The sequence below is a fragment of the Gorilla gorilla genome, chromosome X (assembly GCF_029281585.2).
Source record: "Gorilla gorilla gorilla isolate KB3781 chromosome X, NHGRI_mGorGor1-v2.1_pri, whole genome shotgun sequence".
In the NCBI taxonomy this organism is placed as follows: Eukaryota; Metazoa; Chordata; class Mammalia; order Primates; family Hominidae; genus Gorilla; species Gorilla gorilla.
Window position 1 is genome coordinate 142,055,950 of NC_073247.2, and position 72,089 is coordinate 142,128,038.

The 72,089-nt window shown below is 40.4% G+C and overlaps 2 protein-coding genes and 1 pseudogene across 5 annotated transcripts in view; 2 read left to right on the plus strand and 1 right to left on the minus strand.

The window, feature by feature from the left end:
• The first annotated feature begins 699 nt into the window (after positions 1–699).
• Positions 700–2,890, plus strand: LOC101148928 (SNRPN upstream reading frame protein-like; annotated as a pseudogene).
• Positions 2,891–10,534: 7,644 nt separating this feature from the next.
• On the plus strand, positions 10,535–45,199 carry SLC25A14 (solute carrier family 25 member 14). Of its 4 annotated transcripts, none has more exons than XM_019019806.4 (11): positions 11,720–11,783; positions 11,914–12,160; positions 16,992–17,085; positions 18,353–18,500; positions 21,060–21,154; positions 22,455–22,540; positions 30,472–30,567; positions 36,446–36,570; positions 37,359–37,494; positions 43,390–43,470; positions 44,748–45,199. In XM_019019806.4, the coding sequence occupies exons 2-11, from the start codon at positions 12,086–12,088 to the stop codon at positions 44,787–44,789; spliced, it is 978 nt and encodes a 325-aa protein (XP_018875351.1). In that variant the 5' UTR covers positions 11,720–11,783; positions 11,914–12,085; the 3' UTR covers positions 44,790–45,199. The 4 variants fall into 4 exon arrangements, with proteins under 4 accessions (XP_055232606.1, XP_018875350.1, XP_018875351.1 ...); XM_019019807.4 differs by having other exon boundaries at positions 11,914–12,151; XM_055376631.2 differs by lacking the exons at positions 11,720–11,783; positions 11,914–12,160 and adding an exon at positions 10,535–10,611.
• Positions 45,200–53,568: 8,369 nt separating this feature from the next.
• The window catches only part of GPR119 (G protein-coupled receptor 119), a 20,121-nt gene continuing 1,600 nt past the window's right edge, over positions 53,569–72,089 (minus strand). The window contains exons 2-4 of the mRNA XM_004064849.4: positions 57,567–57,652; positions 56,247–57,412; positions 53,569–54,363 (exon numbers count right to left, since the gene is read on the minus strand). Coding sequence (XP_004064897.1) covers positions 56,251–57,258 — 1,008 coding nt within the window. The 5' untranslated portion in view covers positions 57,259–57,412; positions 57,567–57,652 and the 3' untranslated portion in view covers positions 53,569–54,363; positions 56,247–56,250. The remainder of the gene's footprint in view (positions 54,364–56,246; positions 57,413–57,566; positions 57,653–72,089) is intronic.

Sequence of the window (72,089 nt, forward strand, 5' to 3'; positions counted from 1 at the left end):
AGGCTACATTCCCAAGGGGTGGCTTGGAGACATGCAGGGAGTAAGCCACCAAACATACTGTGTTAACTCCTTCTTCACAACAACCAAACAGAAGAATTCTCTATTGCTAACCACTGCCACTCTGAGGTACAGGTTAGATGTGGGAGTAAGGGATGGTTAGGGATTGGGCACCATTTGGTCTACTATTACACAAAACCAGGAGTCACTTGTTTTAATGGAAGTTACTCTTTTTTTTTCATTTAAAAATATAAAGACTAGACATCTCTGCTTTGTGTGGGCTTGCTTTCCCCCGATCACATCAACCTTCCCAGCTCTTGGAACAGAATCCAAAGTCCTTAGCATGATACACAGAGCCCCACCTGATCTCCCCACCCCCCGGGAACTCCCTGCCTTCATCTCCCACTGCCCTCCCCCTTCATGGCTCTGCTCCAGCCATGCTGGCGAACACACACCAGGCCCCTGCCTGCTTCAGGTCTTTGCCTGGAGTGTTCTTAGAAATCCTCATTACTGTCCCCTCATCTCCTGCATGCCTCTGCTCAAAGATCACTCCATTGGAGGCCTCCTGGCCACTGTAGCTAAAACAGCTGCCCCTGCCATTCTCTGCGCCCTTTCCTCACACCTGACAATATATCGTTAACCTGAATATTTAATTATTTTTTACCTGCTCCTCCTCCAACTCCCAATGAGACTGTCTGCACCATGGGGGCAGGGACTGTTTCTGGTTCGCTGGGAGGTCCTGAAGCCTAGCACCATGCCTGGCACAAAATTGGGGCTCAGTAAGAGCCTAATGAATGAATGAATTAGGTATAGATAGACAGTAGGTGGAGGGGAAGAAGGAGGGTATTTGGAACACAGTAAGATATTTTATTTTCAGCTCTAGGCTGTAGAGGAAATGCCCAACTAAATTCTTAACTTTTCTCTCAGGACTTAAGTTTCAAATGTTATATTTAATACCATAAAATTTATTTTATAAAGATGATTTGGTTTCCTCTTAGAGGCTAACCTTGTCTAATAAGTTTTTTCTTTCTTTCTTTTTCCCTGATGACAAGTCACACATTTATAGAAGAAAATTTAAATGATGCAGAAAGGAATAAAGTAGAAAGTGAAAAGTCTACTGGACTGGAGGTTAGGGATAGCTGTGTCAGCAGGGCTTATCAAAATGTCCCTGTGGATAAAATGGCCACATCAAACGGTCCTGCTCTGCTGTTTATGTTCTTTGCCTATTTTTAAAGGAAAATACCTTCGAGTGTTTGTATACTTAGAATCCAAAGTCCTTAGCATGATACACAGAGACCCATCTGATCTCCCCACCCTGGTACCTCCCTGATCTCATCTCTCACTGCCCTCCCCTCCCCTTTAATTTACTATGAGCTTTACAAGTTTCTTTTTAAAAAAATTTACAAGTTTCTTTTAACTTGTAAAGCTCACTGTATATTAAAGATAATAGCCTTTTGTCCATCAAATATGTTATCTTTTTTTTTTTTTTTTTTTTGAGACAGTGTCTTGCTCTGTCGCCCAGGCTGGAGTGCAGTGGTGTGATCTCAGCTCACTGGAACCTCCGCCTCCCGGGTTCAAGTGATTCTCCTTCCCTTCCTCCCAAGTAGCTGGGATTACAGGTGTGTGCCACCACACACAGCTAATTTTTGTATTTTTAGTAGAGACGGGGTTTTGCCATGTTGGCCAGACTGGTCTCGAACTCCTGACCTCAGTTGATCTGCCTGCCTCAGCCTCCCAGAGTGCTAGGATTACAGGCATGAGCCACTGTTCCCTGCCTTTTTTTTCCCTCCAATTTATTGCTTTTCTTCTAACTTGGTGGTGTTTTCTGCTGTTCAGAAGTGATTTTTCATTGAGTGGTCAGTTTTATTAATCCTTTGCTTTTACTGTCTCTACCTTTTGTAGTGTGCTTAGAAAGGTCTTGCTTACCCCAGGGTTATAATAATACTGTTCACCTACATCTTCTTCTGGTACTTGTCATGGTTTGATTTTATTCTGTCATGTTTAAATTTTAAGGCACGCCCCTTTTTGGTGATAATAGACATGTATTGAGTGCTTACGATGTGTCAGGCTCTGTTCCAGGTGCCTTACGTGAATCAGCTCATTTGAATGCTCAGTAAGTCCAGAGATAGGTCTGGTAGATCCTTGTTTTCACAGGTGAGGAAACTTGAAGACAGGGTGATTGGGTACTTATGCAAGACCACACAGCTAGCGAAACCTGGTCTGTCAAATGCTAAAGGCTACATAGGGTTGTTGTAAGGATTAGAGTTGTTGTACGTAAAGTCTCTGGAATATAGTAGGCAGTCTATAGATGGTAGGTTTTATTAATTATTATTACATAGCTCCCATAAGCATAATTTCTGACGGCTGCATATTATTTGGAAAATTGTGTATTTCAAGGTAAGTACGTTTCTAAAATATTATTCCTTTAAAAGCATGTTTAGAATTCCATGGGAACAAACAAAACTTTTATTTGAGAAACAATTGTCATAAAAAGAAATCCCAGAAAGATTGCATTAACGTGTGTTTCACTGAGCAATGGGATTTTGTGTGTGTGTGTGTGTGTGTGTGTGTGTGTGTGTGTGTGTGTGTGTGTGTGTTGTGTGTGTTTAAATCTTTGTTGGCAGAGCAGAGCGGCTGGCCGCTAGAGGTCTCTGATGCCCGAGGAGCTGTCAGTGGCACGCTGGAGAGAGCAAGGGATCACTAACACCTGAGACGGACTACAGACCAGCACGTGCCAGAGGTGGAAGTCCAAGTTAAACGCAAAAGGACCACCTCCTGAGAACCAAGAATGTCAGTTATACCCGAGGCTTCTCAGCAGCAGCAAGCACCTGTGGTGAATTTCCAGGCTGAACTGAGACAAGCATTCTTAACTGAGACACCAAGAAGTGGTTAAAGCCGTACTGGAACAGCAAGGAATCTGATTCCAAGGAAAAACCAGTCAATGTAATAAAGATATAATCTGTAATTTTTCAATGTGATGTAGATTCATTTAGTCTGTCTTTTTATGTTTGCTGCTTTCATTTTTTAGGAAAAGGCTATTACAAGGTTGATTTTGATTTATTACCTTTTTTTTTCCTTTGAGATTTTTCTTTTTTTCGACTTTAAGATTAGAATGCTGTCATTTCTGAGGGTTTACTATTTACTTTTTATAAAATAAGAGCAGAGAGGAAGGGGGTTTATTGATAAATTCTCTTCTAGCTTTTCTTTATGTCTTTTTGCAATATTACCCCTCAACTTGAATTAATTAGGCCTATTTATGCCACCATTTTGAGTTTAAATCCAAGGAGACAAACAGAAAATTTCTGAGAAATTCTCCTTTGTTGAATCATTTATACCCAACATTTTCAGGGGTTTTTTTTGTTTGTTTTTTGTTTTTTGTTTTTTGTTTTTTTGAGACAGGGTCTCACTCAGTCACCCAGGCTGGAGTACACTGGCTTGATCTCGACTCACCTCCGCCTCCGCCTCCTGGGTTCAAGTGATTCTCCTGCCTCAGCCTCCCAAGTAGCTGGGATTACAGGTGCATGCCACCATGCCTAGCTAATTTTTGTACTTTTAGTAGATATGGGGTTTTGTCATGTTGCCGAGGCTGGTATTGAACTCCTGACCTCAGGTGATCTGCCTGCCTTGGCCTCCCAAAGTGCGGGGATTACAGGCGTGATCCACTGCACCTGGCCAGTATCCAACATTTTTCTAGTAATTGCATGGGCTTGGTTGCAAGCAGATGGTGGAATCTGATCATTGTCCCAAGCTCTTCCCCAAGAGTAAGACAATTTTTCATTGAATAGCTGGGTACATTTGATTTTTTTTTAACCTAGAAATTCTTTAGCTTATCAGTTCAGTTCACACATTCTTGTAAATTTCTAAGTATAATATTTAAATCATACATTATGGTCTGCAAGTAGGACCATTTAATTTTCTGATATTTAATTATATCCTATTTTATTCTAGTCTCAACTGCTAGTTCTACCTAAACAATACCAGTTTAGGATTTCTTTAGAGCAGCGGTTGGTAACATATCTGGCCCGAAATTTTATTGGAACACAACCATGTTCACTTATTACATGTGATCTGTGGTTGCATTGGTGCTACAGTGGCAACTTTGAGTAGTTGTGACTGATCGAATGACAGGTACAGCCTAAAATATTTAATGTCTTGCCATTTAAAAGAAAAAAATGGCTGAACTTTGTTTTAGAGTAGCAGATTTAAAGAAGAAAACACCAAAGTGAGGCCAGTGAGGCTACTGATAACGTTATAGAAGGTGATGAATAAAGGATTATAGACGTTTATATGAAGTATACATTACAAGGTAGAGAATAAGATGAATTTCTTGGGTACTGGATGACTCGAAGAATCATGTTAAAACTTGCTACATAGGTAGATGGGTAGTTTTTAAAGACATTTAAACAATTGGTACCCTTTTTCATTATAAAAATATAAGGCACATGATAGCCAGGAAAAATAGATAAATAAACCATTATGTTATGAATATCAGTTCAATTTTTGTTTGGTACCTAAAAATTTACTAGGATATGCATCAAATTGGATACTTACCCAATTGAGATGCAAAGTGTAAATATTAGTGATATTAGCATGACTTTTAAATGTTTTGTTACATTGTTTTCTAAAAGCATCACTAGAAATATGGATTGCCACTAAAAATTAATAGACCATTAGTTTCTTAGGACCATTCTTTGTATTCTGTTTTTTTTTTTTGTTAAATAAATATTTCCAATAAAGGAAAAAAGTTGTCTATATTTCAGTTTTCATAAAACAGAATGTTTAAACATTTTTTCTGATCAGAAAATAGCCACAATAACTGCTGTATTTTTAAAAGGCTGTGATGAAACAATGCTGCCACTCTGGAAAACAGTTTGGCAGTTCTTTAAAAAGTTGAACATAGAATTACCATATGATCCAGCAATTGCTCTCCTAGGTATATACCCCTAAAAATCGAAAGCAAGGACTCAAACAGATTCTTGTACACCAGTGTTCATAACATGTATAGTAGCCAAAATGTGGAAACAACCCAAATATTATCTACAGAAGAGTAGATAAACAAAACGTGCTCTGTACATACAATGGAATATGACGCAGGCTTAATAAGGAGATTCTGATACAGGGCACAACGTAGATGAACCTTGAAAACATGTTAATCGAAATAGGCCAGACACGAACGGACAAATGTTGTATGATTTCACTTAAATGAGGTACCAAGAATAGGCAAATTCATAGAGAAAGTAGAATAGTAGTGACCAGGGGCTGGGAGAGGGGAGAGGGGAAGTGATTAATAGGCTTCTGTTTGGGAAAATGAAACATTTCTGGAAATAGACAGTGGTGATGGTTGCACAACATTGGGAATGTACTTAATGCCATAGAATTGTATGCTTAAAAATGGTTAAAATGGTAAATTTTATGTAATGTCCTTTTTTTTTTTTTTTTGAGACAGGGTCTCACTCTGTTACCCAGATTGGAGTGCAGTGGCACGATCTCGGATCACTGCAACCTCCGCCTCCCAGGTTCAAGTGATTCTCCTGCCTCAGCCTTCTGAGTAGCTGCAACTACAGACGTGCACCACCATGCCTGGCTAATTTTGTATTTTTAGTAAAGACGGGGTTTCACCATGTTGGTCAGGCTGGTCTTGAACTCCTGACCTTAAGTGATCCACTTGCCTCGGCCTCCCAAAGTGCTGGGATTACAGGTATGAGCCACTGCTCCTGGCTGTAATGTACATTTTTCTATAGTGAAACAACAACGGGCCAGGTGTGGTGGCTCATGCCTGTAATCCCAGCACTTTAGGAGGCCGAGGCAGATGGATCATCTGAGGTCAGGAGTTCGAGACCAGCCTGGCCAACATTGTGAAACCCTGTCTCTACTAAAAATACAAAACTTAGCCTGGCATGGTGGCACACGCTTGTAATCCCAGCTACTCAGGAGGCTGAGGCAGGAGAATCGCTTGAACCTGGAAGGCGGAAGTTACGGTGAGCTGAGATCGCGCCACTGGGCTCCAGCCTGGGTGATGGAGTGATACTCTGTCTCAAAAAAAATGAAAAATTAAAAAAAAAAAAACAACAACGATAACAAAAGGAGCCAAAATTAGCCTCTATCTCATAGACTGCTGGGTTTAAATGAGATAATTTGCATGAAGTGCTTAGCAAAGTGCCAGGATCATAGGGAATACTCAGTAAAGGAAAGATAAATGTTTTTCTAATAATGTAGAACCATTTAACTATAGAATGAGCTTGTTTGGGGGTGGAATAGTGAGCTCCCTGCTACTGGAAGCGTTTAACAGGGGGCAGAACAGACTTCTTAAAGTTTCATATGCAAAGAAATCATCTGGACATAGTGTTAAAATGGAGATTCTTATTTAAATAGAGTCTGACTGAGGCCTGAGAGTCTACATTTTTAGCAAGGTCCAGGTGATATTGATGTTGCCAGTTGAGTGCACTTGAGTAGCAGGAGGCTAGATGATTCCTTAGGGGGATGCTGGAGAAGCTATGTGATAATTCATCAGATGGAGCAATGAGATAGATCTCTGCGGCCTACTGCGGGAGCCACTCACCACATGCGGTTATTGAGCATTTGAAATGTGGCTAGTCCAAATTGATATGTGCTGTGAATGTAAAATACACAAAAATGTAGTATGGAATAGACTAAAATATTTACTTAGTAATTTTTATATTGATTACATGCTGAAGTGATATTTTTGGATGTATTGGGCTAAACACAATATTCAGAATATATATACATATATATATATGTATATATATGTATTATTTTTGAGGGGGAGTCTTGCTCTGTCGCCTGGGCTGGAGTTCAGTGGCATGATCTTGGCTCACTGCAACCTCTGCCTCCCGGGTTCAAGCCATTCTCCTGCCTCAGCCTCCCGAGTAGCTGGGATTACAGGCACCCACCACCACACCTGGCTAACTTTTTTTAAAATTTTTAATAGAGATGGATTTTCACAATGTTGGCCAGGCTAGTCTTGAACAACTAACTCAAGTGATCTGCCCGCCTTGGCCTCCCAAAGTTCTGGGATTACAGGCATGAGCCAAAGAATATTAATATTGGGATCGCTTGAGCCCAGAAGTTTGAGACCAGCCTGGGCAACATAGGGAGACACCGTTTCTACAAAATAAAAAATAAAAGCCTAGTCGAGTATGGTGGTGCATGGCTATGGTCTCAGCCACTCAGGAGGCTGAGGTAGAGACTTACTCGGACCCAGGAGGTTGATGCTGCAGTGAGCCATGATAGTGCCATTGCTCTCCAGCCTGGGTGACAGAGATAGACCCTGTCTCAAAAAAAAACAACAACAACAATGTTTAAAGGGCTATTAATGGAAGGAGATCAAGCAGAATCTAGAGGGTGACACAGGGTTAGAAGATTTTCTTTTTGTGGTAACCTGGGAAGAATATGAAGCTGATAGGAAAGATAAATGGAGAGGGAAGGTGGCTCTCCAGGAGCAGCAAGGAGGAGTGAGTGAGGTCTGCAAGGAGGCATAGGTAAGACTAGGTTTATGCAATATTTACATAAACATATAAAAGATGGAAAAATGTTAATGCTGGTATCTGGGTAGTGGGGATGACGCTTACATTTTACTTACTTTCGTGTGTGTGTGTGTGTTGTTTGTTTTTTTGAGACGGAGTCTCACTCTGTTGCCCAGACTGGAGTGCAGTGGTTCGATCTTGGCTCACTGCAACTGCCGCCTCCCGAGTTCAAGCGGTTTTCCTGCCTCAGCCTCCTGAGTAGCTGGGATCACAGGTGTGTGCCACCATGCCCGGCTATTTTTTGTATTTTTAGTAGAGACGGGGTTTCGCCATGTTGGCCAGGCTGGTCTCGAACTCCTGGCCTCAGGCCTGCCTCGGCTTCCCAAAGTGCTAGGATTAAAGGTGTGAGCCACTGCACCCAACCTCTTTTGTGTTTTTATCTTTGTTTGTGTGTGTTTAAAATTTTTCTTTTGTGTTTTCCTTTCCCCTCCATGAAGATGCATCACTTTAAAATTGAGGCCGGGCGGGGGAGTATTACTTATTATGAAAACAAAAGCAGAAAATCTGCTTCCCGATGTAGGAGGACCATAAGTTAGGGATAGCCAGCCCACTGATTCCAGCACACAAGGACATAAGGCCACCCTCCAGAAGCACATGACATGAACACACCTATCTCAAGAATTATAGGATAAGCATGTGTGTATGCATGGTGAGGACTAGAAGGAGGCTTTTGACTATCAAGAGTAGCAGTGGATGTTTGGATTTCAGGTAATTGCTACCTTCCTTCCACTTTTGTGTATAGTTTAGTGATTTATAATAACTATGTATTTTTTATAATCAGAAAAAATAGTAAAGCTATTGTAATGTTGAAAACTATATATAGTCTTCACCAAAGAAATTAATAGTCCCAATGTACACTGCACTGATAAAATCACATCTTAGGCTCTCATTCTCCTACTGGCCCGGAAGAAGCAGTGGCCATATTGTGAGCTGTCTGTGGAAAGGGTCACGTTGCAGGAAAACGGGGGCAGCCTCAGCAGCTGAGAGTGGCCTCTGGACAACAGCCAGAAAGAAACTGAAGCCCTCAGTGCTACAGGTGCAAGGAAATAAATTCTGCAACAATCTGGGTGAGCGTGGAAGTGGATTTTCACTCAGTCAAGTCTTAAGATAAAAATACAAGTCTGGCCGACACCTTGATTGCAGCCTTGTGAGATCCCAGAGCACAGCACCCAGTGAAGTCATGCCTGGACTCTTGATCTACAGAAACTGTGAGACAGTACATGTGTGTTGTTCTAAGCTGCTGAATTTGTGGCAAATTTTTAATGCAGCATAGAAAATTAACACACACTCCTACTAGCAGTATGTGAGAATTTCAGATACTTTACAACCTTGCCAATCCTCAGTCCTTTTAACTTTGGCCACGCTGGTGGGTGTGTATTGTAATTTTAATTTTCCTGATGAATAATAATGTTGAACACTTTTTAATATGCTTATTGGTTATTGGATATACTCTCTTATGAAGTGCCCCGCAAGCATTTTTCCCATTAAAAATTTGAGTAGCCTATCATTTTATTACTGTTTTAGGAGTTCTTTACATATACTGGATATGAAATTTTGTAGGATACATGGATTAAAAATCTACCATTGTGGGGCTTGCGTTTTCACTCTTCTTAATGGTGACTTCTTTTTTCTGGGGGGTGGGGGGGATGGAGTCTCACTCTTGTCGCCCAGGCTGGAGTGCAGTGGCGCAATCTCGGCTCAATGCAACCTCCGCCTCCCAGGTTCAAGCGATTCTCCTGCCTCAGCTTTCCGAGTAGCTGGGATCACAGGCGTGCGCCACCACACCTGGTTAATTTTTGTATATTTAGTAGAGACGGGGTTTCACCATGTTGGCCAGGCTGATCTCGAACTCATGACCTCAGGTGATCCACCCGTCTCGGCCTCCCAAAGTGCTGGGATTACAGGCGTGAACCACTGTGCCCAGCCAAAAAAAAAATTGAGGCTGGAGCACAGTGGCACGATCACGGCTCACTGCAGCCTTGACCTCCCGGTCTCAAGTGATTCTCCCACTTCAGCCTCCGGAGTAACTGGGACTACAGTCGTGGCTAATTTTTAAATTTTTGGTAGAGGCAGGTGTTTCCTTACATTGCCCAGGCTGGTCTCGACCTCCTGGGCTCAAACGATGTTCCTGCCTCGGCTTCCCAACTATAGTATAGATGAGAGCAACATAGCATAGTGGTTAAGAGCAATCCCAGCTCTGCCATTTTCTAAATTACTCTCCTAACCTTATATGACCTCAGTGTTCTCAACCGTCAAAGGGGGAAAATAATAGTACCTGTCTTATAGGGTAGTTAGGAACACAAAAAGCTCTTGGCACCACCCTTGGTACATGGTAGGTACTGCACAATGTCAGCTAATATTATCGTCATGTGTGCTGCCTGGAGAAATTTTTAAATGGAAAACAAAACAAACAAACAAAAACACAGGCCAGACGCGGTGGCTCACGCCTTTAATCCCAGCACTTTGAGGGGCCAAGGCGGGTGGATCACCTGAGGCCAGGAGTTTGCGATCAGCATGGCCAACATGGCGAAACCCCGTCTCTACTAAAAATACAAAAATTAGCTGGGTGTGGTAGCAGGCACCTGTAATCCCAGCTACTCAGGAGGCTGAGGCAGGAGAATCGCTTGAACCTGGGAGGCGGAGGTTGCAGTGAGCCGAGATCGCACCACTGCACTCCAGCCTGGACCACAGAGTGAGACTCTGTCCAAAAAAAACCAAACAAAACCCAACAAAATAAAACAAGGTGAACTAAAATGAGAAATATCCTTTTGGAAGAACATAGTTCCAAATATTTATTCATTCAACAAATAACCATTTAGGGCCAACTACCTTGCACTGACTTTTCCTTATAACACATAAGCAATAAACCCTATTATTGCGTACTCTCGCGTGATTAGGGAACGTTGTTAAGAGGCTCAAAAATCGGACGTCATAGCTCAAAAATCGGACGTCATAGCACATTGGCTAATGGAATCACCCAGGGGCTTTGCGGTTTCCCCTTCCAGCAGCCAGAGGGGCCAGAGTCGGAAGCTGGGGGTCGGACTCTTGGCATCTTCTGGTGGTTTATGAGGTTTGGATTAACTGGGATTTCCCGTTGGTGTTTTTCTGCCTCATCTGTTTAGCTTTTTGTGGTCCCCTTTTGGTATCCAACTTGCTCTTTCTTCAGTGAAGTTTCTGATTAAAGCAAGAGCTTCGAGTAAGGGGTCTGACCGTAATTTTTCACTGGTTAATGTCTGACGTCCAGTAGGTGCTGTCTGGATCATTCTCCGTCCCTCCCTCCCTTCCTTCCCTCCCCCCGCTTCCTTTCTCTCTCTCCCTCCCTCCCTCCTTCCTTTCTCTTTCTCTCTCTCTCTCTTTCTCTCCTTTCTTGGATGGAGTCTTGCTCTGTCACCCAGGCTAGAGTGCAGTGGCGTGATCTCAGCTCACTGCAACCTCCACCTCCGGGGTTCAAGTGATTCTCCTGCCTCAGCCTCCCGAGTAGCTGGGACCACAGGTGCGTGCCACCACACCCAGCTAATTTTTTTTCATTTTTACTAGAGACAGGATTTCACCATGTTGGCCAGGCTGGTCTCAAAACTCCTGGCATCAAGTGATGCGCCCGGACCCTCAAAGTGTTGAGACTACAGGCGTGAGCCACCGCGCCTGGCCTTGAACTTTCTTTTCTTATTGAGCCCAGGCACCTCACTAAATTCGGCTCACCCCTATGTCTCACTTTCCTACTTTTGTTTTGAAGCCTTTGCCCCACCCCCTCTACGTTGCCGCCTTTTTCGTACTGAGCGCGCAGGGCACTACGCCCACCACTCCCCTTGACCCACTCCTCAAGCCCTGATACCGGGGCTTGAGGCCCCTTCCTTTTCTAGTCCTTCCACGCGCCAGGTGGGTGGGTTTCGCGGTGACGAGGCGACACCTCTTTCTCCTCTGGCGAGCACGTTAACTCGGGAAGCTACCAAATTCTCACGCCTTAGCTGCCCTGCCTCCACCTCCCGCAAGTCCGGTTGCCCCTCTAGGCTTCTGCGCCTGCAGTGGTTCTGACCCTCGTCTTTAGAACTCTGCCGCTTCCGCCTCTTATTTCGCGCCTTTGTTTTTAGTTTTGGAAGGGGCGGAGTTGAAATGGCTGCGCCGCGGTTGCCGAAGCAACGCTTTGGTTACTTCCGTTGGTTTCAATGCTTCCGGGTTGGCGCTGCAGTGGCGTTTCCGACTGTGGGAGCCTCAGCTTCCCAGTCGTCCGGTGAGCCCGAGCAGGTGAGGGGGAGCTCCTGGACTTCCAGGCTGGGGAGCGGGGCTGGGCCGCGCCAGGCCGCGCGGGGCCGGGCTGGCCTGGTTCCCGGCCTGGGAGGGGCTTAACGGTCCTCTGGTCTCTCTCTCCCCTCAGCTGAGTCCCTTCCCTGTCTTTCACTCTTCTGGCATCGGTGATTTTACTTCTTCGATTGAACCCTGCTTCCTCGACCCCCCTGGGAGGCCGCCTCCTTCAGGCGCCTCCCTTCTCTCCACGAGCTCGCTCTGACAGCTGAGGAACTGGCAAGATCCTGCTACCCAGAGGGTGAATGGGTATCTTTCCCGGAATAATCCTAATTTTTCTAAGGGTGAAGTTTGCAACGGCGGCCGTGATTGTAAGCGGAGTAAGCAAACACCTCCATTGTATTAGTGTGAGGGATACTGTTGAAAGATGCTCCCCTTCGGTTTCTACCCCCTGTCACTCCTGAGGTCAAGGCATTGAAGGCATCTATTAAAATGCAGTTCAGTTACTTGATTGGCATGACAGCTGTTATCAACATGAATTAGTTTCTCAGACAGGATAACAGCAGGGACATTTATGGTTTCCTGTCAGTGATTCCTTGTTGTTGTTGTTTTCCCCCCCAGCCTAGAGATGCCTAGCGTTATCATGAACTCTTCCCTCGTCTTCGTTCCCTACATCATCGAGTTCTTTGTGTCTTCATTGGGGAAGTCTATCTCTAACCTCAGTGCCAACAAGCATCTTTGTCTGCTGTACTTTGCACCATCCTAAGCTAGTCTCCCTGCCTCTCCCATTTATAATGTAATCCACTGTGTTTGCTGCAGCCCTAATAGGCTAAAATGTGGTGGATTTCCTCAAGTCACTTCGTTGTTAAACACACACACACACAAAACATGCAGCCCCCTCCTACACCCCCTACCCCCACCCCTTGGTTTCAAGCCTTTCAACATAACATGCTCCTTATCACACTTCTTGTCTGATACTGTTTCAGTCAACAAGGGAATTCTCTGTTCCAGTTAGGTTCCTTTCTTCTTAGCACAAACCATACTGATGCCTGCTTCTACATGCTGTGCTTGTTCCCACATTTGTGTTTCTGTTCATTCTGTCTCTTCCCTGCCCCTCTCCCTTACCTGCACCTAACCAGGTTGTACCTACCGTCTCTCAAGGTTCAATTTAGGTTCTCTCACCTCGGCAATTTTCAAATTAGTCAATCCCATGCTGGTTGTAGTCTTTTCTATGCTCCTCTTGCTCTTAAAGTTTGTACTACACAGTTTAGTACTTAATTTTTCTCTAACGCACTACTTTGATTTCTTCCACCAGATTATAAGCTCTTGAAAGGCAAGTACTGTATTTCGTACTTTTTTCTCTGTCCCATCTCATTGGTTATTCAGAAAAGACAAGTTGAGTGGTAAATATTGTCTTGGTGCTAGAACGAATATCTATGTTTTTCAAATATGATTATACCCAAAGTGCATTGCAGGTTTGGGCATTTAGCATGCCTTCAATAAATATCTGCTTGGCTCTCCATTGTTACCTTCTGAATCTGAGAATCTCTGATTTCTACTCTTTCTTAAAGGAGAAAGCAGGAGAGGCACCCAGAGTTTCCTGACCAGATCTTGGGAGTAGTATAGGGCAATGTAACTTGTATTGTAGGACATTCTTACTTTCACTCATTAGTCTATCAAATTTTCCGAAGTCAGATCTTCAGAATAAATGTTGGCATTTTGAAGACAATTTTCATTGGTTTCTTTATACAGTAAAAATATTTAGGGTACTATATTTTTATTTTACCTTAGATATGACTACTTTTACGCATATCTGGGGTTAGCCCCTACAAGTTAAAATAATTTTTAGAGGGCTTGGGGTATTTTACATAAGTAATTCCTTGGAACAAAAGCAAGGGAACAGGGTTCGCAGGCAGAGAATATCCGGGGATCAAGATAGTGTCATACACAGGGTGTGTAGCATTGGCCAGGTCCAGCAAGTTACCTTCCTTGTTTCCTCTGCAATCTTTTATATACAGGCTGCATACATAGGTAAAGGACGTCACACTGCAAAACCAACTAAGTATTGAATGGATATGTATTCAATTCTATGCAAGCTATAATGGGGGTTATAAAAAGTACTGTGAGATATAGTATCTTCCTTTGGGGATCTTACTTAGTTAAGAGAGGAAATAACATTGGACATCTTGAAGTTGACCCTCATCCTAGTCATTATTTTTATGCCTGAGATTAAGATATAGAAGGGATAAAAGAAGGTTCAAAAAATATTGCACACCTGTAGAATAGGTGTGACACAACACGCATGCATGTAGACAACTTTATGTAAAAGACTTGGAGGTTTCAGCTGACAGTTTAATGATTTGATAGTGTGATGTGGCTCCCAAAAAAGTGAGTGCAATTTTAAGCTCTAGTAATTGAAGTATAATGTGTCAAATGAAGAGAAAGATCATGGATATTTAGCTCGAGAAACATGAGATGTAAGAGAACATCATAGCTGTCTTTAAATATTTGAAAGGCTTGCCTAGGGAAAAAAGAATGCATTTGTTGAATATTACCTCCAAAGACTGGGTACAAATTAGAGGAAGACAGACTTTTGGCTCAATATGAGGAGGGAGTGTCTAAAAACAGATCTAATCAAAGATGATCCAGGATTTCTTCATAAGATTTTTTCCTAACATTGGAGTGAAAGAGATTTTACTATCAGATGGGGGTAGGGAAGTCGTGATTGTGGCAATGGTGGGTTTTGCCTGTGGTCTCCAGATTTTTGGATTTCATGGGCCAGTAAAATGTAAATGAAAATGTGGGAAGGGTACACAAATACAGGCTAGTTAGCCTGTGCTCCAGGCGTAAGAAGAATCTGATCTGTTAATAATAGACAGTCCCTAAATTAAATACATTTAGCTGAAAAAAAAAAAGGACTAAGTGTCCTTATTTTTTTCATTTCGCCCCAGAATTGTGGGAACTTCATTAGGGAACCACTGGGCTAACTGGCCTAAGATTCAGCGACTGGTCTTTCATCTTCCTGCCATGTCCTCCCTGTTCCCTGCCTTTCACTGATTCATCATTGCTCCCTGAGCACATTTTCCTTATTAAAGGGCTGGTAGCAGCTTGTGAAGTTCCGATAGAGGCTTTCTCTGTAATACAAAGAGTTGAAAAAAGTTGTAAGGAGAAAGTTTTGGAGAGACAACTTTAAGTAAAAGTAGCTGTCTGAAACCTTTAAGACTATTTGGGGCAATCGATAAATTTGTGAATGGAGAGTTAATTTTTTCCTCACAAACTCAAAGAGGGGATATGCCATGGTCTTGCTTTTCCATCTCTACTCTCACCATATGTGTCATATTTTACTATCAATTCTAATTGGAAAATGTGGGCATAGCTAGAAATGGTGATAAGGTAGTATTTAGTCTTCAAGACTCCTATTTCCAGCTGCAGTTGATACTTGAAGTGGCTATTCCTACTTTGCTCATTAGAATTCTTTTCAACAACTTTCCCTCAAAAGGGCTATCTATCCCAGACTCTATATGTGCTATGCTTGAAAGGAAGCCTCCATAATGATTTTTGTGGCCTGTAACTAAAACATTTAATCAGCGTGTTTGCTATCTTCTCTGGAAAATTGTATTTTGCTTAGTTACAGAGAATTCCTTATGTGGAAACAAAGCAAAACTTTTAAAGGGATACTGTGACTCATAGCTGCTAACCCCAGATTGGGCAATGGGAGGGAGGGGTGGGCAGCAAGTAATATCTGTTAAGATGTAAATTTGGGTACTTAAATTTTTAAAAATGTAATAATGATAGTTAACTAACAATTATTGAGCTACGTGCCAGGCACTTTTAAAGGTGTTTTTCTTATATTATTTAATTTTCACAACAACCCTATGGTATAGTTTTTATTATTAGTTCCATTTTACAGTTCAGAAAGTGGAGGCATAGAGAGATTAAATAACTTGCCCAAGGTCACAGAACTAGTAAGTGGTGGAGTCAGGAAATGAATCTGGAGTTAGCATTTAAATTTTAACAGTCTGACTTCAGGAGTCTGCATTCCTCACCATAAACCACTTGGAAGTTGCTTTTGAAATTCAGAAGTATACATACTGTGAAGCTCTGAAAAAGGAAAATTTGAAAGGAATCTGAGAGTCCATGCTAAGAACAGATACTACTTTCAGATGGACCAGGATTTAGTAGGCAATGCCTAGAGCAGTTCTTAAGTGTGGAAGTATCAGGGTTATTTGGGATCTTGCAAATTCTCAGGGCCATACCACCAATCAGAAACTCTGGGGGAGAGGCCCAACAATCTATGTTTTAATAGACCTTCTAGATGATTCTAATACATGCTAAAATTTGCAAAACCTAGAGGCCAAAGCTGTGGAAAAAATAAAATCCAAGAGAGAACAAGCTGAAAGTGGCAGAAAAAGAGAGTAAAGCTGAAAAGATTGATGATGACAGGTCTAACGGGGGTGGGATAGGGAAGGAGAAAAGGGAGGCTGGGAGCAGAATACGTTGTTAAAGAACTAGAACATAAAAGAAGAACAGTATTTATATGTGTGTGTTTTAAAAGGCCAAGAGGAAGGAAAAGGAGATCCACTAGATGGATGTACGTTAAATGTCAGAGGGAAGATAGACATCATATTGCTATCATTCCTTTGGGCGCTAGAAGGAAGGTGAAAAAGTTCTTAGCTCAGCCTGGGCCTAGTTGGGGGGACAAAGTTATATATAGCTAGAAACCCTATAGTAGAGAGATAGGAGGGCTAAGAATATGAGAGAGTAGTAGTGTGAGCCTGTGCTTTGCACCTGAATCAAGCTAACTGAATACCATGAACTGCTTTTGTGAGATGCCTCAGCCTATATAATTTGAATTCTGGGTTCCTTCATTTGTAATTATCTAGTTGAATGTCAAAGTTGGGTGTGCTGGATGGACTGAAGCCTCTTCTCTGGGTGGGGACGAATATAACATTAAAGAAACTGGAGAGAATGAAGGGCACAGGTTGATCTCTGAGTGAATCACACGCCTACCCCTACAAAATGTCAGTAAAGAACAAACTCATGATCATCCAGCACATAAAACAGGATCCCCCATTTTGTGTCATTCCACTTGGTGGGGTTTTTCCTCTACATCTATTTTATTTGCCAATTTTGTTTATCTAAATTATATGATCAGATGCTAACAAATGCTCCTCACTCTTGTGCCTTGTTCTGATTTGTGTTTATTTTTAGCACCAGAAAAGTACCACTGTAAGTCATGAGATGTCTGGTCTGAATTGGAAACCCTTTGTATATGGCGGCCTTGCCTCTATCGTGGCTGAGTTTGGTAAGAATGTGAGAAATGACAAATCTGCATTATACGGTATAGATGGTAGCTTATGATGATGGTTATTTTTGGTGAAAGCTAGGTAAAAAATAAGAAGCTCACCTTATTTTGAAAATTGTCTCAAAGCCATGAAGTAATATTTCAGGGAAAGTACTACTGATGGTATGGCAGATGAGTTAAGAAAAGTCAAACTAAGGAAAGCTTTTTTGGTAGTTTAGTGATTTGTTAGTTTGCTAGGCTTAAGTAAAATACATGAATATATAGAGGGAGTTGATATGTCATAAGGGTTTTTGCTATATTTCTGTATTAATAGTCTTTTATGCTAAATTATTTATAAGCTTATTTGTACTGAAAGTCCTTTTTTTCAAACCTCTGTCCCATTTTAGAAGAAAATGTACTAACAAGATCAAACAAGATTCTCTTCTACATGATTTTAATTTTGAAATATTTTTAGATTGTCGTTTTTTCATCTTCCAGATGTTCTCTTTTCTAAACTATTCATGAGTGACTACTGATGTTCTTGGCATATCCTGTGGTGTTGTGATATTCGGGTCATCAGTGACCAGAGCTACCTAATCACCTTGTTAGTTTTACACCCTGAAATATATTTTGTCAATGTGATGACCACTTCTGTTTGTTGATGTAAGAGGTTTGGTTAAAGAAATTTCCGCCCCAAGCACTCTGCTGGTATTAGTCCTGAATTACCTAAGGGACCAGGATGAGTAGAACCAAATAAGACTTTGCCATTATCTTTCATAATATTAGGGGACTATTTGTTTCTTGTAAACAGATAAAAGAAAAACCCCACAAAACTTTGTAACACTATATAAGAGCATCTGGAGCAGCAATCCCATGCTTTCCTATCTTTGTGAAAATTTAGGGAGATTTTATGAGACACAGAGGTGGGGAGACTTGGGGTGGGAAGGGGCAGGAGGGAGACTGATAAATGCCAGATTATATGTTACAGATGAAATAAAAAACAACATTTAATTATTTTGCATTTATAATAGGGCAATCTGAAAGCATTTTATTATATTACAGTTTGAAGTATATTGTGGGTCAATTGGTGCTGCCTACGTATAGTATAATGCATTTCACTTACCACATGCAACTCATGTCCTCTGACAGTGGTATTCTACTAGAGCTCTTTTATGTGTTATAAAAAGGACTTTGTCTTAGGATTCAAATGTTGTCCTTGGCTTATATTTAGCAACAACTTAACTGTGATTCTTTGGACATACTTATAAATAAGTGTATTCCTTTATAGGGACTTTCCCTGTGGACCTTACCAAAACACGACTTCAGGTTCAAGGCCAAAGCATTGATGCCCGTTTCAAAGAGATAAAATATAGAGGGATGTTCCATGCGCTGTTTCGCATCTGTAAAGAGGAAGGTGTATTGGCTCTCTATTCAGGGTGAGACTGGTTCTTTCCTTATATCATTAACAGAAATGCTTTTTAAAGAAGCCATAGTTTTCAGCTGTCTGATAGTTTGTGTCCGTTTCATATTCACCATTTCAACTTGTAATTCAGTATTGATATGCCAGTTTATATTTCTCCTGCTTGTAAGTCTTGAGCTTTGGATTTTGTGTTCATTTGGTAATAAGTGATAATAACATTTTAAAATGGATATGTCATTGCAGCATAGACTTTCTGTGGATTTCCCTAGAGTCACTAATAGCCACTGTTAATAACAGCACCAATTAATTATATATGTTTTTGTGATATCCCTCCTGAGTTGGCAAATTCTGACTTTCTTTAAAATTTTCCTCTTTGAAAAAATATTATTCTTGCAGTTTAAACAGAAAGTGCATAATGAGAGAGAGGGAGACCCATCTTTATCATCACCTTTTGATTAGCCATAATTTTGTGGTTTACTGTCTAGTTTGTAGTTTATCTGTTGCCAGTTTCCTAGGCCACTCCTGCATCTAGGCTACCAGTTTATTACTCAGAGAATAGACATCAATTTTATTGTTAAACTATGTTACATCGTTAAACTATGTTAGACTTAATTTAAAAGGTAATTTTCTTGGGGGGAAAATCAAGTAGTGTATCCTGAAGCATCCTGAAGATGATCCACCATCCTGATTTGTGGATCATCTGTTTCACCTTGTTCTTTCATTAGCATGGATCATCACAAGATATTTTCTGATAGCAAGCAATAAAGTCAGAAATATGCATATTTAGTCATCATTTAAAAATCCTAACCATTTGAGCTGCTGCTGTCTTTCTATTTATACCTCCTACAGTATAGTTCTGCAATTTGGAAGAATCCCAAAGGAGGTATGAATGAGAATGTCTCCAGTTTAAAGGAGAACTTAAATAGGGTGGAATTTTGGCTCTAGTACCTCCTTGTTGATGTGATTAAAGACGTATCTGCAACTGTTAGGAAGTAGAGGTTGATTTTTTTAAAAAAATCTTTATTAGGTGAGCAATGATGTATAATTCTTTTTATACATTGCTGGACTCAATTTACCAATATTTTCTTAAGGAGTTTTGCATCTAAGTTCATGAGAGACATTAGTCTGTGGTTTTCCTTTTTTGTACTGTTTTTGTCTGGTTTTGGTATCAGGGTAATACTAGCCAAAATTAGTTGGGAAGCATTCCCTCTTCTGTTTTCTGGAAGGAACTGTGTAAGCTTAGTGTTAATTTTTAAAATGTTTTGTAGAATTCCCCAGTGAAATTATCTGGGGCTGACTATTTCTTTTTGGGGAACATTTAAATTCAGAATGCAAATTCTTTAAAGTTATCATAGTTTGGGGTGCTATAACAAAATACCATAGACTGGGTGACTTATAAACAATCGGAATTTATTTCTCACAGTTCTGGAGGCAGGAAATCTGAGATCGGTGCCAGTTTGGTCAGGTTCTGCTGAGGTCTCTTTTCTGGGTTGCAGACTGCCAAGACTTCTTATTGTATCCTTACATGGCAGACAGAGTGAGGGAGCTGTCTGGAATCCCTTTTATAAGGGCACTAATCCTGTTCATGAGGGCTTTACCCTCATGACTTAATCACCTCCTATTACCATCATATTGCGGGTTAGGATTTTAAGATCTTGATTTGGGGACGATACAAACATTCAGTCCATTGCAATGGGTATGAGTTTTATTCAGACTATTTGTTTTATCTAGTTGAGTTTTGGTAGCTTCTGGTTTTCAAGGAATTTGTCCGTTTCTTCTAAGGTGTTGAATTTATGAGTATAAAGTTGTTTATACCATACTCTTACTGTCCTTTTAATGGCTACAGGAATTGTAGTGCTAGTCCCTGTTTCATTTCTTATTTGCATCTTCTGTCTTTTTATCTTTGTGAGTCTTGCTAGAGGTTTATCAATTTTGTTGATTTTTTTTTAAAGAGCTAACTTTTTGTTTCATTGATTTTTCTCTATTTTCCTATTTTCAATTTCATTGATTTGTGCTTTTTATTATTTTCTTTTGCTTGCTTTGGGTTATTTTGCTTTTCTTTTTCTAGTTTCTTGAGGTAGGAGCATAGATTATTGATTTGAGACTCTACTCCCCCACCCTTTTTTTTTTAAATGCAAGCATTTCATGCTGTAAATTTCCCTCAGCACTGCTTTGGCTGCATCTCATACATTTTAATAGGCTGAATTTTGTTGTCATTTAGACCTGTGAATTAAAAAAAAATTCCTTTGACAGACACTTGGTCTGACCAATAGATTATTTAGATATATATTGTTTAATTTCTAAATGTTTGAGGATTTTTTCTTATTGATTTCTGGTTTGATTCCATTATTGTCAGATAACATATTGTATATGATTTCAGTTCTTTTAAATTTGTTGAGGTTGGTTTTATGACCCAGAATGTTCAGTTTCTTGCTGAGTGTTTCATGAGTGCTTGAAAAAAATCATATTCTGCTGTTGTTGGGTGGAATGAGATGGGTAGTGCAAATAAGTAGGCTGTCTAGATATGTATAATCTGAAAATGTTGAGAATAACTTTTTTACTTTTTTTTTTTCAGAATTGCTCCTGCGTTGCTAAGACAAGCATCATATGGCACCATTAAAATTGGGATTTACCAAAGCTTGAAGCGCTTATTCGTAGAACGTTTAGAAGGTCAGTATACTCACCCTCTTTTGAGGTGATACTCAAAGGGATTGTTGAAATCATGCTTAGTGAGAAATGTTGGTCATGAGGTGCCTGAGAATGGAGGAGAGTCACTGCAAAGACAAAGTGAGCTTGTTCTAACTTGGAATAAATCTTTGCAGAGGTGATATATGAATTAGAGAGACCTGTTCTTCAAATTTGTCCCTTTTCCTATCAACAAAAAAGGCATGTGATCATCCCAAAAGAAACATGGAACAATCTTGTCCAGAAAATTAATGCTATCTTCATCAATAAGAGGACTTCAACTGTAAGGCATTTTCTAGCTAGCAATTTTGATAAGCTTTTATTAGGCAGAATAATTTTAGGCTGTTTTCTAAATTCTGATGTACCTATGGCTACCTTATGCATATTCAGCATTATCATATGTCTGTTTGCTGCTGTAGCATTTTCCATCATGATACTACACTAAATGGTTATTTTACCACAGGCCTGGGGCTGTTGGATGTTTGGGGACAGCTGGAAAGCCTTTCGGTTAGTAATGTCCTTTGAATCACTTTATTGTCCTAAAGTCAACTTTTTCTGAAGCCTTTTTTTGGGGATTGTGAAGGGTTCTCTTCCACCTCTTTCTGAAATATTTTTCTTTCATAGATTCTTCACTTGGGTTTATTTAGTTTCTATTTGTGGGGTCTTCATGGTGTGAAGGAGCGGTAAAGATTGATTTTCACTATAGAACAATGTGCTCTGTGGTTTCTTTGTTCTTTTTTCTCACTGAGGAGATTTAGTTCTAAATGATTGCTTTTTCATATTTGACTACAGAAATCTTTTGTAAATTAACAGAGGCTAGGAGAGATCTCAGGCCTATCAAAATTAATATTCAAATAAGTTTTTTGTATTAGACATAAGATTTTCTCTTTTAACATTCAGTTCCTGAATCTTTAGAGTTGATGATTACCCAGAAAAAGACTTAAAAAGTATGTTCTTTAGATGTTTGAAAAGGTCGAAGGGGAAATACCACCTTCTGAATTCGTGTGTGGGATACTGATAGTTATGTAGAAGAAAAGGACGTGTTCCAGTGTCCTTTAGAAATAATGATGTTTTTAGAAATGATTTATATTTTACAAGTTTTAATATATTTTAGCACTGAATTGAGATCTAGAAATATTTGAGTTTCTTTATTTTCCTAAGCTTTTTGGTTCATTTCTAAAGTCATCTCTCTAACCAAGTTTCCCTTCCTCCAGTAGGTCAGTAGTATGTTCTCAAACTGGTGCCTAATACAAGCAGACCTTTCTTTTTCTTTTCCTTTTCACAGATGAAACTCTTTTAATTAATATGATCTGTGGGGTAGTGTCAGGAGTGATATCTTCCACTATAGCCAATCCCACCGATGTTCTAAAGGTAAGAGAGATACAGTGTGATTTGAAAGGAGCATAACTTTGAGTCAGATTTGGGTTCAGATTCCCACTCTGTCACTTGCCAGCTGTAGAACCTTGGGCAAATCAGTTAACTGCATTAAGCCTCAATTTCATCATTTGAAAAATGAATATAATACAGTGTTTATAACATAGAGTTGTAAAGGATTAGCGATAATATATATATAAACTGCCTATCATTGTACTTGGTGTAGTAGATGCTCAATAAATGGCAGTCAATTTATTATGATATGTGTTAATCCACTGGTCCTCACACTGGGGTATGCAAGACCCTATAGGTTCTTTCCAAGGGCTATGCAGTTTTATAGGAATCAATTTCCAGATCTCTTACATCCATTTGTACTCCATCCTAAAACTGGTACGAGAATGAATCTGTTCATAATAGCCCTTACTCAATTTTACAAAAGAAATGTATGTCCCCACCTATTCTAAATCTTGGTATGGTATGTTGACCTGTGGTATAACCTGGGATGCCAAACAGAGGGGTAAACTGAAATACAGTTTTTGGAGAAGCCTATTTTAGTAACCAATTTGGGTATCTTAAGTCTGTAATGCCTCTGTCTTTCCCTGTCTTATTAATATTTCTATTCAGGGTGAGATTTGGCTTTAAACATGGTATATTTTGGCCTGTATTGGAATATTCTGAATTCAGAACCAGAACAGTATAGGTTGGTGGTGCTGACTTGTTAAGAGTATAGTTGGATTTCTTTAAGGTTTTTTCAAGTCACAGACTGAAACATTTCTTTTAATATAAATTTTCATCTTATTTCATAAAATGGTAAATATTTTCTACTTATTAACGTATTTAAACTTATGATTAGTTAAAAGCACTAAACATAGGATTAAAATAAGTGAGGGGAACCCAAAGTTTTAACAAATTATTTTAAGGGGATTGCGAGAAAAAAGTAAGAGGACACATGCTTTTTTAAATTTGACCACTAGTGAAACCACAAGTGGCTAGGTTAGCAAAGGAGAGATCTATTTATTACAATTCAGAGAGGGGTTTGAGAACAGAGAGAAAGACATGAAAAACAACACACATGAAATAAACCACTGGTGGTTGATGGATAAAAATATGAGACAGTCTTTCTGGACTAAAATGATAGTAATTTACAGAATTTTTATATCATTTTAGGTTTACAGAACAAGTTTTTTTTTTCACCATTTATTTTAGATTCAGGGAGTACATGTGCAGGTTTATTACATGGGTATATTGTATGATGCTGAGGTTTGGGATATGAATGATCCCATCACCCAGATAGTGAGCACAGTACCCAACAGTTTTTCAACCCTTGTCCCCCTCCTTCTCTCCCGCCTCTATTATTCCCTGGTGTCTATTGTTGCCATCTTTGTCCATGAGTATGCAATATTTAGCTCCCACTTATAAGTGAGAACATGCTATATTTGGTTTTCTGTTCCTGCATTAATTCATTTAGGATAATGGCCTCTAGCTCAATCCATGTTACTGCAAAGGACATGATTTTGTTCTTTTTTATGACTGCATAGTATTCCATGGTGTATATGTACCACATTTTCTTTATCCAATCCAACGTTGGTGGGCACCTAGGTTGATTCCATGTCTTTGCTATTGTGAATAGTGCTGTGATGAACATAGGAGTGTATGTGTCTTTTTGGTAGAATTATTTATTTTCTTTTGGATATATACTCAGTAATGGGATTGCTGGGTTGAATGGTAGCTCTCTGTTTTAAGTTCCTTGAGAAGTCTCCAAACTGCTTTCCAAAGTGGCTGAACTAATTTACATTCCCACCAATGGTGTCTAAGCATTCTCTTTTCTCTGCAGCCTCGCCAGCATCTGTTGTTTTTACTTTTTAATAATAACCATTCTGACTGGTGTGAGATGGTATCTTGTTGTGGTTTTGATTTACATTTCTCTGATGATTAGTGATATTGTGCATCTTTTTATGTTTGTTGGCTGCTTGTATGTCTTCTTTTGAGAAGTGTCCGTTCATGTCTTTTGCCTACTTTTTAATGGAGTTATTTGGTTTTTGCTTGTTGAATTAAATTCTTTATAGATGCTGGATACCAGATTTTCATCAGATGCATAGTTTGTGAATATTTTCTCCCATTCTGTAGGTTGTTTCTTTACTCTGTTGGTAGTTTCTTTTGTTGTGAAGAAGATTTTTAGTTTAATCAGGTCCCGCTTGTCAATTTTTTGTTTTGTTGCAATTGCTTTTGATGACTTAGTCATAAATTATTTCCCAAGGCCAATGCCCAGAATGGCGTTTCCTAGGTTTTCTTTTAGGATTCTTATAATTTGAGGTCTTACATTTAAATCTTTAATCTGTCTTGAGTTAATTTTTCTATATGGTGAAAGGTAGGGGCCCAGTTTTATTCTTCTGCATATAGCTAGTCAGCTGTCCCAGTACCATTTATTGAATAGGGAGTCCTTTCCCCATGCTTATTTTTGTTGACTTAGAACAGGTATTTATGAAGAGAATTTAATTGAAGAGCTCCTTGTACCTCTTACTCTAAGCAGACAACCCCACCTCCTATGGCCTGGCCTTATACCTCTCAATTTCGTGTCCTTTCTACCTTACAGGTGTAAACTTACTTCCATCTATACCCATCCTTATCTTGTCTTACTGTAGTGGTTTTCCAGACCAGACCAGTATTACCTGGGAACTTGTTAGAAATGCAAATTATCAGGCCCCATCCAACACCTACTGAATCAGAAAGGGTAGGATGGGGCCCAGCAGTCTGGTTTGACAAGCCCTTCAAGTGATTTTGATACATGCTCAAGTTTAAAAAAAACCTGGTTACTCTACTTTTATTCACTTCTGTTTCATCAGAGACCTTTATCATTTGTCCTCTTTCTCTTATCTTCAGTGTCTTCCTCTTTACCGGTTATCTTCTCTCAAATGATAAATATGGTCAAATCTCTCTATCCTAAAATATTTTCTTGACCCTCTGACCTCAAAACATCATGCTATCTCGTTTCTTACCTTCTCATCCAGATTTTACAAGAGTAATCTTTACATTCCATTTCCTTCATAACCTGCTGTAATCACTCCTGCTACTTGATTGAAATCACTCTCCACAGGGTCAGCAGTAATGTCCTCATTATCCAATCCAGTGGACATTTTAGTTCTCATCTTACTTAACCTATTTTGACTAATTCCTTCTACTAGAAGTTCTTTTTTGGTTTTGTTACTACACTATTTAGATTCTGCTTCTAGTTTTCCTATTCCTTAGTTTCATTCATGGGCTTCCTTTTTATGCATATACTTTAAATCTTTTTCTTCTCCCACCCAAGGTTCCATCTTTAGCTCTTTTCTCCTCTTCAGTCTCTCCTTGGTGGCCTTTTTCATTCTTTTTTTTTTTTTTTTTTTTTTTTTTTTTTACTATTATTATTATTATTTTTGAGACGGAGTCTCGCTCTGTCTCCCAGGCTGAAGTGCAGTGGCGCGATCTCGGCTCACTGCAAGCTCCGCCTCCCGGGTTCACGCCATTCTCCTGCCTCAGCCTCCTGAGTAGCTGGGACTACAGGCGCCCGCCACCACACCTGGCTAATTTTTTGTACTTTTAGTAGAGACGGGGTTTCACCGTGTTAGCCAGGATGGTGTCGATTTCCTGACCTCGTGATCCACCCGCCTTGGCCTCCCAAAGTGCTGGGATTACAGGTGTGAGCCACCGTGCCCGACCGCCTTTTTCATTCTTAATACTTTAGCTCTCACTATATCAGTTAGGTTATGGGCTAAGCTACTGTCACAAAGAAACTCAAAAATAAAAGGTCTCCATATACAAGTATTTATCTCTCTCATGTAACCATCTAGAGGACTGCAGTTAATGCTGGTAAGGCAGAACTACTTCATGTAGTCATCCAGGATCCAGGTTTCTTCATTTTTGTTGCACTGCCATCTCCTAGGGCAGGGATTGGCAAACTACTGTCTGTGGGTCAAATCTGGCCCACCCCCTGTTGTGAATAAAGTTTTATTGGAACACAGCCACCCCATTTGTTTATTTATTGTCTATAATTGCTTTTGTGCTTCAGTGGCAGAGCTGAGTAGTCACAACAGAGGTCATAAGCCCTGCAAAGCCTAATATATTTACTGTCTGGACCCTTACAGAAAACGTTTGTTGACCCCTGTCCTATGGTATTATTTTAATCTGTATAGTTGAAGTTGGACCACTATCAAACCTACATTCCAGCCCATGGGAAGAGAGTCAAAGGAAAGCAGTTTCCTTTTGATTTGTCAGAAATAAAGTCAGTTAGGAAAAATTTTAAAGTTTATTGTATGCAATAAGAGAAAGTACGGGTCTCGATCCAGGATACTTCAAACCAAATGATAACAAACTTATCTTACACTACAGTTTATAAAGCAGAAGGGCAGAAACATTTTGACCTTTTTTGTGATTGGCTGTTATAAATTATCGTTCTTTTAAAGGCAAGCAGCTGTTTAAGGTGATTGTCTATAGTTATTGGTTTCATTTCACTGAAGCATTCTGACAAAGATGTAAAGCTTATGTTTTGTGTTTATGATTAGAGATAGCAGTTCCGAGGAAACAGGATGACTTAAGTTTCGGTTACCTGATGATGGGTGGCTGGTCTTGGGGTTTATCTCAATTGTTGCCTCCATTTTTATCTTTAACAGTTTAAATCTTTAAATATGTAGTTTTGGAGAAACAATTTCAAACATATGAGTGAGTAGAAAATAACAGTACAGTGAACGTCTTTGTATACATCACGGAGGTAGCTAAGATTTTGCTACACATGCTTTTTCATTCCCTTTTTCTGAATTATTTTAAGGCACATTCCAGACATTGTCATTTTCCCCCATATACTTCGATGTGCATCTCATAAAAGGAATATTTTTCTATATAACCATGGTGCTATGGTTACATTTAACAAAATTAACATTTATTCATTAGTAACATCTAATAATCTATGTTCACATTTCCAGACTGTCTTATATTTTACAGTTGATTTGTTTAACTTGGGTTCCAGAGCCTATGCATTATATTTAATAGTTATGTTTCTTAAGTCCTTTTTATTCTAGAGTACCCCACTCCTGTCCATATACCTTTTATTTATTTATTTATTTATTTGCTTTTTGCCATTAACTTGTCAAATAAATGGGATCAGCTCTCCTTTAGAATTCCCAAGTTTTGGATTTGTCTTTTTGCTTCCTTGTGATATCATTTAGCTTATTTCTCTAAATCTTCTCTCTCTGTAAAAGGGAAGGTTTCTGTAAAGGTCATACCGAGTCATGTGAGGAGGCACACAGTGTTTGGTTGTCCCAATATAGGGATGTTAAGATTGATCAGTGGGTTCAGGCGTGACAGCCCGATTTCTCCTTTGTAGTTTCCTGTCAATCCTTCATCTAATGGTTTCATCCATTAGTGGCCATTACCTGAATCGATTGTTTCATTTAAGGTCGCAAAGTGGTGATTTTCTAATTTCATCATTCCATCCATGTTTCTTAGCTAGAATTCTTCTGCAAGGGCAATCTTTTTTTTTTTTTTTTTTTTTTTTTGAGATGGAGTCTCGCTCTGTCGCCCAGGCTGGAGTGCAATGGTGTGATCTCGGCTCACTGCAACCTCCACTTCCTGGGTTCAAGCAATTCTCCTGCCTCAGCCTCTTGAGTAGCTGGGATTACACAGGTGCACACCACCACGCCTGGCTAATTTTTGTATTTTTAGTAGAGACGGGGTTTCGCCATGTTGGCCAGGCTGGTTTCAAACTACTGACCTCAGGTGATCTGCCCACCTCGGCCTCCCAAAGTGCTGGGATTACAGGCGTGAGCCACCGTGCCTGGCCAAGGACAACTTTTTCTCATTTAGTAGGGCTGTTTGGCTGTTCTGAAATATAGGCAATTTCCTTCTAAGCAAGACACTGGGAAGTTTCAACCATTATTTCTGTTCACGTTCCATTCTGAAGGACTTGGTTCCATGGCTACATCTAGCTTCAAGAAAGGAGAGTAGATTTTGGGAGACAATAATCTACCACACTACCCAGACCTACTGGGTCATCTAAACTAGAAACCTAGATCATCTTTGATTCTTTTATATCTTTGCTTCCTTCTAGTATTGGATTAGGTATCAAGTTTCTACAGATTTTGCCTCATCTGTATTTCTCAACTTTGTCCTTTCCCCACCATTCCTGTTGTAGGGCCTCATCTCAGTAGCCTCCTAACTTGTCCCTTCACTCTAGTGTGTACTCCACTCCCTCAACCCATCTCCAGATGAAGCTGGAGAGATCTATCGAAATCCATATCTGATCTACTATGTACTGCTTCTTTGCCTTTGTGCATGTAACACTTTCTTCCTGAAACGTCTTTCTCATTTTCCTGGTGAATTTGTCTTTCAAGACCAGGCTCATAAACAGGGCCAGGACTAGGGCAAAACAAGTAAGGCAGTCCCCTTTAATGCAGAACATAAGAAGGTGCCACAAAACTCAGTAATCAATATAAACAACATTTGTATGCAGTATTTTTAAACAATCAAAATTAATGCAAAAAATTCATGATGGACCAAATACCAAAATTTCACATAAGTCATCTCATTCACCTTACCCTAATCCTGGCCCTGTTGAGTCCTAGCTTTAGTTAAATTTGATATTTGATTCATCATGGCTTTTTGTGGATTAATTTTGGTTAAAAAATATCATATTGAGACATCATTTATCTTGATTACTGAGTTTTTCTTGCACTCCCTTACATTTCATGCCTAAGAAAAGTACTTCACTTGCCTCACGCTAGCCCCTCTGTTGTCAGGAATCACCTCCTTAAAGAAGTGTTCTACTTACCACAGTGTATTAGTAGTTTTCATTTGTCTTTGTGATAGGTTGTATCTTGATTTAATGGGTTTAGGTTTTTATAATTATAATATTTGAAAACTCTTAGTAGTAACAGTTAACTTTCTGCATAAAAGCATGTTGCCATTACATGATTTACTAAAGACATTTGTTGAAACCTAGAATGGTAGCATGGTGCTTCATAAAAATCAGGCCTACATTTGGGCCGCTAGTATTTAGTGACTGACTACTAGGATTGTATGTGTGCAGAGTCTGTGGGAAATTGTACCAAACCTTTTACATGGCCATTTAATGCTATCTTTCCTTTCTTGCAGCTCTCAAAGGCCACTTGGCAGAATATAATATCATGCTTTTTATAAATAGAACTCAACTTAAGGTCTCATAAACATAAAATTATATTTTAAAACACATTTTTCATTTTTATAATTACGTAAGCAATGCATGTTTAATGTAGAAAAATATGGAAGGCAGAAAAAACACAAAAGAGAAAAATGCTTACTTGTAGCCTCACCACTCAGACATAAACCACTGTAAGTATTTAGTTTTATATGTTCACCTCGTCTCTTTGCTGTGCTTATGGATATTTTTAGGTTTACATGTTTTTTATAAAAATGATATAGTACTTTGCAATATTTTTTTCTGGTTAGCAATTAATTTTTGATATCTTTCAGTGTCAGCAAATACCATTGTACAACAAAATTTTATGGCTCCATAGTATTCTATTAAATGAATGTATAATTTCTGTAACCAATCTGTGTAGTTGTTGTTTTTGGATATTAAGTTGTTTCTAATTTTTCACTAAATGAGTCATTTTTTAGTCCTGCTGAGTACTTGTTCTTTCTTTTCTCCAAATTTTCTTCTAGCTCCAGAAATAATAGACTTAGTGTGAGGAATGTGAGGCCGATGAAAATCATTTTTATAAAATACACTTTGACACAAATTCTTTTTCTATACAGTTTAACTAATTAACTTTATCATAATAGCAGATATTTTTCTGGGATTCCTGAATACTGCTTTTTAAATTTTAGATGAATTTAAAATGAATTTAAATGAACTTAAAATGAATTTAGCATTTTGGTTCTCTCTGACAAAATAAAATGTTCACCTCTTTTCATTTTAGATTCGAATGCAGGCTCAAGGAAGCTTGTTCCAAGGGAGCATGATTGGAAGCTTTATCGATATATACCAACAAGAAGGCACCAGGGGTCTGTGGAGGGTAAGTACTCTTTTCCTGCTATTATCCTACACTCTCAGTTCCTACAGTTTGCAGAGAATTTTTTTTTATATAAAGACATAAAATCGTGAATTATAATCCAAAAACTAAGGTAAGAAACTCCTCATCTCCCTTGAAAGGCCCAAAACTTATCATTGGCCTTTTATTTCTGCATAATGTTTGGGGATTATATAGGTGGGGAAAGTTATTACATTATTTGAGATGGCTGTTTCGATCATATTCACAGTGAATGTAGTTGTTCAGTGTATTTTTTTGCAAGTTCTGTACTAACACGATGATGTATGTCTTTGTAGTGCTTATATTCAAAAGCTGTTACCGGCCGTGTGCTGTGGCTCATGCCTGTAATCCCAGCACTTTGGGAGGCCAACACGGGTGGATCACTTGAGGTCAGGAGTTCGAGACCAGCCTGGCCAACGTGGTGAAACCCCATCTCAACTAGAAATACAAAAATTAGCCAGGCATGGTGGTGCACGGCTGTAGTCCCAGCTACTCAGGAGGCTGAGGCAGGAGAATTGTTTGACCCCTGGAGGCGGAGGTTGCAGTGAGCCAAGATCATGCCACTGCACTCCAGCCTGGGTGACAGGGCGAGACTCTGTCTCAAAAAAAAAAAAAAAAAGGAATAAGAAAAAAAAGCTGTTACCTTAAACAATTTTTTAACCTAAAAAGTATAACATGTACTGTAAAATATTGAGAAAATATAGAAAAGTAAAAAGAAAAAAAATCCAGTAGTCCCACTGCCTAGAGATAATTTCTGTTAAACTTTTTGTCATATTATCTTTCAGTCTTCTATCTATACTTTGCTTTTCGTCATTGTTGCTCTAACTTTTTAATCCCTAATTATTGTAATATTAATAATATTATTAGAATATACAGAGAGAGTGGAATGGGAAATCTATTAATAGACTTTTAAATTAAAATGAGAGCTTTGGTATTTTTCTTTCTTTATAATTTTTCATAACAAAAATTTCAAGCATAAAGAAAAATTGAAAGAATAGAATTATGAAATACATAGCTATGAGCTGGATTTGATGGCTGTTAAAGTTTGATCGTATTTGCTTTATCTGTTTATGTGTATACACACATACACTCTTTTTAGCTAAGCTAAATGAAAGTAGGTTGCAGACATCATGGCACTCAATTAAATTCTTCATTGTGCATCTCCTAAGAATAAGGATAGTCTTCTACATAATAATAATACCATTATCATATCTAAGAAAATGAACAAGTCCCTAATACCTAATATCTAGCCCATATTAGAATTTCCTGTTAATAAGACCAGGCTAATTTATAATTTATTTTCTTCCTTCCTTTTTTTTTTTTTAACAGGGTCTCGCTTTGTTGCCTAGGCTGGTCTTGATCTCCTGGCTTCAAGTGATCCTCTGGCCTTGGCCTTACAGATGTGAGCCACCATGCCTGGCCAGGCTAATTTTCTTATAAAGTGTTTCCTCATTGTGTTTAACCTGTTTCTCTATCTTTATAGAGAAAATATCTTTATATTTACAGTTTATTTCCTATAAACTGTAAATAGGGTCCATTGGCTTGATTAGATTCATGTTAAACATTTTTGGTAAGGGTGCTTCATAGGTGATGCTGTGTATTTCATACTGCATCACAGCAGGAGGCACATAATATTAGTTTGTCCCATGATTAGTGGTGCCAAGTTTGATTATTTGGTAAGATGACGTCCACCAGATCTCGCCATTGTAAAACATAAGTTTTTCCCCCTCCTTTGCAATTAGCAAGTAATCTGTGGGGTGATAATATTCTAGTAATATGCATATATCCTAATATCTAATCACCTTTCATCTAACTAATGGTCTTTGCATCCATTAATGGTCCTTGAGGTTTGCTTTTTGGTAACAGCAGGGTACACTTGCTTGATATGTCTAATTTAAAGCCAGAAAATAGAACTAACTAGAACTTTCTCACAAACTGATGACAAGGAACAAAAACAGAGGAATAAATAGAATTGGAGATTTTTTCACAGGAGCATAGCTACTTTATTTTTTATTGTAGTAAAAAGTAGACATAACATAAAATTTACCATCTTAACCATTTTTGATGGTTCAGTAGTGTTAATTAAGTACATTCACATTGTTGTACAACTGATCTCCAGAACTCTTTAGGTCTTATCAAACTGAAACTCTATACCCATGAAGCAACTCCCCATTTCTCCTTCCCCTAGCCCCTGGCAACCCCCATTCTATTTTCTGTCTCTATCAATTTGACTATTATAGGTACTTCATGTAAGTGGAATCACACAATATTTATCTTTTTGTGACTGGCTGATTTTACTTAGCATAATGTTCTCAAGGTTCATCCATGTGGTAGCATGTGTCAGAATTTCTTCCTTTTTAAGGCTGAATAATATTCCATTGTATGTATATACCACATTTTGTTTATCCATTCAACCATTGATGGACATTTGAATGGCTTCTGCCTTTTGCCTATTGTGAATAATGCTGCTGGGTAAATGGGTGTGCAAATATCTTTTTTAGACCCTGCTTTCAATTCTTTTGGTTATATAGCCAAAAGTGGAATTGCTGGATTATGTGGTAAATCTATGTTTATTTTTTGAGAAACTGAACGTAACTGTTTTTATGATCCAGGCTACTTACATGATCTAGGCACCTAACATAAAGAAGCAAAGTACATTGTTGAATGTATTCTTCTGAGACAGACATGTTTTATTTGCATGTTAAAAATACAGGACTTATTTTTTCATTTCAACAAGAAAATATGTTTGCATTTTTCTTCAAACATGCTCATCTTTGTTTATCTTCCTGATCTGATTGTAACATGAATACTGAAAACATTTCACTTTCTTCCTAACTTCATTGTAAGAAAAAATAGCACGAGCACAATAACAAAGTATAACTAGCACTTACCACAGAGTTGGAGAGAGAGTAGCCTGGTGGGGACTGTGGTCCTGGAGAGCACGGAGAGCACAGTCCCCGTTGAGAGAGGACAGCTACTCCTTAGCTCCAGCCCATTGCTGCCATGCGTTGATGGTGAGCCCAGTGTGGTCAAATTTTCTGGCCTTTCAAGAGAAGCTGGAAATCTGCATTTCTGTGTGAAATATCCTGATTTTTACATATTAACAGCCAATTCAGTCTTTTGGAAACACTGTGGGCCACTCAAAACGTGTCTATAGCCTGATTTTGGCCTGTGGGCTCCAGTTTGGGGCCTTACTGTTCACCAAAGCAGTCTTCTGTGAAGGGTACCCTCTTTATGAGAAGCAGGTCAAAGAGCCAGCAAGGAAGGCACCCTTCGGCTAGCCAGCCATATCAGCACAATCAAGCATCTTGGCATAGCTGTGTCACTTCCACTTCATTTTATTTATTTATTTATTTATTTATTTATTTATTTATTTATTTATTTATTTATTTTTTGAGACGGAGTCTTGCTATGTTGCCAGGCTGGAGTGCAGTGGTGCGATCTCGGCTTACTGCAACCTCCGCCTCCTGGGTTCAAGCGATTCTCCTGCCTCAGCCTCCTGAGTAGCTGGGATTATTATTATTATTTTTTTAAGTGAAAGCAAGTTTATTAAGTAAAGGAATAAAGAATGGCTACTCCATAGGCAGAGCAGCCCCACTTTATAAATTGAGTTTGGGAACTTAGAGATGACTGAAAACTTTTTAATATAGTAGTTATCCCAGAAAGCAGATGTCCTCATGGTATGTTATTTTCAATTTTAACTGACACCTAAACACAGTTATAAAAGTAAAACATTCATTGTGAAAATGTAAAAAGAAATAGGCATAAAAATGAAAATTAACATATCCTAATACCAGAGGAAAAAAATATTTTGATGTATTTCGTTCTAATCCTAAGAATTTGGCCTGGTGTGTATACCTTTTCCCCTGAAGATAGAATAATACTATATATAATTTTATGCCTTGCTTTATTTAACATGCTATCATGCTATCATAAGCGTTTTCTTGTGTCATTAATATTCTTCAAAAATGTGACTTTTAATGCTCTAGCAACCCTGTGTTGTAATGTGAGCTGTGATAGGAGCATCATGCTAGTGAGTGAAACCCTGGTAATGTTACCACAGCAGGACTTGTAAGCGAAGGACCACTTTCCCTTGGCTTTTCCTCTTGCTTCTTCATACCTTCGCTGTCACCTTAGTGTTTGTCCTTTCTGCACATCTGAAAATTCTGTGAATTAAACCTGAAAGATCTCTTCTCCCCACTGATTTTTGCTTCATGATTTCATTTATAACAGCTTTATTGGGAAAATTCACATATTATAATGATAATTCCCAAATTCTTTATTTAGATAATTCACATAAAATTCACCATCTTTAAAGTATACGATTTAATTGTTTCTAGTATATTCACAGATTAGTGCAGCCATTACCACTGTCTAAGTTTAGAACATTTTCATTACCAAAAAGAAACCCTTACCCTTTACCCATCACTTCTCATTTCCCCCAGCCCTCCTAGCTGTGGACAATCACTACTCTACTTTCTGTCTCTATAGATTTGCCTGTTCTAGGTATTTCATGTAAATGGAATCAGGCAATATGTAGACTTTCGTGACTGGCTTCTTCCATTTAGCATACTGATTTTAAGGTTTATCCATGTTGCAGCATGTATCAGTACTTTATTCCTTTTTATGGGTGAATATTAATTCCATTGTGTGGGTATACCACATTGTATTTGTCCCTTCATCAATTAATGAGCATTTGGGTTCTTTGCACATTTTGGCTATTATGAATACTGCTATGAACATTTCTGTACACATTTTTGTATGAACATCTATTTTCAGTTCTCTTGGGTATATACCTAGGTGTAGAATTGCTCGCTCATATGGTAATCTGTGTTTAACTTTTTGAGGAAGTGCCAAATTGTTTTCCACAGTGGCTGCCCCATTTTACATTCCCACTGACAGCATATAAGGGTTCCTGTTTCTTCACATCCTCACCAACACTTGCTCTTTTACTTTTTCTTTCTTAATTTTTTTTAATTTTTTTTTTTGAGGCAGGATCTTGCTGTGTTGCCCAAGCTGAAATGCAGTGGTGCAATCATGGCTCACTGCAGCCTCAGCCTCCCAGGCTCGGGTGATCCTCCCACCTCAGCATCTCAAGTAGCTGGGACTACAGGCACATGCCACCATGCCTGGCTAATGTAAAAATTTTTTTAAGAGATAGAGTCTTATTGTATTGCCCAGGTTTGTCTAGAACTCCTCCTCAAGTGATCCTCCTGCCTCAGCCTCTCAAAGTGCTGGGATTACAGGCATGAGCCCCTGTGCCTGGCCTTCTTTTACTTAAAAGAAAAATCGTTATAGCCATCCTAGTAGGTATGAAGTGGTATGTCCTTGTGGTTTTGATTTGCATTTCTCTAGTGACTAATGATGTTTAGCATCTTTTCGTGTGCTTATTGGCCATTTGTGTATCTTTTTTGAAGGAAATATCTTCAGGTCTTTTGGCCATTTTAAAATTGGATTGTTTGCCTTTTTTGTTGTAAGAGTTCTTTATATATTCTTGACACTAGTCCCTTATCAGATATATGAGTGGCAAATGTTTTTTTCCTTTGTGTATGTTGACTCTTCACTTTCTGAGTGGTGTCTTTTGAGTCATAAAAGTTTTTAATTGTGATGAAGTCCAGTTGATCTTTTTTTTTTCTTTTGTCTTTTGTGCTTTGGGTGTCATATCAATTATTTTATTTTTAGTATAGCAAGTGAATTGGAAATTTGTATATGTTCCATTATTAGTCATTGATTTGAAAGAGTGACCTCTGTACTTCAGACTTGTATTTTTCTGTTACTTTTCAACTCCTGACCTATTTTGTTCACTCTAAGACATCACTCCCTTTGTATTTCCTTGGTGCCTAATGTCACTTGTGTTTCATAGGGTGTGGTTCCAACTGCTCAGCGTGCTGCCATCGTTGTGGGAGTAGAGCTACCAGTCTATGATATTACTAAGAAGCATTTAATATTGTCAGGAATGATGGGCGATACAATTTTAACTCACTTCGTGTAAGTAGGATGGGATGTGCTCATTTTATTTCCAGCATTTTGAGCACAAAAAGCCTCTTTTACTGAAATCCTCAGGTGGAATTTGATAACTGGTACGTATGGCCTAAATACCCTTGTCTCTCCTATTATCAGAACTTCAAGCCTTATGAACACTTTATACTTCACGGAAATGCCAGGTGCTATGGGGGCTTGGGTACTTGGGAACATTGTCTAATACAGCAGCCTATCAGAGGTCTATTTGATTTATATTTATCCATACACAGCTTCTATGTCTAATAAGCACATCTATTATTTGCTTTGGTTAATTTTGTTTGAGAAAGCAAACTTTTCTCAGTGGGAATCAGAAAAAAAGGGGTAAATAAGGTCTGTGAAACTAAAGCACAGTTTTTTGGCTAAAGACTGTTACTGATCTCATTTTACATTTTCTTTGTCTTGCAACCTTTATGATAATTTTGTTACTCAAATGCATTTGGCATGTGATGCTGTGGTTTGAAAAATTTATGTAACTAATAGATGGTGCATGATACTTTCTACTTAGGAATCTTGTTAGGTTTAGAAACTCTCCTTTAAAAAAAAGGCTGAGTTTCAGATTGAAAACTGAAGGGACAGCCTTTGAATGATGTCTCTTTAGAAAAATTTCCTGTCTCTTTAGATTGTAACGAAAGGCCAAGTGCCAGGTTTTATCTGATGGGTCTGAGTTATATTGTACAGTTTACGTTTGGCCTAATTTCTGTTTAAGTGGGCAGGGAGTGAAAGTGGGGTCGATCTACTTAAACTTTTTCTCTTAGTTCCAGCTTTACATGTGGTTTGGCTGGGGCTCTGGCCTCCAACCCGGTTGATGTGGTTCGAACTCGCATGATGAACCAGAGGGCAATCGTGGGACATGTGGATCTCTATAAGGGCACTGTTGATGGTATTTTAAAGGTAAGTACATTGTGGATTTGGGTTACAATTTGGCTTTCTTTGATGTCTTAGACCTTCCTTCAGTTCTTATTATTAGTTGCTACGTACCATTTTGAAGATGAAAGAATCATATTTTTTAGTAGCTTCTCAGTTATTCCCAGGTAGAAAAGCTGTCTCCTTAGCAATCTGCTAGTTTGCAGTGGTACTTAATATAATGATTCCCATTTGAATGCTTTAAAATACAGGATACTTTTATTAATAGTATCATGTAGAATTATTGATAGAAAAGACAGTATATCCCCCATTTGCCTACTTCATACAACACAGAGACCCTGCAATAGAAAACTCAATACTTAAGGAAAAAAGCCTGTATTTTATTTCAGTTCACGGTTATGCTGTTGTTCACTTTGGCTTTGAAAGTTCCTGCTGTTGTGTTTGTGGGAACTGAATATTCTAAAAGTATTACATCATTACTGGTGATATTATTGCTACTGAAAACAAATTGAGGCTAAAATATGATGTTGCCGTATGGTTTCTCTCCTGTTATCAGTTTTGTTTAACAACTATTACATATTAGACACCATTTTAGTAGTTAGAGAGAAATTACAGTTATTACAAAAGTACTATAGGTATACAAACAGATCATCAGTACAGCCTGATAAGTGATAAACTCAAGAGTTCTCAATTTGGAAGCATTGAGGTAGGCTCCCTGTAGATGGTGGCATCTTGAATAACAATAACTCACATCTACTGAGTGCTTTTTTGTGTGTCAGCAACTGTCCTTATGAGACTTATGTGTATTCGTTCATTGAATCCTCACCATTAACTCCACGAGGTAGACACTGAAGCACTGAAAGATTAAGTAAGCCGCCTAAGGTTTCACAGCTACTAAGTGGGAGAACTGGAATTTAAACTCAGATCATTTGACCTCAAACTGACATTTACCTCTCCACTATGGTGCTTTCCTCATATTGGTGGCCAAGGGTTAGATTATAAAAGATACTGAATGCTATATTGAGGTGCTTGGACTTTTTTTTAACTTGTCAGGGAGCCGTTGAAAGTTTTTAATCAGATTAGCTTTACATTTTAAATAGATTACTTTGGCTTTGTGGAGACTGGATCTACCACAGTGGTTCCTCATCTTCGGTACACATTGGAATCACTTGGGAGAACTTTCACAGCTCCCTCCTCTACCTTAGACCAATTAACTCAGAACCTGGGGAGTAAGGTCCAGGTGTCAATATTTTAAACTATATCAGGTGACTGCAATGTTCACCTAAGGTTGAAGACTACTAAGGGGATAAGCCTGGAGCCATGGTTCTTCAAAGTTAAACATGCATCAGAATCACCTGGAGGGCTTGTTAAACTGTAGTTCACTTGGAGCCATCTCCAGATTCTGATTTAGTAAGTATGGAGTGGGACCTGGAAATTTGCATTTTTAATAAATTCCCAGGCAATACTGATGTTGCTAGTCTGGAGACCACACTTGGAGAACCACTGACCTACAGATAGGGAAGCTGATTAGAAGGCTCTTGTAATCTGAGAAAGAGGGGATGAAGGCCTGAACTTGAGCATGATAATAGAGATATAGAAGGTGGGACAGAGTCAAGAAAGAATTAGTTGATAGAGTCAACAGGATTTGATTGACTGGATGTGGAGAGGTGTGGGAGAAAAGAGGTGTCAAAGATAAGTTCTGGGTTTTTGGAGTTGGTGACCAGGTGGTGACATTCATTGACAGAGGCATCACAAGAGGAGCACGTCTTGGGGGAGACATCCTAGTTTTGGATACTCAGTTTGATGTGCATGAGGAAAATCCAGTGGATACATTTGGATATTCTAGCCCTGACTCAAGAGAGGGTTCATGGATATAGATAAAAGCCCATGGAGTCATTAGCACACAGGTGGTATATAACTGTGGAGAGAGTTGACCAAGGAGAGTAGGTAGAGGAGTTCACAACCTTTTTGCCTTCCCAGCATACTGGAGTACTATAAAATTCTTTCCCGTAATAATGATTGACTGAGGCAGCAATTCTCAGACCCTGGAAAGTATAGTTTGGCAAAAGCCCCCGTTGGTATTTCTGCATTTGACAATTACTGGTGTAGAGGGAAGAGCACTGGGCCAAGGAAAGAACACTGCAGAATACCAATTTTTATTTATTTATTTATTTATTTATGCCCAGGCTGGAGTGCAATGGCGCGATCTCTGCTCACTGCAACCTCTGCCTTCCGGGTTCAAGCAATTCTCCTGCCTCAGCCTCCTGAGTAGCTGGGATTACAGGTGCCCGCCACTACGCCTGGCTTATTTTTGTTTTTAGTAGAGACAGGGTTGCACCATGTTGGTCAGGCTGGTCTCGAACTCCTAACCTCGTGATCCACCTGCCTCGGCCTCCCAAAGTGTTGGGATTACAGGCGTGAGCCACCGTGCCCTGACCGGAATACCAATTTTTAAGGTCTTGGCAGATGAGGAACCTAGGAAAGACACCAAAGACGAGGAAACTTAGAGAGTAGTGTCATGGGAGCCAAAGAAGTTAATGAGTTTCAAGAAGGAATGAGTGGTTGCTTAATGTCACATGCAATAGCAATCTAATATGATAAGGACTGCAAAGAGTCTGTTGGATTTAATATTTTTTAGAAGGTTTGGTGAATTGGTGTTTGCAAAAGCCAATTGCTGTGCATTGAGGAATATGTTTGATTATTCATTCAAGTAATAAAAAAGAAAAAATCAAGCTGACTCTTGAAGAGGCCCCCCCACACACACACACAAAAGAAAGAAATGTTTGTCTTATGTGCTAAGCACTGTTCTAGGTTGTTGAGGATGTACTGGTAAACCAAAATGTCCCCGTGTTTATGACACTTAGATTCTAATAGAAGGAGATAAACACAGGAAGTAATGATAAATAGACAAATGTAAAGCACTGTCAAGAAGATTGGCTAAAAGATTTACTGTAAGATTTACTATACAATAATATAGTAATAGCTAATGTTTATTGAATGCTTATTCTATCGCAGGCACTGTACATAGAGTATATCCTTTAACTCTCACAGCGACCTTGTGGAGTAGATATTGTCTTTCCCATTTTATAAAGGAGGAAACTTAGGTTCAGAGTAGCTAAGTAATAACTTACACAAGATTACACAGCTAATAAGAGGCAGGTCTGAGACTTAATCCACAATCTGTCTGATTCCAAAGTTTGTACTTACAACCACTATGCTGTTCTGAATCTGCAGAAACATGTTTTTATGTTGGTAGTAACCTTTAAGTACTTACATTTGCTCACTCATTTACTCACTTGCTACTAAAAAATTTTAATAGCAGTCATTCTTTAAAATGACTTTGTTCTATTTTGCCATTATATGTAATAGCATCAGACTTTATTATTTTGTCTGTGCTTATCTGTAGAAGTTCTTTGTTTTCACACAACTGCCTTATGCCAAAAGGTGCCTCCCAGTTCTCACGTTGTGAAGAAATTGGTCACTGTTTTTGGAAATTTATAAAGATTCAAGCCGGGTGCTGTGGCTTGCATCCTGTAGTCTTAGCTGCTCGGGAGGATCGCTTGAGCCAGAGTTTGAGGCTGCAGTGAGCTATGTAGTCTTGCCACTGCACTCCAGTCTAGGCGACAGAGCAAGACCATGTTTCTTAATTAAAAAAAAAAGATCCAGATGGCTCACAAGAGTGTTAGAGACCCTTACTGTTTTTGTGTTCACCTCTTCAACAAATACTTACGGGAAAATTTCTTGCACCAGACACTGTGTTAGGTGGTGGTGACACAATGGTGAACAAACAAAGCTAGTTTCTAATCTCTTGGAGATTTCATTCTAGTTGAGGGAGACAATAAACACACAACGCACAGTATAATTTTAGATAGAAATAGATGCTATGCAGAAAATAACAGCATATGGCAGTAGTGACTCAGTAGTGGGGAACTACTTCAGCAAGGATGGTCAAGAAAAGCCTCTGAGGAGGTGACATTTGAGCTGAGATCTGAATGATGATGAGTTGGCCATGAGAGCTGGGAGAAAACCATTTCATAAAGAGGGAACAGGTTACTGAAGGCCTGAGTTGGAAATAAGCTGGACATGTTCAAGGGTTAGAAAGAAAGCTAGTGTGGCTGAGTGTGTGGTGAATGAAGGGAGAAACTAGTAGGAAATGAAACTGGAGAGAAAGGCAGCAGCTAAATCATGTGGGATCCTATAGGTCTTTGCAGAGAATTTGTAATTAGAATGAAATCCACCAGGAAGCCATTTGAGAGCTTTAAGCAGGAAATGTTATGCTCTGATTTATAATTTTAAAAGATTGTTCTAGCTTCTAGGTAGAGATTTTAGACCAATTAAAAGTCCATTGTGGTAGTCCAGGTAAGAGATTATGAGATTGGATGGTCTTTCAGAGGTCTCTTGTCATTTAACAGTCTAGGTTCTAGGTTATTCACATCTGGGCTTTATTTGGGGTGATTTTCACAATTTTCCAACATCAGTTTTGGTCTCAGACCTTTACTATTTGCTGAAGATCCATTGGGGGAAACATATTACCACTATATCTTCATAAATATTGTGCTTATTCTTTTACTGTTTGTTCCCAAAAGTAGTTAGTAAGGATACTTATCTCTAGTATACTTAATGTACAGGATGGGATAAAGGATATTTACAACTCTGGCTTCTCATATTATTGTCTTATCCAAATATATCCTTTTTTTAGAATTGTGGTGGGTTTCACTTCACTATTGGAAAGGCAAAATAACATTTTTCAATGTCTAACACAATGCCTAACACACTGTAGTTACTTAACAGATATTTGTCCATTATATACGAACCGTTTCTGCTGGCTAAATTCAGCACATGCCACCAGTTTACAACGTTTATGCATAATTTATCATTTAATTCTCATAACCATATATATAAGACCCCTGTTGTATAAAGTAGGAAACCAAAACTCAAAACACTTCACATTTTTCTTCATGTAATCCTCAAAGCATTCACATGAGGTAGGCCATGGCATTATATAGAATTTATAATGATGAAACAGACTCAGAGAAGAATAATGACTTGCCCAACTTTCTATTTTCTTACCCTGCTTTAGTTCTCTTTGTGGCACTTATTTTTGGATATAATATATATCAATTTGTGTATTTGTCAGCCCCACTAGAATATACACTCCATGAGGGTAGAAACTGCTGTATAGGTTACCTATTGCTGTGTAACAAATTACTCCAAAACTCATTGCCTTAAACCATTTGTTATTTTGCAGTTTCTGTGGGCCAGGGATTGCAAAGCAGTTTAGCTGAGTTGATTCTGGCTTAGGCTGTCTCCTGAGGTTGTAGTTCATATGGCAACTAGGGTTGCTGCCATCTAAAGCCTTGACAGGCTGGGATAGCTGCTTCAGTGATCACTCATGCAGTTGTTGGCTGGAGCCCTCAGTTCCTCACCATGTAGTCCTCTCTTCATGATATAGCAGATGGTTTCCTCTAGAGTGAATGAATCCAAGAGAGAATAAGGCAGATGCTTTATTATATATAAAATATATTTTATAACCTAGCTATGGAAGTGACATATGTTCACTACTACCATATTCTGTTGGTGACACAGACCAAATACTATGGGGTGGAGGCTACACAAGGGTACAAATAACTGGAGGTAGGGTTCATTGGGGGCCATCTTGGAGGCTGGCTACCATAGACACTTTTTCTGTCTTGTTTATTAGTATATTCTCAACATCAAGAATGGTGCTTTGCATATGTATGGTAGGTAAATATTTATTGATTAAGTGGGTGGATGGATTTAGACTACAGATGAATTTAAAATGGACCTTTAGAGAAAAGACTATTCATGGAGCCATAAGTTGCCCTGGGGTGGGAGTGGAAGGTGATGTCAAATGTAGAGAAAGGTGAATTCACTCTGTTTTTGGTTATATCTTTCCTGCAGATGTGGAAACATGAGGGCTTTTTTGCACTCTATAAAGGATTTTGGCCAAACTGGCTTCGGCTTGGACCCTGGAACATCATTGTATCCTTTGAGAGAATGAAAGCAAGTGCTTCAAGCTCCCAGATAATTCTAGGCTATGGAAAGGAAAATTTGATTATTAAAGCCTTTTAGGCTAGTGAGAAACTCAAGCATCCCATTGGTGACCCTTGAGATTCAAATTAAGTAGAGAAACAGCTTTCAGTTGGAGGCTAATACAAACTAAAAGGGATAGAAAAGATATGTCAAACTTTACTCTTTAAAACAAAATGACAACAAACACAGCTAATCTGGAAGGGGCTATGAAGTTTTTAGAAACCCTGATGGACGAAGCCTACAGGAAAGTCCATGCTGAGGTGGTTCAGATTTCCTACCCCTAACTATAGGACCAAAATAGCTGGGAAATAAAAACAGGACAGAAGACATTCATGGGGTGAAGGAATCCACAGCCAAGCAGGCTTCTTTCTTCATGGGTGAATCTGTCTCCTTCAGTTGTGTTTGAGTGCCTCCTAAGTGCAGAGCCATGTATTGGATACTGTGTGTGGTGTTGTGTGTATAATGGTAAGCACCGCAGGGTTGGAAAGTAATTCCCTGCCCTTGTGGGGCCTGTAGACAGAGAGAGGGTATCTCGTTCCCTCTTGGAATCACTCTGATCATCTAATTGTATGTCGTCACTGATGTTCTTGGTTACTGTGTGTGTGTGTGCGTGTGTGCGTGTGTGTGTGTGTTTGTCCTGTTTCCCCCTGAAGACTATAAATATATTAGAGTTTTACTCTATGTTGTTTGATGCCAGTGATCTAAATGGGCACATGGTAGGCACTCAACGCATGCTTGATTTGACAGGTGGTGTTTTATTTTTTTATTTTATTTATTTATTTATTTATTTATTTTTTTGAGATGGAGTCTTGCTCTCTCGCCCAGGCTGGAGTGCAGTGGCGCGATCTCGGCTCACTGCAAGCTCCACCTCCTGAGTTCACGCCATTCTCCTGCCTTAGTCTCCCGAGTAGCTGGGACTACAGGCACCCGCCACCACACCCGGCTAATTTTTTGTATTTTTAGTAGAGACAGGGTTTCACCGTGTCAGCCAGGATGGTCTCGATCTCCTGACCTCGTGATCCACCCACCTCGGCCTCTCAAAGTGCTGGGATTACAGGCGTGAGCCACCGTGCCTGGCCGTCAGGTGGTGTTTTAGAAAAGATTTTAAAGCAAATGCAGCTTAGAATAGCATAGACTACCTCAATTTAAGAGAATGCGATGCTAATTTTAGAACTAGCTTTGGCTTTCAATATCAACCTGGTGATCTTCCTTGACTTACTCCTCAGTTTTTTATTACATACGAGCAGCTAAAGAGGCTTCAAATCTAAGAACTGAATTATATGTGAGCCCAGCCCTGCCAGCCTTTCTACTCCTTTGCCCTTTTCCCGTGTTCTAATGTATTTTGACAATGTTGTAAGTGTTTACCAAGCCGTCGGTCTCCTAAGGGCCTCCTGATGGAAGAACAGTGGGGTGGTTCAAAGTTATTTCTATGTTTGTGTTACCATGTTAACTTTTCCCCGAGAGAAAGTGTTAACATTGAGACTCTGGCCCCAGATTGGTATCTTCTATGAAGATGGATACTGATGGGTGACATTGAAAACGGCCTGCTTTCCAAATGTGGTTAAATGTAATTGGTTAGCCCCAGACTTGGGCTAGAGCAGAAGGCGTAGGCCAGGGTGATTATTGCTATATGTGTTACAGACCTCGGTTCTCATTAAAGTATTTATTGGCAGAATCACTTTGGCTTTGTCTTCATTTACTATTTTCTCCTTTGCCAACTCTTGAAGTTACATTCTCCAGAGAATAATAAAGGAAGATAACTATGAAATTGAGACTGGACTCTTAAAGTGCACTTTTATGAGACGAGAATGAGTGCATTGTGCTTTCCCACTGCCATTCATTGTCATAATGCCACTGCTAAACGTTGGGCAGGTGGTTCTTTCTTAAACATGAATAAACAAGCAAGTGGCTCATTTGGAAGTTTCTACAGGTAAAAAGCTAAAAAAAGGCTTAAAATAGAAGCCTGTTCCCAGGGTTCTAATCATCTTACAGGTACAAAGTTCTGGCTACTTTATTTTGTACTGGAACAGAGCCCGGCTTATTGTAGGCACTCAAATATTTGTGGAATTAATAGTTCTTCATCTTTATCCATTCATTAATTTGTTCAACATTTATTATGTATCTATTATGTCTAGGACTATAAAATGGCTAAGACATAGTGTCTGTTTTCAAGCTCACATTATAGTGGAAGAACAGATTTGTAAGTAAATAATTACAGTAGGACCTAAGTACTGTGTGAGAGATGAACAAAATGCTGTGTGGGAGCACAGAGGAGGAACAGCCTTACCTAGAGGATTTGCCAAAGGCTTCATAGCAGAAATGACACTCGAGGTGAGACAGAGGAAGAGTCTATGTCACCATGAGGATAAGGCATTATACATTTTGACAAATGTGTAATATGTATCTATCATTATAGAATCATATAGAATGGTCTCACTGCCCTAAAAATCCTCTATGTTCCTCTTATTCATTCCTTCCTCTCGCCTAACCTCTGGCAACTACTGAGGCTTTTTACTGTCTCCATGGTTTTGCCTTTTCCAGAATGTCATATAGTTGGAATCATACTTTTCAGATTGGCTTTTTTTTTTTTAACTTACTTATATGCATTTAAGATTCCTCCATGTCTTTTTGTGGCTTGATAGTTCATTTCTTTTTAGCACTGAATAATACTCTATTGTCTGGATGTACCAGTTTATTCATTCACCCACTGAAGGACATCTTGGTTGCTTCGAAGTTTTGACAATGAATCAAACTGCTATAAATATTTGTGTGTAGGTTTTTGTGTAGACATTTTCAACTCATTTAGGTAAATATAATACCAAGGAGCACAATTGCTAGATGGTACGGTAAGAGAATGTTTAGTTTTGTAAGAAACTGCCAAACTGTCTTGTGAAGTGGCTGCACCATTTTGCATTCCCAACAGCAATGAATGAGAGCTATTGTTGCTCCACATCTTCTCCAGCTTTTGGTGCTGTCATCGGTTTGGATTTTGGCCCTTCTGATAGGTATGTAGTGGTATCTCATTGTTTATATTATTATTTTTTAAAACATTTACTATATCCATCAGATACCCTACTCATCCCCAATTTAGCAAAAGGGAACATATTTTTTTTTCACAATAGTACAGGCTGAAAATAGTTTCTTTTTTTGTTGCCCAGGCTGGAGTACAGTGGCGTGATCTCGGCTCATTGCAACCTCCGCCTCCTGGGTTCAAGCAATTCTCCTGCTTCAGCCTCCTGAGTAGCTGGGATTACAGGCACCTGCCACCACGCCTGGCTAATTTTTTTTGTATTTTCAGTGGAGATGGGGTTTCACTATGCTGACCAGGCTGGTCTCGAACTCCTGACCCCAGGTGATCCGTCCGCCTCAGCCTCCAAAGTCCTGGGACTACAGGTGTGAGCCACTGCACCCCGCCTGAAAATAGTTTCTTGAAGGATTTATATATATTGCAAAATGGCTTTAGTTCACCTCAACCTAAATATTATTCCTTCAGAAAAACCTTCCAGTGATTTCCTCTCCCCCAGTGTAAATAACTTTCCTCATTATAATTTCATATACCACATATCAGAATTTATATCTATGTACTATATGTGTGTGATTATTTCACTAATTTCTGTATCTCCCATCATTTGGGGCTCCATGAAAATAGGGATTATGTCAGTTTTGTTTACTACTGGGTTCTCAGTGCTTTATACAGTTATGTGCACTTAGTACACATTTGTTAAATGAGTAAATGAACTGGTCTGTATCCAAAGGATCTGATTAAATGCCTAAAACATAGGAAGGGTCCAACAAATACTGTGGAATTTAAATTGAATTAAATTAAAATTTGATTAACTGGGTGTGGTGGCCTGTAATCCCAGCTACTAGGGAGGCTGAGGCAGGAGAATTGCTTGAACCTGGGAGGCAGAGGTTGCAGTGAGCCACAATGGTGCCACTGCACTCCAGCCTGGACGACAGAGCAAAACCCCGTCTCAAAAATAAAATAAAATAAATTTTGAATTATTAGGAAAATGGCTGTAAGCTAAGGATTACTAAAGGTATGATCAAGTAGCAGGGCAGTGTTTTCCATGGTTTTAGTACCATATATCTGCTGGTGACTTCCAAATATACATCCTCAGCCCATACTTCTCCCCTGAACTCCATATTTCTATGTCCCACTGCTTATTCTACATCACTCTTAAAGTCTAATAGGCACAAGTTGGGCTCAGTGGCAGACATCTGTAGCCCCAGCTACTCAGGAGGCAGAGGCAGGAGGATCACTTGAGCCCAGGAGCTTAAGGCCAGCCTGGACAACATAACAAGACCCTGTCTCTAAGAAATAAAGTCTGAAAGACACTTCACAAAACAAAATTCTGGATTTGCCCCTAAAAACCCTTTTAGTGGCTCAGGCCTTGAAGTAATCCTTAACTCTGCTTACTCTCTTCCACAACCCACATCCTTTCCCCTAGGAAGTCATATTTGAAGGGATAAAATGATAACCAAAATCTGTAGGTTGTAAGATGCAAAAACTTTCCACTTTTTTCCCCTTTTTTTGAGAGGCTGGAGAATCAAACAACCCAGATAATAATAGCTAATTAATAATTAGCTTAATAATTATTAGCTATTAATAATAGGTAATACAGAGTATGGGTTTTATTATGTGCCAGGTACTGTTTAAGTATTTTGTGTTTATACTCTGTCTACATCCTTACAACCAGCCCTATGAGAGTAGGTACAATTCTCCTTTTTCAGATGAGAAACTGAGGCACAGAAAGGTGAAATACTTCTGCCTCTTTAACATGGCAGAGTCAGGATTCTAGCCCAGGCAGTCTGGCTCATGATCCCGTACTTACAATCACTATGCTTGAGGTGTACTGACTTAACCTTGTCCAGAGTCACTTAAAGTTTATGGCAGGTGAGCAGTAAAGAATATTGATTTCATTAATTCCCCTATCTTTATAGCGCCCTGGGAGAAAGAAGGTCAATAGTTTTTGTGGTTGGTCACTCTTTATCACTTAACAGTAACACTGGATTAAGATTATTTTCCTGGAGACCTGTGACTGCAAATACATCATTTCCCCTTTCTCCACTTTCTCCCGCTTCTCCCTCTTCCGTTTGTTGGCCTTTCTTCTCCGTGACCTCCTTCATCACAGCTCCACCCCCTTCTTCCTCCAGTCTGAGGACAGTTCACTAGGGGTAGCACAACAGTGTTCAAAAAGAGGGTCTTGCAGTCAGAGATGGCACACCAGAACAACATGAACTTGTTCCTGTTGTATGTAAGACCATTTGTTGAAGAATGTGGAATTATTGATACAGATGCCAGTAGTTTGAAATTTAGTAATTTGGACATGGGGCTAGGCTTTCCACCCTTTCTCCTGCAACGGAAAGAAGAACTTTGTTATAAACAAATTTATAGGAGGAAGGATTACTATGAGCCTGATTATAAATTAAATCTATTCACCAAAGCATGTCACTTAAGGGGTAATATTTTTATTAGCCTAATCTAGTCAGGATATTGCATGTAGGTTAATAAAATTGCTGGGTATTAAAAAATAAATATCTTCATGTCTTCTCAAAATGGCCATTTCTCTCTCTCTCTTTCTCTCTCTCTCTCTCTCTCTCTCTCTCTCTCTCTCTATATATATATATATATATATATATTTTTTTTTTTTTTTTTTTTTTTGAGATGGAGTCTCCTTCTGTCGCCCAGGCTGGAGTGCAGTGGTGCAATCTTGGTTCACTGCACCCTCCGCCTCCCGGGTTCAAGTGATTCTCCTGTCTCACTCAGCCTCTCAAGTAGCTGGGATTACAGGCATGCGCCACCACACTTGGCTAATTTTTGTATTTTTAGTAGAGACGGGGTTTCACTATGTTGGCCAGGCTGGTCTCAAACTCCTGACCTCAGGTGATCCACCCACCTCACCCTCCAAAAGTGCTGGGATTACAGGCGTGAGCCACCACACCCGGCCAATAATTTTTATTTCTGAGGTTTCACTATTAAAGGATAGTTCTTCTCTCCATTCAGTGTCTCAGCATCAGAATTCAGTTGTATTTTGGGCTGTGCTTTACTTACCATAAACACTTCATGCATCCTTGTCTCTTCCATTTATTTTGTAAATAAGAAAAACCATTTAACACTTTCATTCTATAAGATTACTAAGGGACCTAGCAAGATTAAAGTGGTGGTTGGAATTTTGAATAAGAAATGTTTGGATTATGAGTCTGTTTTTCACATTTGAAATAATCTCAGAGCCATTCAGCTACAATTTCTTAGTTTAGTTTTCTCACCTTTTTTTTTTAACTACTTCTGAGATGATATGATACCCATTTGCTTTTCTATAGGAAATGCTTTCATATTTGTTGAATGGCTCAATGGACACATCTGCAAAAATACTAAGGAGGGGTTGGTGGGTAAAAGCACATTGAACAGTTTTGTTATACAGCATGGCATTTTACTGGGCCTGTGACTGTGTTATCTCAGCAAGCTTATCAGCTTTTTAGTGCCTTAATGTCAACACAATTGAGACAGAACTGGAACTGATATGGATGTATCATGGTAAATGGGAACTGTGATTCAATCGTGGGATTGTTGGGCAACATACACCAAATAAAAACAAACCTAAGCAGATGAAGAGAGCCCCTCAGGCTCTTGGTCCTACGGGGTTTTAGTTTCCCCAGTGCTTGGTAGCAACTGAATCCCGTCTGCCCCATTGTGTACAAGGCCTTTTGAAAGAAACAGGAACTGCTTTGTGCATTGAAACAGACTCTTAGGCTCTTAGCAGCTGCATCAGTCGTTTCTAGGACTCCTCATGAGAGGGCTCTTTGAGCCCAGTGGCTGATTATAGTCCCAACAGCTTGTAAATGCAGGGAACGTATGGCTGAGTAGTAGCATGTTAAGCTCTCATGCACTTTACCCTGCCATGGTTGATCCATTAGGTGAAGCATATCTTGCCCTTTCAGCAAACTGCAAGACTATGTCTTCAAGGCTTCATTCAGCAGATTCAAGAACGGTTTCCTAGCTCTGCGTGAAGATGTTTTCTTATTCTCATGTCTACTCAGCATTTTATGGAGCAACTACGTCCGAAAATTTTAAGAGCCAAAACACTGAAATTGATATCTGGATATCACACTGCACTGTATTGATGGAGTTGTACTCTGTGAGAGGCATTCTTAAACTACTATGTTCTGTTAGTTCAGATTTCTGAATTTGCAGAAGGCAGATGAACCCTGGCAGTAGGCCATATCAAAAAGTTTCCTTTTGTTAAAAAAAAAAAAGCAACTGGTTAACTTCCTCAGTATGATTTATTCTTTCAGGAAGCTGTGTGCTTTTATCTCTTTGGGATGTTCCTATCAGTGTGGTCTGTTCATTTATGGCTCACTTATGACTTCTCTTAGCAGGTGTCTCAGGGAAATATTACACTTCAAGAAATGCTAGCACAAATGTGAATCAAAATTCTTGGCCCGGTGCAGTGGCTCATGCCTGTAATCCCAGCACTTTGGGAGGCCGAGGTGGGCGGATCACGAGGTCAGGAGTTCAAGACCAGTCTGGCCAATATGGTGAAACACCATCTCTACTAAAAAATACAAAAAATTAGCTGGGTGTGGTGGTGTGCGCCTGTAGTCACAGCTACACAGGAGGCTGAGGCAGGAGAATCGCTTGAACCCGAGAGGTGGAGGTTGCAGTGAGCCGAGATCGTGCCACTGCACTCCAGCCTGGGCAACAAAGTGAGACTCCATCTAAAAACAAATACTTATAAATATTTAATGCTCCTTGATCTAGTAATACTGCTTGGTGAATTTATCCTAAGGAATGGGACAGAGACATGCCAATGATTTATACACAGGGATATGTATCATGCTATTATAACAGAAATTAGAAATAACCTAAGTTTTAGCACAGCTATAGGGAAATAGTTAAAGTATTATACCATTTGTTGAAAAAGCATGCAACCATTACAGGTTGTGTTTTTGAAAAAGACTTGACATAGGAAAATATACACAATATAATGTTAAGTGAAAAAAAGATGAAGGGGAATAACAGTGGTCATCTCTGGATAGTATAATTATGGGTACTTTGTGATTTCCTATGTTTGCAAAATTTTTTTAATGAACAAAAGTTGTTTTTATAATCGTAAAAGAAATAGTAAACATCATTTATATATCAATCTATACCTCTAGAAGATATCCCAGCAAAGCTGGGGCAATTTTAGCACATAGCTCTCAATGTTTGTGAGATAGGTAAGTGGATGGACAGACGAATGAATGAATGACGATTGGCATTTGTAGGCACCATCATTGAATTTATAAGATTGCAGAAATAACAAGTGAAGATTTTTTAATTAAAAGGAGAAAATTCCAGACCTGTCAGAAGTTTGAAGGATGACGTGGAAAATACTGAAGGAGCCACAGAATTGAGTGGCTGACAGTAGCCGAGGAGTTGTGGTCTGTCATTGGGTCCATTGCTATTCTTGTTTTTGCTGATTCTATGTGTGTCCTTAAGTATCTTGTGCCTGCTGTTTTCACTGGTCTCTATTCAGTTTGGCCAGTGACTGAGCATGGTGGGAATGAAATCAAGGTCATGAGTTCAATTCCCATTTGAACCAGTTAACACTTCTCCTTCTAGGGAGAAGATATCCCAAGGCTATCTCTGGCTGACACTGGACATATGGACAAGCAGGATTGTGTTGGTCAGGGTAACCTGCCTCTAACACTCGTGAAACCACTTAAAACACCTCTGTACAGAGGCCTATAGTGTCCTTATGTTCTTTGAGAATAGTCCTCTGAAATTGAGGTGTTGATATGTATAACCTTTCCTACCTAAGGAATTAATATAAAACTTAGTCATGTTACAATTTTAATTACAAATTCAGCCTGGTGCAGTGGCTTCCTCCTGTAATCACAGCACATTGAAAGGCTGAGGTGGGAGGATCACTCAAGACTATCATGAACAACATAGGGAGACCCTGTCTCTACAAAATATAAATAAATTAGCTGGGCATGGTGGCATGTGCCTGTGGTCCCAGTTACTCAGGAAGCTGAGGTGGGAGGATCGCTTGAGTCTGGGAAGTTGAAGCTACAGTGAGCTATGATCGCACCACTGCACTCCAGCCTGGGTGATGAGCGAGACCCTGTCTCTTAAAACAAAAACACCACAAATTCACAGTAAGCTGTTTATGGAAATAACAAATGGGACTGATTGGCCTACATTGCATCCTACAAGGTATTAATATCTGGGATGTTTTGATCACCTTGCTGAACTGAATCTGGTTTCTTGGTAAGCCTATCAGGAAACAACATCAGATGTATGAATGAAATCTAAACGTTTCCGGTACATTCCCTTATCTGTGAAGGAGCTTGCATCAAAGAAAGCCATTAGACTTTTGTGTAGCATCCTGTATCTCTGCTCTTGGTGGCTTATTAAACACAGTGTTGTTGCTGTTTTTTTTTTTGTTTGTTTGTTTGTTTGTTTGTTTTTTGAGACGGAGTCTCACTCTGTTGCCCAGGCTGGAGTGCAGTGGCGCGATCTCGGCTCACTGCAACCTCTGCCGCCCAGGTTCAAGCGATTTTCCTGCCTTAGCCTCTTGAGTAGCTGGGATTACAGGCGCCTGCCATCGTGCCCAGCTAATTTTTGTATTTTTAGTAGAGACAGGTTTTCACCATATTGGTCAGGCTGGTCTTGAACCCCTGACCTCGTGATCCACCTGCTTCAGCCTCCCAACATGCTGGGATTACAGGCGTGAGCCACCATGCCCGGCCAAACACAGTGTTTTTAATTGTGATTACTCTTAAATCCAGTTACCATACTAGTGCCAGTGCCTTGTTTGTATCTGCTCTGTCTTGATACTGCTAAGGTATTAGATTTATTGTTTGTCTTTTTCAACCTGAATCACCTCTCATCACTCATTTTTAAAAATCTTATTCAGAGGTTGAGGAATTTACAGTTCTGAGTCCAATTGTCCTTGTCCTATATGTCATAATATCTGAATATGAGGGACTCCCTTAAATGGGTCAACTGACTGTTTAGTCCAGGGTGTTTAAAGAAGAGGAAGAGAACTGACATTTTTGAGCACTAACAATGTGCTGTAGTTTACTAGATATTTACATATACATTATCTGAGTTAATCTTCAATATAACCATGTAAAGTAGGCATTATTACCCCAGTTTGATGAATGAGAGATCTAGTTTGAGAATTTAAATGACTGAATTATCATTTGAACACTGGTCTGTTGGATTTCAAGACCTGTGATTTTTCCACCGCACATACTGACTCCCAGGGGTAGCAGAGTTTCTTAGATTGAACCTAATAACACACTGATCACCTGGCCTCCCCTCCCCTCCTGATTTCTGTACTTAAAAATATATATATTTTTTATTTTTAATTGACAAATAATTGTATATATTACATGGGGTACAATGTGATGTTGATATATGTTTAAAATGTGGAATGATTAAATCAGGCTAATTTACTTTTTTTTTTTTCTAAAAGGACCTTGGCTTCAGAATTAAGTTTAATTTTCATTCCACTTTGCTTATATTATCTTGGCAAGATCAGTCCTTTGTAGCAAGGCCAGGATTTAAGCTTTGAACCACCAGTAAGGAGGGCATTGGTTTGAGCCTGCTTTCAATTTTGTCCAAAATCCAGTTATTTGTATTTTACCTAGTTCCCAGTAACTCACAATACAATCCAAGAATGTGCCTTATTGCTGGCCTGGTACTTGCTGGATGCTCAGCATTTCAAGGCATATTGGGTTCCATCATCCACTTGAGAGTCAAAAAGTTCTTCAGTTGTAGGAACGCGATGCTTGCTATGGTGAAAGCAAGCATGTTTCTCCTCTGGGCCAGACTGGTAAGCAAAGCGACTGCAAAAAATTTACCAAAAGTGGGTTGATGTGTATGTAGTAGAATAGATCAATGAGAAACAGACCATTTGGGCTGAAGAAGATACAGGGTGAAGGTAGGGAGAAGGAAATTTTCAAGAGTAGGGAAACTGAAAGGGATGATCATTATCCTCTGAATGACTGAGGAAAGAAAGCTGGGAGTTAATCTAAGACTAAGGGGAATTAAGAAAATCTGAGTGCAAAGCATAGTGGTGTGGTGACATCCTTTGAAAGGAGGGTGGCTGGATTCCATCCAGGTCTAAACATTATAATTTGTGATTAGAATGAAAAATTTCAAGGGCCTCTTGGAATTAGCCATTACACGTTGGATTCAAATGCATCCTCAGGTCATTAATTTAGGGATATTGAGGGATTAACCAACCTAAGGTTGGTACCTAATTTGGTACCTAATTCAGTACCAAATCCTAGGCAAGTTAATCCATACTGTTTTGCTTTCTTCTTGCCCTCTTTTGTTGTCAACTCGGCAGCTTTCTGGGGCAATATTACAGTTTAAGGTCTTGAGAGCCAAACTCTCTAGCAATCCACTGTGGAGACCAGGAGGTTTTGGAGAGGGTTACAGGGAAACTCAGAAAGGCAGAGAGTGGTTCCTGAGTGTCTTCGCTATTCTGTTCTTGATTTTTTGCTGCCAGGTTGCCCAGAGGGAAACTGAGCATAGTTCCCATCTGCCAACCTTGTCATTTTCTGTACCCCACAGAAAGGAGGATGAGGCACCTGCTCCTCAGCTGGTCTCCTGTGCAACAGTTTCTTAGGAAAATGCAAAATTGGGAGTAAGTGGAAGGAGCCCTGAGGAGCAAAGTGGCTCCAGTCTGGAGAGCTTGGCTGTGCCTGCCTTGGTACCCACATGTTTTCTCTCTCTTCCCTCCCAGTGCCTCAGAATTTGTGATCCAGCATTGTCATCAGCAAGTAGCCACAAGTGACATATGAGGCCATCTTAAGGGAAGGGGCAGCAGAGAGTTAAAAGGTGGTGGATTGGGACCGGTAACAGCAGAAATAATCACAAGATAGTGTTTCTTTGGGAAATAACCTATTTTAAACATCATGAGGTGTGCGAAAAGACAAGCTTTAGAGGAATTGAGGTTTCTACCTTTTAGGCACATTCACCATATAAGATCTCTGATTAATATCAGTAAGGGCAGGAGGAGGAGGGACTCCTCACCTTGCCAAAGCAATTACTGTAGTAAGTCACTATAGTAAACACTTAAAAATAACAGAACCTCATTTCTCTAGTGTTGTTCAGTATGGGAGCCACTAGCCACATGTGGCTACTGAGCATTTGAAATATGGCTAGTTTAAATTGAGATGTTTTGTAAGGGCAAAATACACACCAGATCTTAAGGACTTAGTATGAAAAAAAAACCAGTATAATTTTTATATTGATAACATGTTGAAAACAATATATTGGTTACATTGGGATAAATAAAACATTAGTTTTGCCTGTTTCTTTTTACCTTTATAACATGGTTACTGGAACATGTAAAATTATGCGTGTGGCTCACATTATATTTCTGTTGGACAGTGCTGCTCTGGTATACTCAAAAATAGAATTTGATCTATAAGCATCTTTTTAGCAGTACATTTCTTGCTTTAAGTAAGTGTACCTGTACACCAGAGACAGGCTCATTTCAAAAGAAGGACAGGGAGGAGTGGCGATTTGAAAATGGGGAAACTGATTATAGAAGAAAGTCAGGACCCTGCCTCAGTTACCTGTCAGTCTGGGGGTGGGGGATGCTGGGACAGGGGTCAATTGCCTGAAGCAAGTGCTCTCATCCCCCTAGCTCCTGCTGATCTAGTTGGGGCTCCAGAGTGGGGAGGAGAAAGGCACTTTGAAACTTCTCTGCCCTTACCGTCTTAGCCATCAAACTCTGAGCTGGAGATAGTGACGATGTGACAGGAACTTTCCCTGGGCCTCTCTGGGCCACCATTCCTGGCCGAGAGAAAGAGGAGGAATGAGGTGAGCACCTTCTTCACTCCTAGGGCCATGTGGTAGAGCTGCAGTCGCACCTCCTTCTGCCAATAGGCATAGATGAGTGGGTTGAGCAGGGAGTTGCCCACGCCGAGCAGCCACAGGTACCGTTCCAGCACTAGGTAGAGATGACACTCCTGGCAGGCCACCTGCACAATGCCAGTGATAAGGAAGGGGGTCCAGGATAGAGCGAAGCTCCCAATGAGAACAGACACAGTACGGAGAGCTTTGAAGTCGCTGGGAGTCCGTGGGGGTCGATAACCTCCAGCCATGGCTCCTGCATGTTCCATCTTTCGGATCTGCTGGCTGTGCATGGAGGCAATCTTGAGCATGTCGCAGTAGAAGAAGACAAAGAGGAGCATGGCTGGGAAGAAGCCAATGCAGGAGAGGGTCAGCACGAAGTGAGGGTGAAATACAGCAAAGAAGCTGCACTGCCCTTTGTAGGCAGTCTGCTGGAACATGGGGATTCCGAGTGGGAGGAAGCCAATGAGGTAAGACACTAACCACAGCCCGGCAATGCAGGCCCCGGCCACGAACCCACTCATGATCTTCAAGTAGCGGAAGGGCTGCTTGATGGCAAGGTATCTGTCAAAGGTGATCAGCATGACCGTGAGGACAGAGGCAGCTGCGGAGGAAGTGACAAATGCCATCCGCAGGCTGCACAGGGTCTTCTGTGTGGGCCGAGAAGGGCTGGAGAGCTGGTCTGTGAGTAGGCCAGAGATGGCCACACCAATCAAGGTGTCAGCCACAGCCAGATTCAAGGTGAAGCAGAGATTGACACCATCATTCTTGTGGATCAACAGCAGCACAGCCACAGCCACTAGTGTGTTAGTAGCAATGATGAGGGAGGCCAGGACAGCAAGGATCACTCCAAATGAGAAAGATGATTCCATGTCTCGAAGTGGCAGGACTTCACTTACCAGGGCATGCTGTCTCTCCAGCTGAAATTCTTATGGGCCAGGGGCAGAGGAGCTGTGGGTTCAGAGCTACAGCACGATTCTGGCCTTCACTGGCAGTCCAGGCTGGCAGGTCGCCATCTTTGGGATCCTACAGGTCATGAAGAATTACCCTCTCTTTTCAGTCCTCAGCCTCCTGCCTCTCCAGCTCTCTAAAGGCAGCAACTTCAGTATAGACCTCCCCCTGGGCCCTGAACTAGTCCCTCCCCCTCCAACCAGCAAGTTACTAGACAACTCCCAAGTACCTGTACATGCTGTCTCGCCAGGCCCTCTCCCTTCACTGGTGCTTCAGGGACTCTGGAGGGACAGGGACATTCATCAGGTCTCCTGTCTGTCAAAAGATATAATTGACTCCAATCATACTTTTTTCTTCCTCCATACCTTGACATTAAATTTCTACTTTTCTTCCAAAACCTCGAGTACCAGCTTAAATAATTAATCTCAGCTTAATTAAGCTTTTTCTTAATAACTAATTCTCAATTACTATTATGAATTGCTTTTAATCAAGCAAGATGCTCATAATCAGTTGAAGTGGGAAGTGAGGGCAGGTGAGCTTTTTGAGGGGCCCCAGCATATTTTCAGGAGTGCTACCACACATTTAAGCTGTTTCTTACCTTTTGCTTCCTAGCACCTCAAATTCTAATTCTCTCAAGTAGGGCGTGCTGTTCCCCCGTTTCTCATCCCTAGGATCTCAGTTGAGGATTCAGGACAGGAAAAACAGGGCCAAAAACTGTTAACAGCTGTCATTCAGTTTAGAACCCATTCTCCACCTCGCGCTGCTGTCTCTCAAGTATACTAATTGATAATTATTTCTGCAGCATGTTGGGCCAGGTCTGGTCAGTGAGTAGTGGCTGCTGGGCTTGCCTTTCTTAATCCTATAGACCTGAGGTATCTCTGCGGGAGGAGAAGAGGAGATGAGCTGCATTCTGGGAAGTGTCTGCTTGATGTTTGGCTATGGAATTTTCCATTTTCCAGGAATAGGAACGTGGGGGCGGTTGAGGGGGGGAGGTTAGACCAAAGGGCAACTGTGTCGCTGAAGCAGGTGAGATGCACTCCGGAGGGGCAGCTGCATAAGTCACTCCTGTTTTAGGATGTGTATCCATTTGCTTGGGTACATTAGAACTACCCTTTCGCCTGCTACTCTCATCTTGGATACCAAGAAGAGAGGGGTGGGGAGAAGAGTGGTTAGAAGCTTATTTACTCAGTTCAGGTGAGAGCACAAATGGGAAAGGTTAGTGTTTGAAGTGAGGGAATAGAGAGCAAGGTGCAGAGTTGGACGCAAATATATTCCAGGATGTTTTGACGGTCTGAGAGGGCCTTTGGCAGATGTCTCTCCTAAAAAAGGATCAGAAAGACCGTGTTGTGGGGATTCAGTATTCCAGTTGCCATCCTGAAAACAGTTCTTATTCTTTGGTACGTCCATTAGGAGATTGATTCCAGTTGCTTAGAACCTAGCCTAATTTTATACCTGGACCTAAGGTGTGCTTGGGTTTCCCCAGCTCTTGACTCCACGGAGTCAAGTTAGCCCTTTTCAAACCCATGTTCAAACTTGAGAGTGTATCAGAATTACCTGGAGGGTGTCTTAAAACCCAGGTTCTTGGGTCCTACTCCCAGAGTTTCAGGTCATTGGTGAGTCTGAGAATCTGCATTTCTTTCTTTCTTTTTTTTTTTTGAGAAGGAGTTTCACTCTTGTCGCCCAGGCTGGAGTGCAATGGTGTGATCTCAGCTCACTGCAACCTCCACCTCCCAGGTTCAAGCAATTCTCCTGCCTCAGCCTCCTGAGTAGCTGGGATTACAGGTGTGCAGCCACCACGCCCAGCTAATTTTGTATTTTTAGTAGGGACGGAGTTTCACCGTGTTGGCCAAGCCGGTCTCGAACTTCTGGCCTCAGGTGACCCACCTGTCTCGGCCTCCCAAAGTGTTGGGATTACAGGCGTGAGCCACCGTGCCCGGCCAGAATCTGCATTTCGAACAAGTTCCCAGATACTGCTGTTACTTGCTCAGGGACCACACTTTGAGAAGCACTGCTCTAGTGCAATGGTTCTTACCCTTAGCAGTGCATTGGAATCACCTGGTGATTCCAAAAAATACTGCTGTTTGGGCCACACACCAAGAGATTCTAACATAATTATTCTGGGTGGTAACTGTGCAATGGGAGTTTTAAAAGTTCTTTGGGTGATTCTAATATTCAGCCAGGGTTGAGAACCACTGTCCTTGGTTTCCTCATGTGTAACATGGGGACAGTCATAGTTATATCACAAGGTTGTGAGGATGGTAAAACGAGGTATGATATGGGCAAAGACTTCATGACCAAAACACCAAAAGCAATGGCAACAAAAGCCAAAATTGACAAATGGGATCTAATTAAACTAAAGCGCTTCTGCACAGTAAAAGAAACTATCATCAGAGTGAACAGGCAACGTACAAAATGGGAGAAAATTATTACAATCTATTCATCTGACAAAGGGCTAATATCCAGAATCTACAAGGAACTTCAACAAATTTACAAGAAAAAAACAACCCCATCAAAAAGTGGGTGAAGGATATGAACAGACACTTTTCAAAAGAAGACATTTATGCAGCCAACAAACATATGAAAAAATGCTCATCATCACTGGTCATTAGAGAAATGCAAATCAAAACCACAATGAGATACCATCTCACGCCAGTTAGAATGGCAATCATTAAAAAGTCAGGAAACAACAGATGCTGGAGAGGATGTGGAGAAATAGGATTGCTTTTACACTGTTGGTGGGAGTGTAAATTAATTCTGCCATTGTGGAAGACAGTGTGGTGATTCCTCAAGGATCTAGAACCAGAAATACCATTTGACCCAGCAATCCCATTACTGGGTATATACCCAAGGGATTATAAATCATTCTACTATAAAAACACATGCACACATATGTTTATTGCAGCACTATTCACAATAGCAAAGACTTGGAACCAACCCAAATGCCCATCAATGATAGACTGGATAAAGAAAATGTGGCACATATACATCATGGAATACTATGCAGCCATAAAAAAGAATGAGTTCATGCCCTTTGCAGGGACTTGGATGAAGTTGGAAACTCTCATTCTCAGCAAACTAACATAGGAACAGAAAACCAAACACCACATGTTCTCACTCATAAGTGGGAGCTGAACAATGATAAGAACATATGGGCACAGGGAGGGGAACATCACACACCAGGGGCCTTTTGGGCAGGTAGGGGGCAAGGGAAGGGATAGCATTAGGAGAAATGCCTAATGTAGATGACGGATTGATGGGTGCAGCAAATCACCATGGCACATGTATACCTATGTAACAAACGTGCACGTTCTGCACATGTATTCCAGAACTTAAAGTATAATAAAAATAAATAAAAATAAATTTTTAAAAATGAGGTATGATAGTTATGAAAAGGCTTCATAAAGTGTAAAATGTTACATGGGTATCCAGTGTCTTCTAGTCTCTGCTAATCAAATTAACACATTGTTAATCAAAGTATGTATCAGAAGCATTGTTATGACCTGAGAGCTTGTTAGAAATGCAGAGGCTCGGCCAGGCACACTGGCTTACGCCTGTAATCCCAGCACTTTGGGAGGCTGAGGCGGGTAGATCACCTGAGGTCAGGAGTTCAAGACCAGCCTGGCCAACATGGCGAAACCCTGTGTCTACTAAAAATATGAAAATGAGCTGGGCGAGGTGATGGGTGTCTGTAATCCCAGCTACTCGGGAGGCTGATGCAGGAGAATTGCTTGAACCTGGGAGGTGGAGGTTAAGGTGAGCCAAGATCGCGCCACTGCACTCCAGCCTGGGTGATAGAGTGATACTATGTCTCAAAAAAAAAAAAAAAAAAAAAGAAAGAAAGAAAGAAAGAAAGAAGAAATGCAGAATCTCAGGCCTTATTCAAGACCTAGTGAAGCAGTCTGCAGTTTAACAAGATCTCCAGGTGATCTGCATGCACATTTATCTTTGCCTCTCTCCTACTCTCAGGTGTCTAGCTGTATTAGTTTTCTTTTGCTGCTGTAATGAACTACCACAAACTGACTTAACACGAATGTAGTATCTTACAATTATCAAGGTCAGAAGTCCAAAGTGGGTCTTACAGGGCTGAAGTCAAGGTGTCAGCTGAGCTGTGTTCCTTCGGGAGGCTCTAGGGAAGAGTCCATTTCCTTAACTTTTTCAGCTCTCGGAGGCTGCTTGCACTCCTAGGCTCCTGGACACATCACTCCATGGTCACGTCTTCTTCTCTGACCTTCCTGTTTCCCTTTTTTTTTTTTTTGTTTTTTTGGGACAAAGTCTCACTCTGTCGCCCAGACTGGAGTGCAGTGGCGCCATCTTGGCTCACCACAACCTCCACCTCCCGGGTTCAAGCGATTCTCCTGCCTCAGCCTCCTGAGTAGCTGGGATTAGAGGCATGTGCCACCACGCCCAGCTAATTTTTTTGTATTTTTAGTAGAGACGGGGTTTCACCATGTTGGTCAGGCTGGTCTCGAACTCCTGACCTCGTGATCTGCCCGCCGTGGCCTCCCAAAGTGCTGGGATTACAGACATGAGTTACCACACCCGGCCCCCTGTTTCCCTTTTTAAAGGACCCTTGTGATGACATTGGGTCCACCTGGACAATCCAGGCTAACTCCTCCATTTCAGGATCCTTAACTTAATCACATCTGCAAGTATCTTTTGCCATGTGAAGTCACATATTCACAGGTTCCTAAGATTAAGACACGGACATCTGTGTTGAGGGACATTTTTCTACCTACCACGCTGGTATTCTCTGCTGCACGGATCTCTTCCCTCCCAAACCCCCCTTCAACAGTCTGCCATTGGAACCAGGCTACTGGGAGAGGAACTCTAGGAAGGTAGCCAGGATAAGCCAGGCCTAATTTCTCATGGTGCCTAGATCAGCCATGTGCCTGTGATGATTTAATTGCATCTTGCCTAAGGACAAAGGTGTAGCGACATTTAATAAATACCTCTTCCTGAATGACTAGACTGGTACATATATTACTATAAAATATTATGCAGCAGTGTGAAAAGAATGGGATAGGTTTATATGTACTGATATAAAGAGACTTCCAAGATATGTTGTTGATTGACAAATCAGAAACCAGTTTCTAGAGTCTTGGCTCACTTATGAAAAAAACCCCCGAACCCAAATATATGTGGATGTAAATGCACAGAATGCATAGAAAAGAGACTATTAACAAAGAGTGAATAACTTTGAGGAGGGAATGGGACTGGTGGGGGCTGAAGAGTCACGATTTGCTTTGAATACTTTTTACTTGTCATATATATATATAATATATAATATTTTATTATTATTATTATTTTGAGACAGGGTCTCATTCTGTCGCCCAGACTGCAGTGCAGTGGCACAATCTCGGCTCACTGCAACCTCCGCCTCCCAGGTTCAAGAGATTTTCCTGCCTCAGCCTCCTGAGTAGCTGGGATTACAGGCACCTGCCACCACGCCCAGCTAATTTTTGTATTTTTAGTAGAGACGGGGTTTCACCATGTTGGCCAGGCTGGTCTCAAATTCCTGACCTCAGATGATCCGCCTGCCTTGGCCTCCCAAAGTGCTGGGATTACAGGCGTAAGCCACCGCGCCGGATAACTTGTCATATATTTTCACAGCGAGAATGTATCTATGTAATTTCAAAAGAAACAAACATGCCCCTTAACTACCTCTCTCTGTTCCAACCCAGGCACCATTTTGCAAAGGGATTTTCCAAACAACACAAAAGTGCATGTGTGTGTGAGTGCACACCCATGCAAATATATATAGTCACACATCTCTTAATGATAGAGATATGTTCTAAGAAATGCATCATTAGGCAATTTCGTCATCGTGTGAACATCACAGTGTACTTACACAAACCTAGATGGTATAGCCTACTGTACATCTAGGGTATATGGTATGGCCTATTGCTCCTAGGCTACAAACCTATAGCTTGTTACTGTACTGGATACTGTAATTATTACACAATGGTAACAATTGCGTGTCTAAATATTTGTGTATCTAAATATATCTAAACACAGAAAGTATTTGCGTATCTAAATATATCTAAACACAGAAAAGGTACAGTAAGAATACAGTATTATAATCTTATGGGACCACTATCATATACGTGGTCCATTGTTGACTGAAACATCATTATGTGCCACAGAACTGTATATATTTATATATACACATACATATATACACTATTTTATGTATGTAATATGTTATATACAAAATACACAGATACATATGTACACTAGTATACACATTATATATATTAAAATAACACATACATACATACATGAGAGAGAAAGAGAGAGACAGAGACAGAGACAGAGACCGAAAGGATGTGTGTTTCCTTTTATTCATATTGCTGTTACTAGCCTGAGCTACAACTGTAAAGAGAGGGGTGTATGTGGATTGAAAGAAATGTAGGACATGACAGGGTGGGAGAATCAGTATTTGAGGCTCTTCTTGGAGTGGGAGGCGCTTTGAGGAAATAGCCCTATCCTTCTGGGGCATCTGAGTCTTCTTGCAACAATGGATGATACCAGCTAACATTTATGGGGCCTTTAAGTGCCAGGTACTGTGCTAAATATACAACATGGAGTTTCATTTAACCTTCATGACAATTCTGTAAGGTAGGTACTATTCATGCCTTGATTTTACAGGTTAGGAAATCAAGGCACACAGAGAGGGTGACTTATTTCCAAAGGGCTACACCACTTGTAAGTGGAAGATGTTGGAAATCGACATACAGGCCAGCAGCTTGTGTGAGACCTGTGGACAGCCACCAAGAGTTCATCCCGTCTCATGTCAACCACAGAGATTACATCTTGTCCCCTTTTGTTACCAGTTTGTGTCTCTGTGCCTTTGCACATCCTATCACCACTGGCCTTCAAGCTGACACTTTTATACTCTGGGTTTTTTTAAGGTCGTTAGGCTGAGAAGTAGTAGAAGCCTTTCTTTTTTAATAAAGTCCAATGATCATGGAAAATGAGGCTCATTTTACCCTGAGCCCAAGGAAATTTATAAATCTGGACTCATGTGTACCTCTCCATTTATCTTATCACTCCTGCTTTCCATTCCTGCTATTGCCTCTTTCATTCAGTACTTTATTATCTTTCATCTGCACTATTACTGTAGCCTTCTAACTACTCATCCTGTCACCCCACACAAACATTGCCTACACAGCAGGTTTATGGAGTGCCTATTCTATGTTAGTTACTATGATAGGAAAGAGCTTTTCATACATTCAATAACATGTTGTGAGCTATGGGTTATTATCTCATCTCCGTTTCATAAGTAAAGAAGCTGAGGCTTGGAGAGATAAAGGGACCTGCCCAAGGTTACCCAACTAGAAAGGGGTGGCAGAGCTGGGATTTGGAATCCAGTTCTCCTTGCTCCTGGTCCAATGGTCTTTTTGGTATTCCATGTTGCAGAAGCCTGGGTGTGGTAGGCTGAATAATGCCCCCTGCATAGATGTCCATATCCTAATCCCTGGAACCTATGAATATATGACCTTACTTGGCAAAAGCTAGTTTGCAGATGTGATTAAGCTGAGGATCTTGAGATGGAGAGATTATCCTGGATTTTTCCTGTGAACCCAGTGATATCATGCCTGTGAGCCCAGTGTTATAAGGGCCCTTACAACAGGGAGTCAGGAGATCAGAGTGGGCAGTTTTGGAGATGTGATGACAGATGCCAGTGGTTGGAGTGATGCAAGGAAGGGATCACATGCCAAGGATTCAAGAGGCCTCTGGAAGTCAGAAAAGGCAAGGCAAGGAATCCTGTCCTAGAGCCTCCAGAAGGAATCAGCCCTGCCAACACTCTGACTTTAGCCCAGTGAAACTGATTTCAGACTTCTGACCTCGAGAACTGGAAGATAATAGATTGGTGTTGTTTTAAGCCACAAAGTTTGGGGTAATTTGTCACAGCGGCAATAGGAAATTAATACATTGGTTTCAAGGGTTAGTATGTGGAGACAATTCAAAAACTGGGTCCTGGTTATATTGCTGCTTGGCGGTGGTTACTGCCCAAGAGGCATTTGGTTGCAATACTACAAGTGTTCCTACATAGCCAGGAAACAGCAGCATTGTTGGCCTGAGATGCCAAAATGCCAGTGGCCAGGAAGCCCAGCAGAGGGCACACTCTGCAGGGAGAAAGTAATCCTTGGAAAGGCTCTGCTCCTGTTTACCTGGATAAATAGGACACTTTTCGCACTTCTGGGTTGCTCTGAATTTGTTGCATCTTAGCTGGGATTCATGCAAGCCAGAGTAGCTCTTCAGGGGCCTAGCATGGTCCCTGAAGACATTTTCATTTGTCACTCAGGACTCAGAACCTTCTTGCTCCATTAAAAAAAGGATTTATATAGTTACAACTAGTAGGCTGAAATCCTTCCTTCCCCTGCAGAATAGGAGTTGAGTAAAAACACACATACCTTTTTGGCTGATGTCCATGGCTTGTGGAATGGGGTGGGGTGAGGGGAGAAAATATACATCCAATTAATGTTTCTAGCTTTTTTCATTGCAAATCTTTCTTGAAGTGTATTCTTCAAGAAAGACACCAGTCAGGGGGTCATGCTAGGCTGAGTTTTATATAGCAGCCCTCCAACTCTCAGAAAGCGATTTCCACCTTTTTCCTAAGGAAGAACTGGTTTCGTTCACTAGGGGGTAAGATTTGTGGGTTGCAGAAGGGGTCAGGGGGTTTGTAACAATGGCTGGGAGTATTTGGAATGTGAAAAGAATATATTATTATTATTAATATTAGTAATATTCACCTCTTATCACAATCCTTGCAAGATCTCTAAGAGGTGATATTATCACCATTTCATAACTTGGGAAGGCTACCACAAAAAAGTTAATTGAAGCTAATTAAATTGCCCAAGTTTCTATACCTAGCAAGTGGTAGAACTGGGATTTGAACTCAGGTCTGCCAAGCTCTATGTGTCCCATCTGTTCTCTCCAGAATGTAAGTTGCTGACCAGAGATGGAATGCAAGCTGTGTGGCATCATCCTATAGCCTTGAAAACCTGCATCCACCCTCAAGAAGGATGCCACCTCCTGCCATTCCAGGGTAGAATGCTGCCAGCCTTCATGCAACATCATTGTGATTTGAGCCAAGACAGACCCATCCTGTGCTTCTTCTCTAGAAGCTTAGCATTGTCCGTCAGCTTGTCCCCGAGCACTCATGTGCTCTGGTCTTTACAGTGTCATGTCTCAGTGATCTGGCTTCTTTGAGCTGTGGCCCACTCATTCCTTTCCCTAATTTGTAGACCATCTCCTATACCCTGGATCAGTGTTTCATCTAGCACTCCCGGTAACTGGCTTCTTCACCTCAGGCAACAGAGCACCCCAGGAAAATTCTGGCTCAGAACAGTGAAAATGAATAAGAGGAGGGTAAAAGCTGCCCGTGCAAGGAATCTTTTGGAGAACAGGGAGTGGGCACTAGTCATTGGCTTGGGGGGACTGACCTACCTAGGTGAAATTGTGATGACCATTTGGGAACTCTTGCTCTAGGTAGGTTCCTGTTATCCCTGAAAAATACTTTTACATTCAGCTCCAGTTAGATCTGCCCAGGGCTACTTCTCCTCCCACCGGGTCTGATTGTCCCATTTGGTTCAGTCCAGCCAGCATGCCCTTTAGGCCCGCATGCCAATGGGAACTTCACATTATGAATTTAGAGTAAATGTGATTTGTGATTACAGGTGGGTTCTACGAGAACTAGAGTCATATGCTCCTCCAGCACTTTTTTTCTCTACTTTCTCCCTTTCTTCCCTGGAACTAGATTCTGCTTTTTAATCAGCTAATCAAGAATCTTGGCAGCTTCTGAAAGTTGTGCTGCTTGAGGTATGGAGAATCGCTGCATTGGCTTAGGCAGTGGAGGAAAGGTGAACAATAACAGGCAGGTGGTAAAAGACATCTGTTGTGCGTCTTTTAGAAGGCATACTCAACCCTGGAGGCAACTTGGCCTCCTCCTCCTCAAGAGTTTGGGATTCTTTTTCCAATCCCTCAAGAGTCTACATAAGCATCAGATTGCTGGGAGCAAGCAGCTGTGCTGAGCCACGGGGGAGCTGAAGGCAGTGCAACTGTGCTTTCAATTTATCCGTCTCTGACTCACATAACTCACGAGAATTCTACTACAACACCTGCTTGCTAAGCTTTGCAAACTGCTCTCAGTTATCTGACGGTAATTCATAGGTAATCATTAGATGCTCTAAATCAATTGTCCTTAGCTATTGTTTTTGAACTATGGAACTATTTTAGAATCTTATGGGAGCTATGGACTTTCTAAAAAATGCAGATGTTCACATGTAAACACATCGTACACACAAATTCAGGGTCCTCACAGACTCCCTAAAGATCATGCATGTATCCTAAGTCAATATCCCTGGAAGAGTTGATAAGATCTTCTGTTAATACAATGCATCATTTCTTATTTTCTTATTCCCAGGCAACCTACAATTAAGGAACAGACTTTATAAACACATACACTTAATCTGCTTTCTTAACACAAGGAAAGTATGGCCCACATCCACTCTTTTAGACTTGTGTTTTGCTTCCATCCGACACTTAAGTCTTCAGCATGGGAGAAGGTAAGTACACGATGGCATGCTGGTTAGATTTATGGGTCCTCTCAAATCAGTTTTCCTGATGGTGATGTTGTTTTGGATCAATTGAAATAAGTCGGTGAAAACATTGAAAAATTAAAGGTGCTTCTACCAAGAGAACTTTTCTGCAGTGTTTGATAATAATGATCACCTTTCACTCCCTCTTACTTTAATTTTGTGTTTTTTTTAGAGACAGGGTCTTGCTCTGTCACCCAGGGTGGTGTGCAGTGGCACAATCACAGCTCTCTGCAGCTTCATCCTCCTGGGCCCAAGTGATCCTCCCACCTCAACCTCCCAAGTAGCTAGGACTATAGGCTCACACCACCATGCCCGGATTTTTTTTTTTAATTTTTTGTAGAAATGGGGGCCTCACTATGTTGCCCAGGTTGGTCCCGAATGCCTAACCTCAAGCAATCCTCCCACCTTGGCCTCTAAAAGTGTTGGGATTACAGATGTGAACAACCGGGCCCCTCCCCTTTTCTTTTAGAATACACGTTCTCCTGCTTTTTCATCTTCCTCTGTCATCCTCCTTCTCAGTCTCCTTTATTGACTCCTCCAGTATTTTTAACTGATTTACCAATTGAATTCATTAGTTTTCTTCCAAACCAGTCTTCTTGCCTGTTTTACCTTAGCAAAGTGTGTCACACCCAATTAGTGTCTCAAGCTGGAAACCTAAGCATCATCCTTAGATGTTTCCTCACTACCCACATCTACTTGAATCAGCATGTTGTGGCTATGAAATCTGTTGACTTTGTTTGCTCCTGCTCATCACAGCCAACTGGTATCCTAACTGATCTCCCAGCATCAAGACTTGCATGCCTTCAATCCATCCCCCACACTGGTTCCAAAGTGATCAAAGAGAAAATTGACCATGTCACTCCCAGGCTCAAAGAAACATGCTCGGATTATGTTTTTGTCCCCACATATATGTTTTCCTTATAGGGTGAGCATGTTCACCTTTATATTCTCAGCACCTAAAGCAGTGTCTGCCTATAGCAAGTCCTCAACAAAAGTGGTCAGCTGGTTGACTGGTTGAATGACTGAATGATTAAGCTATATGATCACTTCTCATTGCCTACTAGCTAGAATCAGAACTTCTTGGCTTCATCTACAAGGCCCTTAACAAAATGGCCAGAACTCTTCCATCCTTATCTTCAGCCATTACCACTCTGCCCCATCCCATCCCCTGGTCACATCATATGCTTTTCACACTTTGATGCTCTTGCCTCTGGTGGTTCCACTGCTTGAAATGCTGTTTCTGTGTGGTACCCATCCTGCGTCTTCCATCTACATGTGACTGCCTTCAAGGCCAAGCTCAACAGTCACCTGACTCTATGTGACTTTCCCTGACAATCTACTTTCCACCCCCAGCTTCCTCTGACCCCCAGCATCAGAATTAATTATCCCTCAGCTGGTTCTAAAGGCATTTCACTCATACATTCAATATGACATTCATCACCTTGAATACAAAGTACTTATTTATATCTGTAACTATCTTGTAACACTGTGAGCTGCTCAAGGGCAGGTACTGGGTCATGCGGTCTTATTCACTGTAGTATCCCCAGCATCTAGGCCAGTGTCTGGGCACTGACAAACAAAGGATGTGCCTTTATGTTGGTGTCATGTGTGTTCTTATTTATTTTTATTTAAAATACATTTTTTATTTTAGTTTGGAACAATACCAGCATGGAACACCATCTTCTTTGCTGTCACCTGGAGACAAATCACCATCATCCGTCGTCTGATTTATTGTAGAGCTTCCAAACTGGTCTTCCTGCTTCTACTGTAGGCACCCCCTGCCCCCTCCCTGGTCTGTTATCAACACAGCAGCTAAGGTGAACCTACTAAAATGTACATCAGATCAAAGTTCTTTGGTGACTCCCTACCTCACATTGAGTAAATTCCAAAGCCAGTACCCAACATGGCCATGTTTGATCTGTTCTCCTTACCTCAACTTATCCTGTGTATAGGGGTTAAGAGTGCAGACTTTGGAGCTATATGACCTGGATTCAAATCCTGGTTCTACCATTTACCAGCTGTGTGACCTAGGGCAAGCAACCTAACCTCTCTGTGCCTCTCTTTTCTCATTTACCAAGTGAGGATAATAATATCTGCCTCATAGGGCTGTTGCAAGAAGTAAATGAATTTATACATGTAAAGTACCTAGAACAGTGTCAGGTACGTGGTAGGTACTAAGTAAGATTTTCTCAAATAAACAAAAATCTATCATTCTCCCCCTTGCCTACTCCTCTCCAGACACACTGGCCTCCTTCCTGTTTCTGAAATACACTCAAAAGAGTGTCTCAGAACAATACTGTTTTACCAGACACTCACATGGCTTCCTCGCTGTCTTCCTGTGGTGACACATGCCTGTAGTCCCAGCTACTTGGGAGGCTGAGGCAGGAGAATTGCTTGAACCTGGGAGGCGGAGGTTGCAGTGAGCCAAGATTGCACTACTGCACTACAGTCTGGGCGACAGAGTGAGACTCTGTCTCAAAAAAAATAAATAAATAAAAATAAAAATAAAAATAAAAAAAGGAAAATTCTAACCATATAGAAATGAACAAAGGGAAAATAAAATAAAGTCTTCTCTACCCCTACCCTCATCTGTTTTCCTAAAGGTAATCATAGTTGTGTGATTTTTCAATTTCATTAACCAGTAAGTATATTGGTTGCATTCTATGTATGTAGGAAAATGTTCGAGGCTTGAGGTTCTGAGGGGCTTATAAATGCAGATCCTTTACCTTCCAGGATTTCATGGTCTTTCTGGGAGAAGAACATAAAGGAGTTCTGTAGTGTTACAGAGTTCAGAAGTGAGAGCCATCACTGTGGGCACACAAGATCAGGAAAGGTTTCCTGTATGATGAATGACTTGTTGGGGGCTTGGGGCTTGGGCAGATTTCAGTGAGAGAGAGGAGGGTGGCCCAGGGCTATGAGGCTCTCTCAGCAGAGGTGCCTAGGTGGGATGATGAAAGGGGCCTTCGAGGGAATGGATAGAAGTGGAGCCCGGCTTAAGTTGAGTTTTTTAGTGGGGGAGCAGTGACAGAAGAGAATGGAGAGTAGGGGCTGGGGCAGCTAGAAGAGTACTGAAAGAGCTAGGAGGCATGTACTAATGGCTCAGATAGGACTGTGACTGGAAGAGACACATTTTATAGATACTTCAATAGTACAATTGTTAGGACTTGGTGAGTGAATGGATATGTTGAGGTGAAGAATAGGGAAGACTGAAATATGAAACCCATGTTTTTGAGTATGGGCAACCAGGAAAATGGTGATAATATTGCCCAAAATAGGGAAGTCTGGAGGAAAAACTGTTTGGGGGTGTGGTGTGGTGGTGGGAAGTTGGGAGATGACTCTGGCTAGATAGTTCAGCCTTTCCTTGAATGTGGGGACTGCCTTTGACTACCTTAGCATTACCCTCAGAAGCTAGAAGTAAATACTGCATAGAATATTTGCTAAATGGATGCTATTGGTGGAGATCACTTATAGCCACCTTGGATGCCAAACCCTCGTTCTACTTTCAGATGTTAGGTTCAGAGGGTCCTCTGCATCCCCACCTCTTTTCAACTCAGACTTATGGATATCTCTAGGCATCATCTTACCTACCAATTCCTGCCAAATGCAAGTACATCTATGGAAAATCCGACTTCCTTGCTTCGTTATTTACTTCAGGATCTCCTAGGGTGATCAACCATCCTGGTTTGTTCTGGGGTTGCCAATTTTAGCTCCAAAAGTCAGAAGTCTCAGAAACCTCTCAGTTCCAGGAAAACTGGAGCAATATTCAGCTCTCTCACCTTCAGAATACCTCTGCTGAACCTACCAGCTGCATAGTAATAATAAGCCTTCTCATGTTCTCAATCTAAATTGGTCTTATTCTACTCTTTTGCTCCAGCTTCTCTCGGAACACTGATGACTAATCCCCAGGTATAGTCTTAACTCTCTCATTTCACAGCCATTTGAAGAAGTCAGCAAGATAATGCTGCATGCTAGTTTACCACTCTGCAATGGCTACTTCAACCCACAACTAAGCAACCTGAGATTCCTAGGAGCAGATGAACCCCATGTGCAATCTGTCACTGTTTAGCTTTCATTGCCAAGATAATTTTACAAAGTTAATGAATAGCTGGGTTGGAATGGGGAAGGGGGAACAGACACAGAATGAATGA

Excerpts from the sequence above, each read along its gene's own strand:
- SLC25A14 (XM_019019805.3), top strand. The coding sequence starts at position 11,652 with ATGGCTGCGCCGCGGTTGCCGAAGCAACGCTTTGGTTACTTCCGTTGG. Across the intron at positions 17,086-18,352 it reads CTCTATCGTGGCTGAGTTTG|GGACTTTCCCTGTGGACCTT; the intron begins GTAAGAATGTGA and ends ATTCCTTTATAG. Across the intron at positions 18,501-21,059 it reads GTATTGGCTCTCTATTCAGG|AATTGCTCCTGCGTTGCTAA; the intron begins GTGAGACTGGTT and ends TTTTTTTTTCAG.